Genomic DNA, 52,500 nt, shown 5'->3' on the forward strand with positions numbered 1-52,500 from the left:
TCATCAACTCCTGTCCTCTTACTAACTGTCTTCAGCCTCTCTCTCATCGTAGCAATGTTGTATCTCTAGCTGTCTTCTACCGCTATTTTCTTGCTAACTGCTCTTCTGATCTTGCTGACTGCATGCCTCCCCTCCTCCCGCGGCTTCGCTTCACAAGACTTTCTTCTTTCTCTCACCCTTATTCTGTCCACCTCTCTAATGCAAGAGTTAACCAGTATTCTCAGTCATTCATCCCTTTCTCTGGTAAACTCTGAACTCCCTGCCTGCTTTTGTATTTCCACCTTCCTATGACTTGAATTCCTTCAAGACAGAGGTTTCAAGACACTTATCCTTCAATTTTTTACTACTGCTTTGGACCCTTTTATGGGACTGGCATTTCAGTGGGCTTTTTTTTTTATTGGATCTTTGTTGCCTTGGCTAGTGTCCCTCCTACATAAAAAAAAAGTACTAACAGTAACAGTAGTAATAGTAGTAGTAGTAGTAGTAGTAGTAACGTTACACAAACCTAGCTAGACACCAAAATCTACAAGAAAGTTTCTTTTTCTTCCGTATCTCCGTTTGTGTTTTACATCCGTGTTTGCTATTGGGTGTGTAGGTGCATCTATGTTTTTTTTTTTTTTTTATCTTTTCTCCGTGTTTGCCTCCGTGTTTAGATAGTTAAAATAGTAGTTTTGTAAGATTGCCTCACTTGACATGCACCGAGCACTAAAGGTTGGGTCCACGTGCAGACAAGATCTCACTAGACACGAGCCAGTGGCTCATTACATCTCGGTACACTTTTCTTTGTTGGCATTTGGACCACTATGTGAATTGTTTGCATACATACACACACACACACACACACACACACACAGGGAGCTGGCAGCAAACCAGTCCCCGAGTAATGAGTGAAGTCAGGTGTGTGATCAAACCTGAAGGAAATACAAAGAAGAGGTTGCTTTAGACGTACAGCTTTTAATGAGGAAAACAGCCATGTGTGGTACAGAGAATACAGTGCTTATGCTGAAGTTCTTCGCCACAGTTGCACGTGGCGTTCCCCTTCCCTCGGGAATCCACAGCTCTCAGTCAGCGGGCAGTTTTTAGCTGCGGCCATAAGACTGTCCGTTGCTTTACTCTCAAGCCAGAAAACCCAGTGACGCCCACGTTCGGCGCTCTCACTCGGCACATTTCAGGCCACCCGCCACCTGCTGCACAACTTGAACACTCTGCAACTCCACCAAACCACCACACAGACGTGCATCACTTACGAGAACGTACAATAACAGCCACCACTTACTTGTAAACTTGAAACTAAAGATAAAAATGAACACAATATCAATCTTATCAACTTGAGCTGAAGAGTGCAGCCTTGCCCCTCAGCTTGTGCTGACTCAACTCTGTCCTGAACCTTTGCATGGGACAAACAACAGGATCATTATGAGCTTAAGAGTGCAGCCTTGACCCTCAGCTTGTGCTGACTCAGCTCTGTCCTGAACCATTGCATGGAACAAACAGAATCATCATGAGCTGAAGAGTGCAGCCTTGACCATCAGCTTGTGCTGACTCATCTCTGTCATAAACCTTTGCATGGGACAGACAGCAGAAGAGAGCAGCCTTGACCCTCAGTTTGTGCTGACTCAACTTAGTTCTGATTTAACTTAGCCTAAAGACAACCAGCAGGTGCAACATTAAGAATCACCGTAAGCTGAAGAAAATAACTTGAACCCTACGCTTTCTTTCTCATCGCTGCAATGTTGTATCTCTTGCTATCTTTTACCACTATTTTCATGCGAACTACTCTTCTGATTTTGCTAACTGCATGCCTCTACTCCTCCAGCTGCTTCGCTGCAAAAGACTTTCTTCTTTGTCTCATTCCTATTCTGTTCACTTCTCTAATGCGAGAGTTGACCAATATTATCAATCATTCATAACTTTGGTAAACTCTGGAACTCCCTGCCTGCTTTTGTATTTCCACCTTCCTGTGACTTGAATTCCTTCAAAAGGGAGGTTTCAAGACACTTATCCTTCAAATTTTGACAACCGGTTTGGACCCTATTCGGGGACCGGCATCCTAGTGAGCTCCCCCACCTTTTTTTTTTTTTTTTGTATTTTGATGTTCTTGGCAGGTGTCCCTCCTACATAAAAAAAAATAAATAAATAAAATAAATAAATAAATAAAATAACTTGAATCAGTTCTGCCGTGAACTTTGCCAAGAGGAAAACTACAGGTGTACCACCAACCTTAATTACAAACTGCAGTATAACTTTCTTCCCCACCTTGTACTAACTGCACTCACACAAACTTCACATCAAGACTTAAGAATCATCACCAACTTAAGAATATAACGTGAACCATCAGGGAGAGAGAGAGAGAGAGAGAGAGAGAGAGAGAGAGAGAGAGAGAGAGAGAGAGAGAGAGAGAGAGAGAGAGAGAGAGAGAGAGAGAGAGAGAGAGAGAGAAGGAGGGAGGGAGGGAGGGAGGGAGGGAGGGAGGGAGGGAGGAAGGGAGGGAGAGAGAATCCTAAGAAATTGAAGAATATAATTGTTTTTTGTTTTGCTTTCTTATGTGTGTTTGTGTATGTGTGTGTGTGTGTGTGTGTGTGTGTGTGTGTGTGTGTGTGTGTGTGTGTGTGTGTAGAGAGAGAGAGAGAGAGAGAGAGAGAGAGAGAGAGAGAGAGAGAGAGAGAGAGAGAGAGAGAGAGAGAGAGAGAGAGAGAGAGAGAGAGAATGGTAGACTGGTAGAGTCACACTGTAGAGTTATACACAAACAATGCAGCAAGATAAGTGTAGTCCATTTGTTTGCCTCATAAGTGGATCCACTTCCTGCACAGATGAGTCTGGCCGTTACGGAGATTACAGTAACCACCACAGGCGCTCTTCAGGCCCTCTGTGTGAGAGAACCAGAGGGTGATGAGTGGGGCAGGAATGCTATGGCGACACACACACACACACACTCTCTCTCTCTCTCTCTCTCTCTCTCTCTCTCTCTCTCTCTCTCTCTCTCTCTCTCTCTCACACACACACACACACACACACGATAAAATGAAAACAAAAAACTCTCTCTCTCTCTCTCTCTCTCTCTCTCTCTCTCTCTCTCTCTCTCTCTCTCTCTCTCTCTCTCTCTCTCTCTCTCTCTCTCTCTCTCTCTCTCTCTCTCTCTCTCTCTCTCTCTCTCTCTCTCTCTCTCTCTCTCTCTCACACACACACACACACACACACACACACACCTTCCGAAGCTACCCAACATCTTAGTCTGGGCAAGGACAGACAGCTCTCTCTGCTCCTCCTCCGTGATGGGGCTGGTTTGGGGTGCTACAATACCATAAAAACCACCTTCCCCCATCCTGACACCGGCATTGGCCAGCATGTGAAGGCAGCGCCGCCACATATCCGCCTTCATGCTGCTACCGGGGAACGTGATGCTCCAGTATCTGTCAAACAGCGGCAGACAGTAAGATGGGTAGAAAGAGATTGACAGATAGAGAGATACAATGAGAGCTAGGCATATACATTCATACATACAAACATACATACATACATACATACATGTATTCATGCACGCCTACGCACACTTAATTGAAAAAAAAAATCTATATAGATGGTGAATATATATATATATATATATATATATATATATATATATATATATATATATATATATATATATATATATATATATATATATATATATATATATATATATATATATATATATATATATATATATATATATATATATTCCTCTAGGAGGACGCAGTAGACACCTGCCGAAACGATAATTACTCCCAGTGAGGTCTAAAGCACAGTTCAGGGGGAGCTGTGAATTTATCATTAAACCCAGCTGTGACCTCACTGAACGTTTCCCTTTGTGTCTCACAGCACAAGGGGGCAGTCACAGCCTGCCCTCTAAAGACAACTCTCTTCCTCCACACAAAACTACAAGCACCTAATAACACACACACCCTTAACTTAAAAATTTTAAAATCATCATGGCGACTCATACACCAGCCTCGGAGTCCCCATCTGGGGAGGGGACCATAAATGTCCCCAGGTCGGACTGCCTTTCTGTCGACGACCGTAAGTGTCTTGACACCCCCCCTCAACTTTTTTTCATTAACTTCTGCAACATTCACGGTCTAAGATCTAATTTTTAATCTGTAGAACACCACCTCTCCTCTTCTAAACCTCATCCTCTTTTCCTCACTGAAATTCAGGTGTCTGACGCAACTGACAGTAGCCTTTCTTTCTACTTTCTCTATTCTCATTCTCGATCCAAAGCTGGATGCTGCGTTTATGTGCACAATGACTTAACCTGCTCTCGTGCCCACGCTCTTGAATCTTCCGAGTTTTCCACCATTTGGCTATGACTACAATCACTCTCATACTAAATTTATCTGTGCTGTATACCTCTCACCTAACTCCTCTGACTATAAGAAATTCTTTGACTACTTAACTTCCAAAGTGGAGCACATTCTGACCCTCTTCCCTTTTGCAGAGATCTCCATTCTTAGAGACTTCAATGTTCACCACCAGCTTTGGCTTTCCTCTCCCTTCACTGACCATCCTGGTGAACTAGCCTACAACTTTGCTATCCTCCATGACCTAGAGCAATTGGTGCAACAACCTACTCGTATTCCTGACCGTCTTGGAGATACGCCCAACATTCTTGACCTTTTCCTGACCTCTAATCCTTCTGCTTATGCTGTCACTCTTTCTTCTCCGTTGGGCTCCTCCGATCACAATCTCATATCTTTATCTTGTCCTATCGCTCCAATCCCTCCTCAGGATCCCCATAAGCGAAGATGCCTCTGGCGTTTTGCCTCTGCTAGTTGGGGGGACCTGAGGAGGTATTTTGCTGATTTTCCTTGGAATGACTACTGCTTCCGTGTCAGAGACCCGTCTTTGTGTGCTGAGCGCATAACAGAGGTGATAGTGTCTGGCATGGAGGCGTACATTCCTCACTCTTTTTCTCGACCTAAACCTTCTAAACCTTGGTTTAACGCAGTTTGTTCTCGTGCTATACATGATAGAGAGTTGGCCCACAAAAGGTACTTAAGCCTTCCATCACCAGAATCTCATGCACTTTATATTTCTGCCAGGAACCGTGCCAAATCTGTTCTCCAACTAGCCAAAAACTCCTTCATTAACAGAAAATGTCAAAACCTTTCAAGATTTAACTCCCCTCGTGATTTCTGGCATCTAGCCAAAAATATCTCCAGTAACTTTGCTTCTTCTTCTTTCCCTCCTCTATTTCAACCAGATGGCTCCACTGCTATCACATCTATTTCTAAAGTTGAACTCTTCGCTCATTTAGACAAACATAATTTGATAAATCAGTTACAGGATGGCTTCACGAAGGGGAAGTCTTGCCTGACAAATTTGTTAAGTTTTTACAGTAAGTTCTTGGCCAGTGTCCTTCCTACATAAAAAAAAAAAAAAAGGTGTACGAGGCAGTAGATAATGGTGATAGTTATGATATCTTATATCTGGACTTTAGTAAAGTATTTGACAAGGTACCCCATGAAAGGCTCCTGAGAAAGGTTAGGGCACACGGGATAGATGGGAAGGTGTTAGGTTGGATAGGGTCATGGCTTGGTAACAGGCGACAGAGAGTGGTAATAAATGGCTCGAAATCCGAGTGGGGTCATGTCATTAGTGGGGTGCCACAGGGATCAGTATCAGGGCCATTATTATTTCTAATATATATCAATGACTTGGATAGTGGAATTAGTAGTGATGTTAGTAAATTTGCGGATGACACAAAGATAGGTAGATTAATTAGGTCAGAATCGGATGCCATCGCCTTGCAGGCAGACTTTGATAGAATGAATGAATGGACGGATAGATGGCAAATGCAATTTAATATCAATAAATACAAAGTGCTTAGCGTAGGTAGAGGAAACCCACACAATAGGTACACATTAAACAACCAAACTCTGGTAGGTACAAGGTATGAGAAAAATTTAGGAGTTATAGTTAGCTCTGAACTCCGTCTAGGGAAACAATGCATAGAAGCCAGAAACAAGGCAAATAGGGTACTAGGATTCATTTTTAGGAGTGATAAAAGTAGAAGGCCGGAAGTAATATTAAAGTTACACTTGGCGCTGGTCAGACCTCATCTAGACTACGCTGTGCAGTTCTGGTTCCCACATTACAGGAAAGATATAGGTCTATTAGAATCAGTACAGAGGAGAATGACTAAAAGGATACAGGGGATGAGGAGTATTCCTTATAGGGCGAGGGTGAAGCTGTTAAATTTACATTCTCTAGAGAGACGTAGGTTAAGAGGGGACCTGATAGAAGTCTTTAAGTGATATAAGGGTTATAACAAGGGAGATGTAAGCAAAATTCTTAGAATCAGCAACCAGGGTAGAACAAGAAATAACGGGTTCAAGCTTGAAAAATTTAGGTTTAGGAAGGAGATAGAAAAAAATTGGTTCTCAAATAGAGTGGTAGATGAGTGGAACGAACTCAGTAATTATGTAGTTAGTGCTAGGACACTAGAGAGCTTTAAGAGAAGATTAGACAAGTTTATGGATGGGGATAACAGATGGAAATAGGTGGGTGTGTTTCATACAGGGACTACAACGTGTAAGCCTGGTCACTTCTGGCAGCTTCCCTTATTTCTTATGTTCTTATGTTCTTATGCTCAAACATTTGCTAAAAGCTCTACCTTGGACGATTCTGGGCTTGTTCCTCCCTCTCCTCCACCCTCTGACTACTTCATGCCACCTATTAAGATTCTTCGCAATGATGTCTTCCATGCCCTCGCTGGCCTTTTTTTTTTTTTATGTAGGAAGGGCACTGGCCAAGGGCAACAAAAATCCAATAAAAAAATGCCCACTGAAATGCCAGTCCCATAAAAGGGTCAAAGCAGTGGACAAAAATTGATGGATAAGTGTCTTGAAACCTTCCTCTTGAAGGAATTCAAGTCATAGGAAGGTGGAAATACAGAAGCAGGCAGGGAGTTCCAGAGTTTACCAGAGAAAGGGATGAATGATTGAGAGTACTGGTTAACTCTTGCGTTAGAGAGGTGGACAGAATAGGGGTGAGAGAAACCTTGCCTAGTCAAACTCTTTCAGCTCTGTCTGTCAACATCTACCTTTCCTTCTTGCTGGAAGTTTTCCTACATTCAACCTGTTCCTAAAAAGGGTGACCGTTCTAATCCCTCAAACTATTGCTTTAATTTCCTGCCTATCTAAAGTTTTTGAATCTATCCTCAACAGGAAGATTCTTAAACATCTATCACTTTACAACCTTCTATCTGATCGCCAGTATGGGTTCCGTCAAGGCCGCTCTACTGGTGATCTTCTGGTTTTCCTTACTGAGTCTTGGTCATCCTCTTTTAGAGATTTTGGTGAAACTTTTGCTGTTGCCTTGGACATATCAAAAGCTTTTGATAGAGTCTGGCACAAAGCTTTGATTTCCAAACTACCCTCCTACGGTTTCTATCCTTCTCTCTGTAACTTCATCTCAAGTTTCCTTTCTGACCGTTCTATTGCTGCTGTGGTAGACGGTCACTGTTCTTCTCCTAAATCTATTAACAGTGGTGTTCCTCAGGGTTCTGTCCTGTCACCCACTCTCTTCTTATTATTCATTAATGATCTTCTAAACCAAACTTCTTGTCATATCCACTCCTACGCTGATGATACCTCCCTGCAGTTTTCCGTGTCTTTTCATAGACGTCTAACCCTTCAGGAGGTAAACATATCACGTAGGGAAGCCACAGAACGCTTGACTTCTGATCTTTCTAAAATTTTTGATTGGGGCAGAGCAAAGTTGGTATTGACACTCAACTGTCCCCCTCTCCTACACTGAATATCCTCGGTCTGTCCTTTACTTCTTTATTTATAATCTGAACTAGAAACTTCACATTTCATATCTAGCTAAAACAGTTTCTATGAAGTTAGGTTTTCTGAGACGTCTCCGCCAGTTTTTCTCATCCCCCTCCCCTCAGGTGCTAACTCTGTATAAGGGCCTTATCCTTCCATGTATGGAGTATGCTTCACTTGTCTTGGGGGGTTTCCACTCATACCGCTCTTCTAGACAGGGTGGAATCAAAAGCTTTCCGTCTCATCAACTCCTCTTCTTTAACTGACAGTCTTCAGCCTCTCTCTCATCGCTGAAATATCACATCTCTAGCTGTCTTCTACTGTTATTTTCATGCTAACTACCCTTTTGATCTTGCTAACTGCATGCCTTCCCTCCTCCTGCGGCCTCGCTGTACAAGACTCATCTTTCTCTCACCCATATTCTGTCCACCTCTCTAATGAAGAGTTAACCAGTATTCTCAATCATTCATTCCTTTCTTTGGTAAACTCTGGAACTCCCTGCCTGCTTCTGTACCGAGAACAGACCGAGGATGTTTAGTGTAGAAGAGGGGGACAGTTGAGTGTCTTTGAAGAAGAGGGGATAGTTGTCTGGAAGGTCGTGTCGAGTTGATAATTGGAGGAATTGAGTTTTTGAGGCACTGAAAAATACCAAGTTTGCTCTGCCCCAATCAGAAATTTTAGAAAGATCAAAAGTCAGGCGTTCTGTGGCTTCCCAGCGTGATATGTTTACTTCCTGAAGGGCTAGACGTCTATGAAAAGACGTGGAAAACTGCAGGGTGGTATCATCAGGGGAGGACTTTATAGGACAAAAAGTTTGGTTTAGAAGGTCATTATTGAATAATAAGAAGAGAGTGGGCGACAGGACAGAACCCTGAGGAACACCACTGTTAATAGATTTAGGAGAAGAATAATGACCGTCTACCACAGTAGCAATAGAACAGCCAGAAAGGAAACTTGAGATGAAGGATAGAAGCCGTAGGATGATAGTTTGGAAATCAAAGCTTTGTGCCAGACTCTATCAAAGCTTTTGATATGTTCAAGGCAACAGCAAAAGTTTCACCAAAATCTCTAAAAGAGGATTACCAAGACTCAGTAAGGAAGGCCAGAAGATCACCAGTAGAGCGGCGTTGACGGAACTAATACTAGCGAGCAGATAGAAAGTTGTGAAGTGATAGATGTTTAAGAATCTTCATGTTGAGGATATATTAAAAACTTTACATAGGGAGGATAATTAAAGCAATTGAACGGTAGTTTGAGGCTGAATGTAGGCAAACTTCCAGCGAGAAGGAAAGGTAGATGTTGACAGACAGAGCTGAAAGAGTTTGACTAGGCAAGGTGCAAGCACGAAGGCACAGTTTCGGAGAACAATAGGAGGGACCCCATCAGGTCCATAAGCCTTCCGAGGGTTTCGGCCAGCGAGGGCATGAAAAACATCATTGCGAAGAATTTTAATAGGTGGCATGAAGTAGTCAGAGGGTGGAGGAGAGGGAGGAACAAGCCCAGAATCGTCCAAAGTAGCGTTTTTAGCAAAGGTTTGAGCGAAGAGTTCAGCTTTAAAAATAGATGTGATAGCAGTGGAGCCATCTGGTTGAAATAGAGGAGGGAAAGAAGAAGAAGCAAAGTTATCAGAGATATTTTTGGCTAGATGCCAGAAATCACGAGGGATGTTAGATCTTGAAAGGTTTTGACATTTTCTGTTAATGAAGGAGTTTTTGGCTAGTTGGAGGACAGACTTGGCACGGTTCCGGGCAGAAATATAAAGTGCATGAGATTCTGGTGATGGAAGGCTCAAGTACCTTTTGTGGGCCAACTCTCTATCATGTATAGCACGAGAACAAGCTGTGTTAAACCAAGGTTTAGAAGGTTTAGGACGAGAAAAAGAGTGAGGAATGTACGCCTCCATGCCAGACACTATCACCTCTGTTATGCACTCAGCACACAAAGACGGGTCTCTGACACGGAAACAGTAGTCATTCCAAGGAAAATCAGCAAAATACCTCCTCAGGTCCCCCCAACTAGCAGAGGCAAAACGCCAGAGGCACCTTCGCTTATGGGGATCCTGAGGAGGGATTGGAGAGATAGGACAAGATACAGATATGAGATTGTGATCGGAGGAGCCCAATGGAGAAGAAAGAGTGACAGCATAAGCAGAAGGATTAGAGGTCAGGAAAAGGTCAAGAATGTTGGGCGTATCTCCAAGACAGTCAGGAGTACTCGTACGAGTAGGTTGTTGCACCAATTGCTCTAGGTCATGGAGGATAGCAAAGTTGTAGGCTAGTTCACCAGGATGGTCAGTGAAGAGAGAGGAAAGCCAAAGCTGGTGGTGAACATTGAAGTCTCTAAGAATGGAGATCTCTGCAAAAGGGAAGAAGGTCAAAATGTCCTCCACTTTGGAAGTTAAGTAGTCAAAGAATTTCTTATAGTCAGAGGAGTTAGGTGAGAGGTATATAGCACAGACAAATTTAGTATGAGAGTGACTCTGTAGTCGTAGCCAGATGGTGGAAAAATCTGAAGATTCAAGAGCGTGGGCACGAGAGCAGGTTAAGTCATTGCGCGCATAAACGCAGCATCCAGCTTTGGATCGAAAATGAGGATAGAAAAAGTAGGAGGGAACAGAAAAGGGGCTACTGTCAGTTGCCTCAGGCACCTGAGTTTCAGTGAGGAAAAGAAGATGGGGTTTAGAAGAGGAGAGGTGGTGTTCTACAGATTGAAAATTAGATCTTAGACCGCGAATGTTGCAGAAGTTAATGAAGAAAAAGTTGAAGTGGGTGTCAAGACACTTACGGTCCTCGACAGAAAAGCAGTCCGGCCTGGGGACATTTATGGTCCCCTCCCCAGATGGAGACTCCGAGGCTGGTGTATGAGTCGCCATGATGATTTTAAAATTTTTGAGTGAAGGGTGTGTGTGTTATTAGGTGCTTGTAATTTTGTGTGGAGGAAGAGAGTTGTCTTTAGAGGGCAGGCTGAGACTGCCCCTTTTGTTGTGAGACACAAAGGGAAACGTTCAGTGAGGTCACAGCTGGGTTTAATGATAAGTTCACAGCACCCCCTGAACAGTGTTTTAGACCTCACTGGGAGTAATTATCGTTTCGGTAGGTGTCTACTGCCTCCTCCTCCTAGGAATATTCTGCTTCTAGTACTTCTGTGTAGATATGGTGGCCAAAGAAAATAAGGTGGTAATACTGCAGCTTTATATTAATAAAATAATACTGTACAAAATGACATACAGAAATCCCAACAGCCGCATGTCCGACCCTGAGGCCAGGAGGACATGGACTGGTATGTCCGCCAGCAAGGCTGGGCGGACACTGACTGCGGTGGTTGCTGGCCAGGTCAGGTCACGGCCAGAGTTGGCGTCTGGAGACAAAAGATGTGAGGCTTACCCTCACACCACGTGGTTGACCGAGGCTGGCGTCAGGTCCCAGGGGACCGGAGAATGGAATGCAGGCGGCGGGCGAAGCGTCTTGCCACAATTGGTATAACTGATATGATTGATACACTCTTTTATTTCCTTTTCTTACTTCCACTCACGCATTCACTGACAGAGAGAGAGGGGGGAAAGGAGACGAGGCGCGATAAGGGGAGGGGAGAGGAGGGGAGGTGAAGAAAGGGGGGGAAAAGGGGAGGGTAGGAAAGAGGAGAAGAGGGATGGGGAGAGAAGAGGGGAAGTGAGAGGAGAGAGAGAGAACAGTGTTGGCATACACTCACGGGTGCTGTGTGGGCTGCAGGAGCTGAGCTATCTGAGCCGCCTTCTCCAGCAGCGTCTCGTCCACGCCAGACAACACGAGGAACACCCATGGGCAGTCAGGCAGCCGTGTGGTGCACGCCTGTGCCCTCACGGTACGCACGGGGACATGTAAAACTGCAATGATGTACCATTCTTCTTAGAGCGTATTGCAAGGACTGTGTGCACGCTGTACACCTGCCGTGCACACACACACATACACACGCACACATACGTATATGTATCTATCCATATATCTATGTATCTGTCGATCTATATGTCCATCCATCCATCTCTCTCTCTCTCTCTCTCTCTCTCTCTCTCTCTCTCTCTCTCTCTCTCTCTCTCTCTCTCTCTCTCTCTCTCTCTCTCTCTCTCTCTCTCTCTCTCTCTCTCTCTCTCTCTCTCTCTCTCTCTCTCTCTCTCTCTCTCTCTCATTACCACCATCACACCATAATAATAAAAACTAATAAAAATAGTAATGATAATAATAACAATGATAATAATAATAATAATAATAATAATAATAATAATAATAATAATAATAACAATAATGAAAATAATAACACACACATAGGTGGTGCATCACAGCGTCATAGACTCACAGAGGTAGCGTAACCGAGGCAGTGACGGGTGGACGGCCTTGATGGCGGTCAGAACCTCTTGGGCGTCTTGATCACACACGGCCAGGCTGAGGTACCAAAGACCCTGGCATTCCTGCAGCAGCTGTATACCGCCAGCACTTAGGTGACCCATGAACCTCTCAAGGTTACTCCTGTAAGGGACAAATGTTGTGCACTTGTACGCCGCCTGGACACACACACACTCACACTCTATTAATCTATTTGTTATTTTTTTCATTCCTCCTCCTCCTCCTTCTCCTCCTTCTCCTCCTCCTCCACCTCCTCCTTCTCCTCCTCCTCCTCCTCCTCCTCCTCCTGCTCTTCTACCTCCTTCTCTTCTTCCTCCTTCTCTTCCTCATCCTTTTCTTCCTCCTGCTTTTTCTCGTCTTCCGTCTAGTCCTCTTTCTCCTTCTTGCTCTCTTCTTCCTCTTTCTCCTCTTCTTCATCATCCTCCTCTTCCTCCTCTTCTCCCTCCTCCTCCTCCTCCTCCTCCTCTTTCTCCTCCTCCTCCTCTTCTTCTTTCTCTTCCTCCTCATCTTTTTCTTTCCTCCAGCCTCTAATTCTTAGAATCTGTAGTAGTAGTTGTAGAAAAGGCACACAGACAGCATCGTTAGGCCCAGTAGGGCTGTTGCTTTCTGTTCTCTCCTTTGTATTGTATTCCTTTGTTTTGTATTCCTTCTCCTCCTCCTCCTATTTAGTTTAACAAAGCGCAAGATAAAAGGGGACCAAATTGAAGTGTTCAAAAATTTCAAAGGATACAGTAACATTGATGCACATAAATATTTTACCATTGATCATTCTAACCTAACAAGAAATAATGTATTCAAGATTATACCCAAACGTTTTAAATCCCACGAGGCCAAACATTTTTTCTTTAATCGTATAGTAAATATATGGAGTAAACTTCCTGCAGAAATTGTGAACAGCAATACTATTGACTCATTCAAAAATAAAATAGACAAATATTTAAAAGCAAATCCCCAACAAGCTCTCTTCTTGTCCGAATAATTACTAAATTCACTAATAAACTCTTATTTTACAGACACCCGTTTTATTATAAATTGCATTAATTTTCAGATAGGCATATAGAGTTCACCGTAGGGTGAACTCTATATTTCATCCTTTCCTATGAAAATTCCATGTCAGTTTTTCCATACTGCACGGTACTTTTCCCAACTATATCCATGCCAGGGCAAGCCTGAGGGAGTGGTGGCTGGGGAGGAGCCTTCTGCTGTGCTGTCCTGTCTCTCTTCCCTGTAGCTAGTTAGAAGTAGTTACCAAACAGCCTTGCAAGAATCAAAAGGTCTGTTGCTGTTTTGCTTTCCTTTGTATTCCTCCTCCTCCTCCTCCTCCTTCCGCCTGTGTGGAGCAGACGTGTTGTGACATGCAGGAGATTTGATTGTCCGAGGACAGCTGGTGGAATTTTGTGGACTAGTTCCGTCTCGCAGGAGAAGGTATTGTCTCCTTGGAACCTCCCTAGGGAATATCACTGCTGCCTTCGAGGACACGACCAAGGACATCTCTATTAACACAATTTATGTCATCCACGCAGGCACAAATGACGTCCAGCTGACCCGATCAGAAGAACTGATGGCGAAATATAAGGAAAGGATTCCCAAGTATAAGACTAAATCAAGTAAGATTATGATTTCAGGCATTTTCCCGAGGATCAACGCGAACGCATGGTTCTACAACATTGCTTTCAGTACAAATAACAGATTAAAGACTCTCTGCCAACGGCATCAGTCGTGTTGCGGCAGCAACACGACCAACGTCGTGAACAATAACGCAATGAGTTCATCCACAAGTTCAGACAAGATCAGAGCTTGTTACTTCAGTGCCCGTATTTTACGAAATAAATTTAATGAGCTGCAAGCTCTTACTTATCTTGAAAACTACGACATCATAGACGTCACGGAAACGTGGATAAATTCATCAAGCAGAGATAACGTGGCCGAGTACTCATTCCCTGGCTACACCATTTTTAGCTGCGAGAGAACTCACTGTACAGGAGACGGTGTTATGTTTTACGTAAAAAGTAATATTCACTCTTGTTTACCGCCAACCTTAACCGTTGCTAATATAGACGTCACTTTCATCCAGATATAAAATAAATCTCATAAAATAACATTAGATCTCGTTATCGTCCTCCAAACCACTCACCCACTACAGACGAAAAACTTTATGATCTTATCGCAGACATTTGCTGCGTTAACAATTGCATAATCAAGGGGGACTTTAATCTTCCAGTCAAAAGGTGGGGTAAACCACTCACGGCTCACGCCGGCCAGCATCTCTATGCGTGTATACTTGAAAGCTCCCTCCAGCAGCACATTATGCATCCGACAAGAGGTAACAATATCCTAGATGTTTTAACAGCTGATGAAGAGTCAATAAAAAAAAGTAAAAATTTGACCAGAACTTAGTTCCAGCGATCATCGTAGCTTACTTTTCACCATAAATTTTGACAAAGCTAAAGTAAGCGAAAGTAAAGGAAAAGTGCCAGACTATCAGCGTGCAAACTTTAAGAGAATTTGCATGCAGCTTGCATCCATAGACTGGAATGAACTGCTGGGAACACCAGACATTAACAAAGCATGGGAAGCATTCGCTAAAAAGTTAAATGAAACCGCGAATTTGTGTGTATCGCTACGAAACAGACGGAAGATAGATAACACCAAACCGAAATAGTGGAATAATGAAATCAGACACTGTCTTCTAAGAAAAAAGCGTACCACAAATACAAATTAACACAGACTAATAATGATAAACTAGAGCACGAGAGATTGCGCAGAAAAACTAAAAAGCTAATCAAATGCGGCAAAAAATCTGTTGAAGCTCAGATCGCGAACTCATGTAAAACGAACCCAAAAGATTTTTACAGCTATGTAAAAACTAAAAAGGTTTTAACATCAACGATTGGTCCACGTAAACAAAACACCCGGACCAAACAAGATATCACCAAGGCTTCGTAAAGAAGCAAGAAATGAGCTCGTGAAACCGCTTACGATTTTATTCAATAAAACTTTACTAGCGGGTAAAGTCCTCCACGAGTGAAAATAAGCAAATATCACGCCAATCTTTAAAGAAGGAAACAAATTTCTCCCAGCCAATTACAGACCGATCAGTCTCACTTCAGTAGTGTGCAAGCTGATGGAAACAATAATCAGAGATAAAATTGTTAAATATTTAGAAGAAAATAAAATCATAAAAGATTCACAACACGGTTTCAGAACCAAGCGTTCCTGCTTAACAAACTTACTAGACTTCTTTTATGAAGTATTTAACGCGTATGACGAGACAAAAGCAGTTGATATTATCTACCTTGATTTCCAGAAAGCTTCTGACATTGTTCCCCTTAAGAGACTCATCAGTAAAGTAAAAGCTCACGGCAATGCCGGAAACACCCTGAAATGACTGAGAGACTGGCTCTCTGACAGAAAACAACGTGTTGTGATTAATGGAAAACAATCAGATTGGTATAAATTAACTAGCGGCGTTCCTCAAGGCTCTGTATTTAGGACCAATACTTTTATAATATACATTAATGATATTGAAGAAGAGATCAATTGCAAAATAAGTAAATTTGCAGACGACACCAAGATAACAAGTAAAGTAACGTCAGTGTCACAATGGCAGAAACTACAGTGTGACCGCAATAAACTAACAAGCTAGGAAGAAATGTTTTTAAATGGCAGATGAGATTCAATATAAAAATGTGTAGTAAAGTTCCACATATCGGAAGCAATAATGTTCAATCGAGATATGTAATGAATAACATGCCACTGTCAAGCGCTGAAAAAGAAAAAGATCTTGGTGTCGTTGTGTCAAAAGACCTAAAGCACAGTCAACACTGCACAGAAATAGTAAAAACGACAAATAAATTAGTAGGGTTCATTGGAAGAACCTTTGAAATTAAATAACTTGCCTTATGTAACTCCCTAGTGCGCCCTCATCTAGAATACTGTGTACAGTTCTGGTCACCATATTACAAAAAAAAAAAAAAAACACTGAAAAACTAGAAAAGATACAACGTAGAGTCTCTGAGATGATTCCAAGATTGCGTAATAAGCCATAAGAGGAACGACTGGAAGAACTAAACCTATTTAGTTTAACAAAGCGCAGGATAAGACGAGACCTAAATGAAGTGTACAATTTTTTTTAAAGAATACAGTAACCTTGATGCAAATAAATAGCTTACCATTGATCATTCTAACCTGACAAGAAATAATGGATTCAAGATTATATCCAAACGTTTTAAATTCCTCGAGCCCAAACATTTTTTTCTTTAATCATACAGTAAATATATGGAATAACCTTCCTGCAAACATCGTGAACAGCAATCCTACTGAATCATTCAAAAAATACAATAGACAAATATTTAAAAGCAAGTCATCAACAAGTTCTCTTCTTTTCCGAATAATTACTAAATTCACACTTAAACTCTTTTAAAGACACCAGTTTTACTATAAATTGTGTTAATTTTCAGATAGGCGTATAAAGTTCACGGTAGGGTGAATAGTACAACTTCCTTTCATCCTTTCCTGTGAAAATTCCAAATCAGTGTTTTCCATACTGCGTAGTACTTTTTACAAACTATTTTCATACCAGCGCAAGCTGGAGGGAGTGGTGGGTAGGGAGGAGCCTTCTGTTATGCTGTCCTGTCTTTCTTCCCTGTAGCTAGTTAGAAGTAGTTACCAAACAGCCTTGCAAGGACCAATAGGTTTGTTGCTGTTTGGCTTTCCTTTGGATTCCTTTGTATTCCTCCTCCTCCTCTTCCTCCTCCTCCTTCTCCTCCTCCTCCTCCTCCTTCTTTCTCCTTCTCCTCCTTCTCCTATTACTCCTTCTCCTCCTCTTCCTCCTCCTCATCCTCCTCCTTCTCCTCCTCCTCCTCCCCTTTCTCCTTTTCATCAATAAACAGCCTAATAAGGACCTCAGGATCTGTTGTTGTTTGTCTTCCTTTGTATTCCTCCTTCTCCTCCTCCTCTTCCTCCTTCTCATCCTCCTCCTACTCCTTCTTCTCCTCCTCCTTCTCATCATCAACATCCTCTTTCTCCTCCTGTTTCATCTTACTCTTTGTTTTTTTTTTTCATCGTCTCCATCACCACCTTTATCATCACCTTCACCACCACCATCACCACTATCATCCTCACCATCACCACCACCATTACCCTCACCATCACCATCATTAACATATTCACCATCACCATCAGGCTTAGTATAGTTATACACTTGTATATGTGTATATGCAAATGCATGGTTTGACTATATTTAGATATAAGTACATATTTGTAACATTTTTCTTTAATGCAGCATTTTTTTTTTTTTGAGTTCTTAGGTGTCTGTGATAAGTATTCTATATGTATTAGTATTTTTAATTATAATTTCTTGTAAGTCTCATAATGAGTAATTAAAAAAACAAATTTTGAACAGGATTAGGGTACACTCTTCATAAGTGGTAGTCCAACATTCAGTTAATACGGTGTAAGGAGGTGTACTGGTACTTTATACACCAAAAACTTATCTACCTGTTCTCTTTTCATATCAGTCACAACTTACACATATATATATATATATATATATATATATATATATATATATATATATATATATATATATATATATATATATATATATATATATATATATATATATATATAATTGTTTGTGGTAAATCACTGCAGAAAACTCATATTATCAATTCCAATATGATGAAAGTATTAAACTATTATCATTAATTTTGTTAGAAAATTAGTGCATATTTCAGTGCATATTTTACCATATTCTAGTGCATATTTGAATGCATATTTAGTTCATCTTAAGTGCACAATTATCCTAAGACTAATCATCACCACCATCGTCATCATCCCCAGCATCACCATTATATTCATTATCATCATCATCACCACCACCATATTCACCGCTACTCCCACAACCACCATCATCATTATCAGTCATCACCATCATCTTTACCATCCTCACAATTACGGACACAATTATGTTCTATAATCAAAGTTAACAAACATTCCACTACAACAACTACAACACTGTTGTATCTGTTAATGAATGGTTAGGCTTTAGTTCAGTTTTGTTGATGGTGACAATAACAATGCATTGATGATTGTTGTGATGGCGGCAGTGATGGTTAATTGTAATAACTGTGATAACAGTTATGAAAAGAATGACAGTAGCAATGATAATGGTATGTGTGTGTGTGTGTGTGTGTGTGTGTGTGCAGGTACTAACTCAACAAGCAAACACACACACACACACACACACACACACACACACACACACACACACACACAGAGAGAGAGACCCACCTGGGCGTGGTACGCAGCAGGAAGTCATGGAGAATGGCTTGGTCCGGATGCATGTATTGGTGGCGCAAGGACAGCTCAGTGTACTTGTGGTGTTCAAAGATGAGCCCCTGTACGTCTGATTCCTTCCTACTTAGTTGTATCATTACCCTCTTGGAGGGGATGAGGGGAAGGAGGGCCCTAGCACTGGTGATGGTGCTGTCTGTTATTGTTACCAGTTCCCTCTCATCACTTATAATGTGTCTGACAACACAATCCAAGGCAATGCTGTTTGCTTCAGTGTCCTCCAGCATGGACAGCCAATCATTACAACGCCCAATCCCACTCTCTGCCAACAGGTCCACCACCTCCTGTGTGTGTAGAGTTACTATGATTAGCACAGCCACCACCACCACCACCACCATCACCCGTGTGTGTGTAGAGTTACTATGATTAGTGCATCCACCATCACCACCACCACCACCACCACCAGCGCCTCCTGTGTGTATAGAGTTACTATGATTAGTACACCCACCACCACCACCACCACCACCACCCCTTCCTGTGTGTGCAGAGTTACTATGATTAGTGCATCCAACACCACTACCACCACCACTACCACCACCACCACCACCATCACCACCACCTTCACGACCACCACCACCACCTCCTCCTGTGTGTGTAGAGTTATTATGATTAGTACAGACACCACCATCACCACGACCACCACCACCACCACGACCACCACCACCACCACTACCATCACCACCAACTTCACCACCACCACCTCCACCTCCTGTGTGTGTGTGTGTGTGTGTGTGTGTAGAGTCACTACAATAATTTCTTGTACTATTTTTGCTAATGACTAGTAAGGATGAAAATTGAGCTTGACAGTGGTGGAGGTTCCCCTGAGACAGCTGGAAGGATACAATATGAGGAAAAGAAAATGAATGGTCAACTTACTTGTATGGCTGGACCACAAAGTGGTGTTTGTGGGAGGCAGAGGAGGCCTGCCACGTGCAGGAGCAGGCTCCTCAAGTTCAGGAGCTGTTGTGGCAGCGGGAAGTGAAGCATGCGTCGTATGTCTGAAGCATGAAGTGGTGTTTTTCGGTGACAGAAAAAACATAACACGTTCCGGAGCAGGTTCTTTGAGTTCCGGAACTGTTGGCGCGACGAATCGTAAAGCATGCGTCGTATGTCTCTTGAGTGTGAGCTCTTCAGCAGCTTCTGGACGATTCCTGATGCACCGTAGAATTCTTGCAGGCTTTTGTGTGGGGCTGCGTACTTCTGATGATGCCCCTGCCTGTCATTGATATCTTCAAGATTGAAGAATGATGGTATCACTTCTTGGCTGGGCAGTCCTTTCCGGCGACAAGATATCCTCAGACTCCGCGCTTCCTCTTCCGACAGAGTGACTCGGTCTTGCAGGAGAGCTTGTAGAGCCACGTCGTACATGTCCTCCAGCACCTTGTAGATGTGATCTTCGAGGGTCTGTATGTCTTGTGGATGATCTGTGAGTCTGGCCTGCAGTTTTTGTATGCACCAGTCTCGTAGGGTGACGTACATACTGGTCTGAGTGGTGGTGATCTTGATGTTGTTGGGATCCATATAAAACAGCGTTGCTACAAAATTGAGGTTCAAGGGGAGGCCGAGGTAATCCCTCCATCCTAGATGACTCATGAGGTACTGAAGCTTCCCAGGGTCCTTCTTTCCATTGTCTGGAAAGCTGTCGTAATGCTTCATAACGAAAAGAGTTCTTTGTTCTTGGCTGACGCTTTTCATCTCCATGTTCCACACCTCATAGCCAGCAGGTACTTTGTTCAGGAAGTGTTGCACTGTTTCTGGTCGCGATGTGCAGACGAGTGTGAAGTCTGGCGAGTATTTCGAGATGTTAAGGATGTCTGTCACAAGGCTTTCTGATCGACTGCCAGGCGACAATTCGTCCAGGCCGTCAATCAGAAAGAGAACCTTACATTGCTGTAAGCGGGTGATGAGGTCTTCCTCCATCACAGTAAAATGGTTCGGGAGGATCTGTTTGAGGAAGTCCTGGAGGGACGGGCCGTCCTTCTCGCGGCACAGGACACGCAGCACGATGTCATATTCATGCAGGTGTCTGATATTACAGGCATCGGGGTCCTGAAGCCACTCTGAGAGAAGGAAGGTGAGCAGGGTCGTTTTGCCGCTTCCTGCCACGCCCCTGATCAGGATAAGCTGTGGCTTGGCGCCGTGCGTAGGCGGTGCGGCCGATGAGGATGTGGACGGCTGTGGATTCTGTCGTTCACGGCGCGTCACCGTCAGCATGTCGTAAGTGTCGATGTCTCGTCTCTGTTGGACATGTCCTCTTTCTTCCATGAGAGACATCCCGCAGAAGATGTCCCTTATGTGATGGTGGTATTTTGGAGAGCTGGTAAGGAAGGACAGAGGATCAAAGGTTTGCAGTTTATCATAAAATGTTTTGAGGTGGGCCTGACTTTCCCTCATGAATTCTTGGCGCATGGCACTTGAATAATATATTAAAATCTCTTTCTCCAGTCCCGATTTTCTCAATTTATCAATGATCTGCCGGGTGTTGTCTTGCATGGATGTCAGTTCTGCGTCAGGAATACAGTATCTGGTCTTGGCTGCGACGAGGACTCTGATAAAGAGGTTTTCCAGCTCATTGACTTTGTCCTGGTACTCTGCCTCGCTGAAATCTCTCACTTCATGAAAGAGTTTATTCCGCTCATTCTTGATTTTTGTTAGCATACCCTCCAGTGTCTTCGAGTCATGCCATTTGGGATCTTTACTTTCGGCCACATCTTCGCATGTCAGCTTTATTACTTTGTACAGTAAAGTCACATCGAAGTTGTCCCATAAAGGGAACTCCTGTATTTGGCAGTGGTCGGTGTGGTTTAGTGCTCCTTTCTTTTCCTTTTTATTCATTTTGCCATAGTTGGCTGATGATTCTTGAGGGAGGTTGCTGAGGTAGTCAATGAGCGACACGCCCGGTAGCGTGGTGGGGGCGTTCAGAGCGCCACGCTTCAACACGAAGGTCAATACGTCCTTGCCTGCGTTTTCCATGAGGCAGACGAGCTTAATGCGATGGACGTGAACTGTCGGAGCGGCAGCCATGATGGAGGGTTTGGGACGACAATTCCTCTCGCCAGCAACCTGCAAAAAGATTTCCCGAGTGAGGAGCAAGGCAGGAGAGACGTGGCATACAAGGCTCAGTGTGGGAAGAAGGGAGTTGAGCCTTGAAGTGGCCGGCCGGAGCACCGGGATGTGGGGACGAGACAAAGAGGTAGATGGGAGTAAGAGACACTGACACACAGCATGGCACGTGTGTTATGAGCGAAGCATTTAACAAGACAACAGGAGGCAAGACTGCGCGCGCGTGTGTGTGTGTGTGTGTGTGTGTGTGTGTGTGTGTGTGTGTGTGTGTGTGTGTGTGTCTTCGTGCGTGCGTGTGTGTGTGTGTGTGTGTGTGTGTGTGTGTGTGTGTGTGTGTGTGTGTGTGTGTGTGTGTGTGTGTGTGTGTGTGTGTGTGTGTGTGTGTGTGTGTGTGTGTGTGTGTGTGTGTGTGTGTGTGTGTGTGTGTGTGTGTGTGTGTGTGTGTGTGTGTGTGTGTGTGTGTGTGTGTGTGTGTGTGTGTGTGCAAGAAAGTAATTAAGTAAGCAAGTAAAGTAAACATCTATTGCTCACCACAATACAAAGTATTTCAAGGTGCACATGCAAGACACACACACATGCCAGCCACGGTGCGTCGAGCCGACATTCTCTGACAGTTTGTTGTTCTGTATATCAGAGGGTGTGAGTGGAAGCAAATTAAACTGTATAACAAGGTAATAACAGGTGCGGAAGCTTGGTGAAGGGGCTGGGATTTTTGGTCATAACAATACAGAGAGAGAGAGAGAGAGAGAAGGGATCCCCCAAAAAATGTACTCACCGTTTGACTCGCTATAACTCACTGGTTGTTTTCTTTTTTTTTTTTTTTTCAGAATCATTTGGCCAAAAATAATAATAGCAGAAGTACGACTAAGCTTTTAAGATAGGAAATTTGTCATAATGTGTTATTGGAAGCACGAAAATGTCAGAGAAGACAATTCAGAAGACAGTTTGACAGAGATCCACCAATGTGACGCGCCATTGCTCGCATCAGAGATAACTTTGTAGCAGATAGAACTGTTCACGACATTCATAAGCATGTGTGTGTAATAGAAATAGTAGTAGTAGTAGTACTAGTAGTAGTAGTAGTAGTAGTAGTAGTACTAGTAGTAATAGTAGTTGTTGTAGTGGTAGTAATAGTAGTAGTAACAGTAGTAGTAGTAGCAGTAGTAGTAGTAGTAGTAGTTGTAGGAGTAGTAGTAGTAGTAGTAATAGTGGCAGTAGTGGTAGTAGTGTATCAGTCTTAACAATTATTACTATTATTTATATGTACATTCATCATTGATATATCCATCCCACATGCGATGTGTTCGTATATTCATCCCACATGTGCCATGGCCAGCCAGGTTAGGTGATCTTGTTCACTCTCTCGGTGATTCATATGAGGTATTTTTCACCTTAGGTGGGAAGTTCAAAGCCATATACTGCTTTCAATAGCTCCTCTGACCAATTAATTCTTCAAACGCATGGCTCAAGGTCCATGTAACTCGCCGTTAACGTTTCAGAGATTGATGAATTCTGTACTCTCAGGCCTTATCAGTAAAAGTGTATTCTGCTTCTTTCATGACGTTATCATTGCATCTAAGTCTCTACAGAATCATTTTCACACACTGTCTCGTTCTGTCACGCTTTCAAGTTGCTGGCTTAAAGATCAAACTCAGTAAATGCTTGTTTCTGCAACAGGAAGTCAAATTTCTTGGTCACAAAGTCAACAGAGATGGTATTCACATTTTAAATGATCAGATAAATTCTGTTAAAAATTTCCCTATTCATACTAATATCGATCAGATCACGCAATTCATCGGTCTTGCTGGATTTTATTATCAGTTCATCAAAAATTTCAGCCTTATCGCTCAACCTCTCACTCATTTGTTCAAGAAAAAATGTTGCATTCATCTGGTCTGAAAAGGAACAATATGCCTTTGATCTTCTCAAAACTGCCTTGCGTCAAGCACCAGTCCTTGCTTTTCCAAATTTCGAGAAAGATTTCATCTTATACGCTGACGCTTCTGTCTTTCGAATTGGTGCTGTTCTTATGCAGAAAGATTCATTTGGTAAACATCGTGTATTAGCGTACGCTATCAGACTTTTCAACAAGTCAGAGCAAAATTATGACGTCACAAAGCGTGAAAGCCTCGCCGTGATCTGGGCGCTACCTCATTTCCATGAACTCATCTTAGGCTATAGAATTCATGTCCACACTGATCATTATGCTGTCACAGAGACCTTCAATGGCAACAACTTCACAGGTCAGTTTGAGCGCTGGCATCTCACGATTCAAGAATTTAATCCTACATTTTCATATAATCCTGGTAAGGCAAACTCGGTGGCAGACGCACTATCACGCAGTGTTGCTGCTATCTCCGCCATGAGAGAGAATCCCGCCATGCAAGCCATCTATGAAATAAAGAAACATCAACATTCAGACGCCTTCTGTTCTAGTGTTGCTTATTACCTCGAATCTGGTGATAAGACAAATCTCCCTAAGCTGCAAGTGAGTGATGATACGTTTTTCATGTAAGACGGTCTCTTGTATAAGTCGAGTGATGTCTCTACTGGCGATTCCAGTGAGTGTTTATCTTAGATCGTGATAACTCAGTCGTTAGTGAGTGCTATACTTCACCAAGTTCACGACTCACCCCACGCAGGACATCTAGGTCGGGACAGATGCCCTGCACAAGCAAAACGCTAACATTTCAGATCGACTATTAGAAAGGATATCTCCGTCTACTTCACACCGTCCATCACTCGCTCACTACGCTTATTAGATCCATCGTTCTTTGGGCCATACCATGCAATCGAATCTCTCCATGGCCACAAGGTAAAAATTCTAGATCTCAAAACCTTAGTAGAACAGATCGTCCATGTCGATCATTTGAAGCGTGTGAACAGGGGATTTGATGATGAGTGTGCACATCAGATATCATTAAGTTCCGTTTTTACAGATCCCACGAGCAACTCAAGCTTAATTACACACAAACATTCTTCTTACAGACTGAAACTTCATTCCCATTCCAAGGTTTAATCATGCAGTTTCAGTATCCTGTATATATGTGTATATTTATCTTACTGCTATGTATTGTTTATGTATTATATTATCTTATCATTATTAAGGTCATCGTTCCATACTCTCTTTCTCTCTCTGATGTCATGTATTATCTGTTAATTGCACAGATCTTACTGCTCTCTTTATTGTTATGGCCAAATGCGAGAACGCATTTTTCGTGGGGGAAGCCAACAGTATCAGTCTTAACAATTATTACTATTATTTTGGGTACATTCATCATTCATATATTTATCCCACAAGCTATGTGTTCATATATTCATCCCACGTGTGCCATAGCCAGCTAGTCTATGCTATTTTTCCTCCTTTACTTCTCAAGGGAATTTCATACCCATTTCTAGTCATTAGGGAAAACACTTGCGCTCGCTTCTGAGTCTTCCCTTCCTGGTCATTGGCTAAAACAACGAGCTATCCCATTGGCTCCTCCACCTTATTTCCTGGCATTTAATTGGTTATTTTTTTTCATCCGAAAACCTAAAACGTGATCCACTTAGCTCAGATAAATATAGCCCGCATGGCAGTCTCACTCTGAGTCCAGTCAGCCCCTGTCCGAGAGTCAGTTACGAGGGTATCAGTTCCGCACCGCACCAACATTCACCTTCTTGTCCAACAACGTGTTTCTTAAGTTCAACCAGCATGGCCGAGTCAGGTGTTTGTTTTGGTTAGAGATACAGCATTACTATCGCCAGGACACTCGATTTGCCAATTTTTTTTATTAAAATTGCCGTTTCCATAAACTAGGAAGGAGATCTATATAATTTGGACTTTTGACTGTCACAGACATGTTGCCTTTATGTTTACTGTCGTCTACATTAAGACGTTTCCAATCAAGAGTGTATTCATTTGGAAATCTTAAGATGACCAAATAAATCTAAATGCCGATTCACTAGAAAATCAACTTATATACATTTCTTCATGAAAAGAGTTTGATTTTATTTGTATTACTACTTAGAAGGAATTACGTAGAAAAATATACTATATAAGCCCATTGCATCTTCATGTAAATAGAATAACACTGTAGGTATATCTGATATTGCTTATATGTGAAAGAAGAGTTTGTGTCTGTGCTGCCACCTGGTGACAACCACTACTTCTGAAAACTCCCAATTGGTGCAACACCCTACTTATATTCCTGACCATCTTTGAGATACTTCCAACATTCTTAACCTTTTCATAACCTCTAATCTTTCTCCATATGCTGTTATCCTCTCTTCTCTGTTGGGCTCCTCCGATCACAATCTAATATCTGTGTCTTGTCTTATTGCTCCAATCCCACCTGAGGATCCCCCTAAACAGAGGTACCTCTGGCGTTTGGTCTCTGTTAGTTGAGAGGACTTGAGGAGGTATTTTGCTGATTTTCCCTGGAATGACTGCTGCTTTCATGACAGAAACCCGTCTGGCATGGAGACATACATTCCTCACTCTTTTTCTAGACCTTCTAAACCTTGGTATGACACAGCCTGTTCTCGTGCTATACATGATAGAGAGGTAGCCCAGAATAGGTACTTGAGCATTCCATCACCAGAATCTCATGCACTTTATATTTCTGCTCGGAACCATGCCAAGTCCGTTCTCCAACTAGCCAAAAACTCCTTCATTAATAATAAGTGTCAAAATCTTTCAAGACCTAACTACCCTCGTGATTTCTGGCATCTAGCCAAAAACATCTCCAATAATTTTGTTTCTTCTTGTTTCCTTCCTTTATGTCAACCACATGGCACCACTGCTATCACATCTATCTCTAAAGCTAAACTCTTTGCTCAAACCGTTGCAAAAAACTCTACCTTAAATGAATCAGGCCTCATTTCTCCCTCTCCTCCACCCTCGGACTACTTCATGCTACCTATTAAAATTCTTTGCAGTGATGTTTTGCATGCCCTCGCAGGCCTAAACCCTCGGAAGACTTATGTATGGACCTGATGGGGTCCCTCCTATTGTTCTCCGAAACTGCGCCTCCGTGCTTGCACCTTGCCTAGTCAAACTCTTTCAACTCTGTCTGTTAACATCTACCTTTCCTTCTTGATAGAAGTTTGCCTACATTCAGCCTGTTCCTTAAAAGGGTGATCGTTCTAATCCTTCAAATTACCGTCCTAATGCTTTAATTTCCTGCCTATCTAAAGTTTTTAAATGTATCCTCAACAGGAAAATTCTTATACATCATTCACTTCACAACGTTCTATCTGATCGCCAGTATGGGTTCCGTCAAGGCGGTCTACTGATGATCTTTTGGCTTTCCTTAATGAGTCTTGGTTATCCTCTTTTAGAGATTTTGGTGAAACTTTTCCTGTTGCCTTCGAGAAATCAAAAGCATTTGATAAAGTCTGGCACAAAGCTTTGATTTCCAAACTACCCTCTTATGGCTTCTATCCTTTTCTCTGTAACTTCATCTCAAGTTTCCTTTCTGAACGTTCTATTGGTGCTGTAGTAGACGGTCACTGGTCTTCTCCTAAATCTATTAACAGCGGTATTCCTTGGGATTCTGTCCTGTCACCAACTCTCTCCTGTTATTCATCAATGATCTTCCATACCAAAGTTTTTCTTGTATCCACTCGTACGCTGATAGATAGATGGGATAGATGGGAAGGTATTAGGCTGGATAGGGTCATGGCTTAGTGACAGGCGACAGAGAGTGGTAATAAACGGCTCGAAATCCGAGTGGGGTCATGTAATTAGTGGGTTGCCACAGGGATCAGTATTAGGGCCATTATTATTTCTAATGTATATCAATGACTTGGATAGTGGAATTAGTAGTGGTGTTAGTAAATTTGCGGATGACACAAAGATAGGTAGATTAATTAGGTCAGAATCGGATGCCATCGCCTTGCAGGCAGACTTAGATAGAATGAATGAATGGACGGATAGATGGCAAATGCAATTTAATATCAATAAATGCAAAGTGCTTAGCGTAGGTAGAGGAAACCCACACAATAGGTACACATTAGACAATCAAACTCTGGTAGGTACAGGGTACCAGAAAGATTTAGGAGTTATAGTTAGCTCTGAACTCCGTCTAGGGAAACAATGCATAGAAGCCAGAAACAAGGCAAATAGGGTACTAGGATTCATTTTTAAGAGTGTTAAAAGTAGAAGGCCGGAAGTAATATTAAAGTTATACTTGGCGCTGGTCAGACCTCATCTAGACTACGCGGTGCAGTTCTGGTCCCCACATTACAGGAAAGATATAGGTCTATTAGAATCAGTACAGAGGAGAATGACTAAAAGGATACAGGGGATGAGGAGTATCCCTTACGAGGCGAGGTTGATGCTGTTAAATTTACATTCTTTAGAGAGACGTAGGTTAAGAGGGGACCTGATAGAAGTCCTTAAGTGGTATAAGGGTTATAACAAGGGAGATGTAAGCAAAATTCTTAGGATCAGCAACCAGGGTAGAACAAGAAATAACGAGTTCAAGCTTGAAAAATTTAGGTTTAGGAAGGAGATAGGAAAAAATTGGTTCTTAAATAGAGTGGTAGATGAGTGGAACGGACTCAGTAATCATGTAGTTAGTGCTAGGACACTAGATAGCTTTAAGAGAAGATTAGACAAGTTTATGGATGGGGATAGTAGATGGAAATAGGTAGGTGTGTTTCATACAGGGACTGCCACGTGTAAGCCTGGTCGCTTCTTGCAGCTTCCCTTATTTCTTATGCTGATGATACCACCCTGCACTTTTCCACGTCTTTTCAAAGACGTCCAACCCTTCAGGAAGTAAACAACTCACGCAGGGAAGCCGCAAAACTCCTGACTTCTGATCTCTCTAAAATTTCTGATTGGGACAGAGCAAACTTGGTATTGTTCAGTGCCTCAAAAAAATCAATTCGTCCATCTATCAACTCGACACGACTTTCCAGACAATTATCCCCTCTTCTTCAGTGACCCTCAACTGTCCCCCTCTTCTACACTGAACATCCTCGGTCTGTCCTTTTCTTATAATCTAAACTGGACACCTTACATCTCATCTCTAGCTAAAACAGCTTCTCTGAAGTCATTAGTCCTCAGACGTCTCCACCAGTTTTCCTTACCCCTCCAGCTGCTAACTCTGTACATGGGCCTTATCCGTCCATGTATAGAACATGCTTCACATGTCTGGTGGGTTTCATTCATACCGATCTTTTAGACAGGGTGGGATCAAAAGCTTTTCGTCTCATCAACTACTCTCCTCTAATTGACTGTCTTCAGTATCTTTCTCATCGCCGCAATGTTGCATCTCTAGCTATCTTCTACCGCTATTTTCATGCTAACTGCTCTTCTGATCTTGCTAAAAACATGCCTCCCTTCCTCCCGTGGCGTCACTGTACAAGACATTCTTTTTTTTCTCTCATCCCTTTTCTTTCCACCTCTCTAATGCAAGAGTTAACCAGTATTCCCAGTCATTCATCCCTTTCTCTGGTAAACTCTGGAACTCACTACCTGCTTCTGTATTTCCACCTTCCTATGACTTGAATTCCTTCAAGAGGGAGGTTTTAAGACACTTATTCTTCAATTTTTGACTACCGCTTTGGACCCTATTGAGGGACCGGCATCTCAGTAAGATTTTTATTTTTTTTTTAGATTTTGTACCCCTTGGCCGGTGTCCCTCTTATGATATATATATATATATATACGAGTATATATATATATATATATATATATATATATATATATATATATATATATATATATATATATATATATATATATATATATATATATATATATATATATATATATATATATATATATATATATATATATATATATATATATATATATATATATATATATATATATATATATATATATATATATATATATATATATATATATATATATATATATATATATATATATATATATATATATATATATATATATATATATATATATATATATATATATATATATATATATATATATATATATATATATATATATATATATATATATATATATATATATATATATATATATATATATATATATATATATATATATATATATATATATATATATATATATATATATATATATATATATATATATATATATATCCAACGTGTGCCCATGGCCAGCCAGTATATTCTATTTTTAACCTTTCCCCTCCTTTTCTACCTCTCAAGGGAACTCACACCTTCCTTCAAGTCCTAAGGGAAAACACGTGCAGCCTTCCTTGTCTTCCTCCTTGGTCATTGGCTTAAATAACGACCTCTAACATTGATTCCTTCACCCTATTTCCTTGCATCTCATTGGTCATTCTTCATCCCTGAATTTGTAATCGTGATCCACTTAGCTCACATAAATATATAAATATAGTCCACATGCATAGCTAGAGTCATTCCCCGTCCAAGAGTCCAGTCACAGAGTCACAGTCAGTCAGTCCTTCGAGAGAGTTCACATCAGTCTGCTCAGTAATCATCAGTTTACGAGCAACAGTTCATATCACTTTTAGAGAGAGAACGATCATTCGTCACGTCTGTAATCATCTGTGTCTCATCTCGTTTCAAGTGTGTACATTCTCTACATTATTAAATCAAGTAGAACTCTCATCATTTATGTTTTTTTACTCGCACACATCTACAATATCAACTTATTACCCACGACCTCCACGCTACCAACAATACTAAGCTCACTACCCGGTCCTCAACACTACCAACACACCAAACTCCTCATCGGATCCAGCAGTGGCAAACTGCTGGGACAAGTATCTCATCTAAAATAAACAGTGGCGGCAATGGGTGGCCAAGACACTCTTCACTTTTCATTCTATCAGAACAAGCCTTAGCAGAAAAACTTTTCGATACAAGTGGTAATCGCACAATCTTAGAACACTACTACCACTATTACTACTAGTAGTATTGCTACTACTGCTACTACTGTTAATATCACTGCGACTACTGCGAGTACTACTACTACTACTACTACTACTACTACTACTACTACTACTACTACTACTACTACTACTACTGCTACTACTACTACTACTACCAGTCTACTACTAGTCGCCAGTTTTCATGCTTTCATGTTGTAATTAGAGAAAACCTTAGAAAGGAAAAAACATTTGCCTGTGTGGCAGTTTCGGCCTGACACACTGAGGCAGAGACAGATATGTACACAGCGTGAATACAGTGTGTGTAATACAATGCCAATAAACACTTGCTTACCTCCTTGCTGACACACACACACACACACACACACACACACACACACACACACACACACACACACACACACACACATACTGATGCTCACACACACACACACACACACACACACACACACACACACACATAGAACATAAGAACATAAGAAATAAGGGAAGCTGCAAGAAGCGACCAGGCTTACACGTGGCAGTCCCTGTATGAAACACTCCTACCTATTTCCATCTGTTATCCCCATCCATAAACTTGTCTAATCTTCTCTTAAAGCTCTCTAGTGTCCTAGCACTAACTACATGATTACTGAGTCCGTTCCACTCATCTACCACTCTATTCGAGAACCAATTTTTTCCTATCTCCTTCCTAAACCTAAATTTTTCAAGCTTGAACCCGTTATTTCTTGTTCTACCCTGGTTGCTGATCCTAAGAATTTTGCTTACATCTCCCTTGTTATAACCCTTATACCACTTAAAGACTTCTATCAGGTCCCCTCTTAACCTACGTCTCTCTAGAGAATGTAAATTTAACCGCTTCAACCTCGCTTCGTAAGGAATACTCCTCATCCCCTGTATCCTTTTAGTCATTCTCCTCTGTACTGATTCTAATAGACCTATATCTTTCCTGTAATGTGGGGACCAGAACTGCACAGCGTAGTCTAGATGAGGTCTGACCAGCGCCAAGTATAACTTTAATATCACTTCCGGCCTTCTACTTTTAACACTCCTAAAAATGAATCCTAGTACACTATTTGCCTTGTTTCTGGCTTCTATGCATTGTTTCCCTAGACGGAGTTCAGAGCTAACTATAACTCCTAAATCTTTCTCGTACCCTGTACCTACCAGAGTTTGGGTGTTTAATGTGTACCTATTGTGTGGGTTTCCTCTACCTACGCTAAGCACTTTGCATTTATTGATATTAAATTGCATTTGCCATCTATCCGTCCATTCATTCATTCTATCTAAGTCTGTCTGCAAGGCGATGGCATCCGCTTCTGACCTAATTAATCTACCTATCTTTGTGTCATCCGCAAATTTACTAACATCGCTACTAATTCCACTATCCAAGTCATTGATATATATTAGAAATAATAATGGCCCTAATACTGATCCCTGTGGCACCCCACTAATGACATGACCCCACTCGGATTTCGAGCCGTTTATTAGCACTCTCTGTCGCCTGTTACCAAGCCATGACCCTATCCAACCTAACACCTTCCCATCTATCCCGTGCGCCCTAACCTTTCTCAGGAGCCTTTGATGGGGCACCTTGTCGAATGCTTTACTAAAGTCCAGATATAAGATATCATAACTATCACCATTATCTACTGCCTCGTACACCTTACTGTAAAAACTTAACAAGTTTGTCAGGCAAGACTTCCCCTTCGTGAAGCCATGCTGTGACTGATTTATCAAGTTATGTTTGTCTAAATGTTCCCTAATGTTCCTGGCTATTATTGATTCTAACATTTTACCTACAACTGAAGTTAAGCTGACAGGTCTATAATTAGACGCTAAAGTTTTATCCCCTTTCTTAAAGATGGGTACTACATTAGCCTGCCTCCACATTTCTGGTACCTCACCCGACTCCAGTGATTTCCTAAAGACAGAAACTAACGGCTCACTAATAATCTTTTTACATTCCTTCAGTACTCTGGGATATATTTCATCAGGTCCTGGTGACTTGAACTTTTTTAGCCTATCTATCTCCTGCTCCACTATCTCCCTAGTTATGGAAATATCCGTCAGCTTCTCATACTCATCTGCTCTAAACACCTGTTCACTATCTGGCATATCCTGCATGTTTTCCTGAGTGAAGACAGTTAAAAAATAATCATTCAGAAGTTTACTAATCTTCTCCCCAGAACTAACCAGCTCCCCATCTGCTGCCTTTAATGGACCTACAGTATCCTTATTTTTCGTCCTGTATACCTGATAAAATCCCTTGGGGTCCGTCTTCGCCTGGCTGGCTACCTTTAATTCATAATTGTCCTTAGCTTTCCTCGTTAACTTCCTGACTGTTCTAACTAATTCATTATACTGTGTCCTTAAAACTTCCTCACCTGCCCTTAATCTTTTACTTCTCTTACGCCCTATATAATGCTTTAACCTAGCAGTCATCCATTTAGGGTCATTTTTTTGTGATCTTATTGTTTTATACGGGATATTTGCTAATTGACCTGTATGAACTTTATCTGCGAAATATTTATACAATTCATCTACATTTACTTCACCTAAACCCCTCATCTCGTTCCCTACCATCCTCTCCCCTCCCTCATCAACTCGCCTCGACCTTACCTCTCTCATTTCAGCATGACCTGACATTCCAACATACTCACGCCTATCTCCCCCCTTCCTCTTTCCTCCTCCCTTCTGGAGCCTCACCTCACCTCCCTCATCCTGCCTTATCTCTCTGAACTCCGTCCCTGACCTGACCTCACCCTGCATCCCTTGCCAGTCCACTCCTTGGAGGTACCTTTTTAATTCTTCAAAATCTGCTCTCCTAAAGTCAGGTATTTTACTAGTGTTTTTATTTCTAACAGTTTCTTCCCATTCTAGATTGTACCTAATTTCCCTATGGTCACTGTTACCTAGCTGTCCTCCAACCTCTACCTGCGTGACTGCTTCCTCCCTGTTAGTAAGAATTAAATCTAGAATATTATTCTCCCTTGTGGGTTCTACGACTACCTGTTTTAAAAAATTATCCTGAATTACCTTAAGGAATTCCTCTGCTTCCTTGTTACCCACAATCAGACTCCAGTCGATATTCCTAAAATTAAAATCTCCTACCACACATACCTGACTGTACCTGCCTGCTCTATTTAATTCCTGCCACAGTGAGGTGTTAATTTCCTCTGTACTGGTCGGTGGTCTGTAAACTACCCCTAGTACTACTGACTGCGATCCTTCCTTAATATCTACCCATATCGACTCTGCTTTGTTATCTGTTTTAATTCTATTGTTCATACAGCACTGTAATGTGTCCCTAACGTATAACGCGACACCTCCTCCTCTCCTGTTTTCTCTATCTTTATAGAACATTGTATACCCATCTATCTTAACCTCTGGATTAAATACTTTTCCTGACATATCTAACCAAGTTTCAGTTAAAGCAATGATATCAAATTTCTCTACACTCGCTATTCCTCTAAGCAAGTCTATTTTATTCAGAATACTTCTACAATTTGTGTAGTAAACACTTAAGCTATTTCTCACCATCCCTAAGCTAGCTTCCTTTCTAGATTTAACTAATTTGCCCCTTGCCTTCTCCTCACTACCCCTTCTTCCCTCCCGACTAACGAAAAAAGTGCTGGAGTGCAGTTACCTCCCGCTCGAGTGTTTCGGCCAAAACACACACACACACACACACACACACACACACACACACACACACACACACACACACACACACACACACACTTATGGGGTACTTCAATCGCAAGAGAGGTATCGTTGAAAAAATTTGTCAACCGAAGGGAGTGAATTATCATGGGGAAATAAATTACTACAATTGGTTAAGGGGAACTTTCTTACGCAGTGGGCGTATGACTCTACAAGTCTTCAGGAGAATGAAGAGCCCACAAGACTGGATCTGGCATTTATCAAGGAGTCTGAAATTGTGGAGGATATGAAATACCAATGCCCATTAGGAAAAAGTTATCATATGTTAACTGAGTTCAAGCTGGAGGTAGAAGGCATAGAGGAAGTAGAAGACCATAAATAATGGCTACTAAACGTTGGTAAAGCAAACTTTGTAGAGCTAAGAAAATATTTTGAAAGAGCTGCTTGGACAGATTTCAGCAATACCAGAGAGACAGAAGATAAATGGAGGTTGCTATTAGGGATATACGAGGAGGGTATAAGAAAATATGTGCCAATAAAACGGGCAAGAAAACAGGCGAGACAAGTGTGGTTCAACAGAAGAAGTGGACTAGCAAAAGCTGAAAGAGGTAAGGCATGAAATAGATGGCGAGAAAGTAGGAGACACAACCAATGGATAATTTATAAAGATAAAAGGAATGCATATGACGACATTTGTATAAAAGAAAGAATGAATTACGAGAAAGATATTGTTGAAAAATGTAAGGACCAACCCAAATTGTTATACGAGTATGGATCTGTAAACGGCAAAACTGGAAAAAAAAAATGAATAAGTAAATTGAAGAGAGATGGTGTGATTTATGAAGATGCGCAACAAATTGCTGAAATAATGAACAACTGTTTCCAGTCATTCCTCACGAGCGAAAGTGAATTTGTGAAGCAAAGGACAGACACAGACGGAGTCCGGATGCACAGTATGGAAGTGTCTGTGGAAGAGGTAAAAAAAAAAATAATGGAAAAACTGGACAAAAGAAAAGCTATGGGGCCAGATGGAGTGTCATACTGGACACTAAAAGAATGCAGTGATCATTTAGCTGACGAGATCCATGTTGTTCTTATGAGCTCCTTTGAAGAGGGTGTAGTTTCCACATACTGTAAATAAGAGCATTGTGCCAATATTTAAGGGTGGAAATGATGAAGATCCATTAAATTACAGACCAGTGTCCCTAGCCAGTGTAGTTGCTAAGACAGATGAAAAGATTATGAAAAAAAGGTGGATGAAGTATCAAGCTGATAACAACATACTGACAAGAAAACAATTTGGTTTTAGAGAGGGAAGATCCAGTACTACAAACCTTATAAGTTTCTACTCAAGAGTAATAGACACTGTACAAGAAAGAGATGGATGGGTAGACTGCATTTATTTAGACCTAAAAAAAAAAGGCATTCGACAAAATGCCACATAAAATATTAATGTGGAAACTAGAAGAAATAGGTGGGCCGAAAAGCGGCATGCTGAGATTGTTCAAAGATTTTTTTAAATAATAGGCAAATGAGGACTTCAGTAAAAAGAAAAATCCTCTAGGAAACGAGTTACTAGCGGTGTGCCACGGGGATCTGTGTTAGCTCCAATCATGTTTGCAATATATATGTATATATATATATATATATATATATATATATATATATATATATATATATATATATATATATATATATATATATATATATATATATATATATATATATATATATATATATATATATATATATATATATATATATATATATATATATATATATATATATATATATATATATATATATATATATATATATATATATATATATATATATATATATATATATATATATATATATATATATATATATATATATATATATATATATGTATATATATATATATATATATATATATATATATATATATATATATATATATATATATATATATATATATATATATATATATATATATATATATATATATATATATATATATATATATATATATATACAGTATATATATATATTTTTTTTTTTTTTTTTTTTTTATGTAGGAAGGACACTGGCCAAGGGAAACAAAAATCCAATAAAAAATATGCCCACTGAAATGCCAGTCCCATAAAAGGGTCAAAGCAGTGGTCAAAAATTGATGAATAAGTGTCTTGAAACCTCCCTCTTGAAGGAATTCAACTCATAGGAAGGTGGAAATACAGAAGCAGACAGGGAGTTCCAGAGTTTACCAGAGAAAGGGATGAATGATTGAGAATACTGGTTAACTCTTGCGTGAGAGAGGTGGACAGAATAGGTGTGAGAGAAAGAAGAAAGTCTTGTGGAACGAGGCCGAGGGAGGAGGGGAGGCATGCAGTTAGCAAGATCAGAAGAGCAGTAAGCATGAAAATAGCGTTAGAAGACAGCTAGATATGCAACATTGCGGCGGTGAGAGAGAGGCTGAAGACAGTCAGTTAGAGGAGAGGAGTTGATGAGACGAAAAGCTTTTGATTCCACTCTGTCTAGAAGAGCAGTATAAGTGGAACTCATACTATATATATATATATATATATATATATATATATATATATATATATATATATATATATATATATATATATATATATATATATATATATATATATATATATATATATATATATATATATATATGATATGGTGGAAGGAAAAGAAAGCTATATGAGTTTGTTTGCTGATGTTGCAAAACTGTTAAAACAGAAAAAAGATGACTGCATGACCCTACAACAATATCTGGAAAGGATACGGGATTAGTCTCGTAAATGGGAAATGGAATTTAACATAAAGAAATGCAGTGTCGTAGAATTTAGGAAGACCAAGAGGCATATACACAATGGGAAATGAATGTATCAAAAAGGAAACAAAAGAAAAAGATCTCAGGGGAATCACAGTGGATAGCCTGTCACCTGAAAAGCACATAAATAAAATCATAGCCAAAACTTATAACCTGTTAAGAAACATCAAGGCAGCTTTCAATTATATAGATGGAAAAATGACTAAGAAACTGATTACAACCCTAATAAGGCCAAAATTGGAGTATGCAGCCCTGGTATGGTCTCTATACTTGAGTGTAAAAAAAACACAAAAGAAAGTTAGAAAGAATTCAAAGAGCAACCTCAAAACTTCCTTCCAATTTAAGGGACCTGCCATATGAAGAGAGACTGAAGGCATTAAAATTGACAACTTTGGAACAGAGGCGGGAAAGCGGAGATTTAACAGTGCTACAAAAGGATTAGAAAAAAAATTAACAATGAAGACTTGATGATTTGGGACACCAGGGTCACTAGAGGACATGGGAAGAAACTAAGAAAAGAGCTACAGCAGGAGGGATGTAAAGAAGTTCAGATTCCCGCAACGGTGTGTTGATGTGTGGAATGCATCAGATGCAAAAGTCGTCAACGCTAAACCCTGCATAAATTTAAGGAAGGACTAGACATTTGTAGATATGGAGACAGTACAACAAGAGCATAGCTCTCTTCCTTTATGTTACAACTAGGTAAATACACTGATGCACACACACACACACACACACACACACACACACACACACACACACACACACACACACACATACATTGTTATAAAATAATTTTTGTTCATGGATTTACAAAAAAGAGAAATGCGATGAGAACAAGGAGGAGAGTCGCATGTCCAGATAGATAAGGAGAGAGAGAGAGAGAGAGAGAGAGAGAGAGAGAGAGAGAGAGAGAGAGAGAGAGAGAGAGAGAGAGAGAGAGAGAGAGAGAGAGAGAGAGAGTAATTATGCAAACCAGCATTAATACAGTAGTTAGGTTGATTCAATATTTCTTTAGTTGACGTTAAAATACCACATTTTCTGCATTGCTTTGATTTTTTAGATGGCCGTCACTCACTCCTTATCAAGTACCAATATTGTGAGGGGAGGGCCTGCACGCAGGAAAGTCGCCGCACTCTGCGGAAGTGGGAGCAGTCTCGGTATGTGATTGGCCGCCATCTCATCAACTAACCTAACCCTAACGTAACTAATCTAACCTAACCTAACCTTAACATTAACCTAACTACCCTGTAACCTAACTACCTTGTACCAAATTACTGGATATGGTCTCTTATACAAATTAAAATGGGAAGAAACTTTTAGAAGCATAAAACACTAGTAAAATGCCTGACTTTAGGAGTGCAGATTTTGAGGATTTAAAAAGTTATCTCCAAGGAGTTGACTGGCAACGGATGCAGGGTGAGGTCAGGTCCGAGACGGAGTTGAAAGAGATAAGGCAGGATGAGAGGTGTGAGGTGAGGTGTGAGGGTGTAGGACAAGAGGAGGGAAGATGTGACCGGAAGGTGTAAGCATGTTGGAGGGTCAGGTCATGCTGAAATGGGAGAGGTGAGTGTAAGCGCCGTACGACGCTTATTAATGTATTGTACTGAAGGTGACTGAAACGAGCCGTGTAGTACTCGCTCTTTGTATTCAGAAGCGGTCAAACCTGTGAATTAACATAGTATCACTAATACTGAGAATAACACAAAAGAGTATATCAGTAAATAGAACAGGTATTGCAGTACATCAATGTCGTGACACTTCACGTCGTCAATTCCGTAACATATATGAGTCAATACAGAGTTACCTACACTTTAGCGAGTTCAGTCGGTTCTACAGATAAACACCACCAGCACAAACACAGCAAGTCGCCCTCTCGTCAGTGTGATTTGATGTACGTCATTATGATACGTTAGGTGCACTTATATTAACACATCACTAAATCCTCACAATTACGTAAGTATCTAATTACTATAAGTAGTTACATTAATTATGTTAACACACATTAAATCCTCATGGTTACATAAGTATCTTTTATCTAATGCTATGATGAATTTATACACAGTGCGGGGAACAGGCATCCTCTTGGTTATATGCAAGGGATTACACTTGGGGATTTACCAGGATGAGAACTCGGGGATTTACTGGGATTTACTCTCCGCACCTCCCGAGACACGTCTGACGTGTAAGCGTGACTGTCGTGAAGTGGCTTTGGAGACGCAGCCTATGAAGTTCATTATGCTGTAGGTATGTTATCAACACTCACGTCATAACAACCGACCATTCGGCGAGAGAAGTAGCTGAGAGGGCAAGTTCAACGCGTCCCCTCGGCCCTACATTCCTCTCTCACTCTGTTGTGCTGGCGCGTAGGCGCGCCATACACTGCTCATGTATAGCAACCAGTTGCTACAAATAATATAACGCTAACAAATAAAACATAAAATGTCACATTATAATGTATCTCTAGCCGTCGTGTAAGTTGTACATATACGGCGTCTACAGTGAGGCCGAGGCGAGTAGATGAGGGAGTGGAGAGGATGGAAGGGGCCGAGATGAGGGGATTAGGTGAAGTAAATGTAGATGAGGTGTATAAATATTTCGTAGATAAATTGCATACACGTCAGTTCATAAACATCCCGTATAGAGCAATAAGATCACAGAAAAATTACCCTAAATGGATGACTGCTAGGTTAAAACAGTATATAGGGCGGAAGAGAAATATATATAAGAGATTAAGGGCAGGTGAAGAAGTTTCAAGACCACAATATAATAAATTAGTTAGAACAGTCAGGAAGTTAACGAGGAAATCTAAGGGCAATTATGAATTAAAGGTAGCCAGCCAGGCGAAGGGATTTTATCAGGTATATAGGACGAACAATAAGAAAATAATAGGTCCATTAAAGGCAGCAGATGGGGAGCTGGTTAGTTCTGGGGAGGAGATTAGTAAAACTCTGAATGAGCATTTTTTAACTGTCTTCACCCAGGAAAACATGAAGGATATGCCAAATAGTGAACAGATGTTTAGAGCAGATGAGAATGAGAACCTGACAGATATTTTCATAACTAAGGAGATGGTGGAACAGGAGATAGATAAGCTAAAAAAAAGTTCAAGACACCATGATCAGCTGAAATATATCCCAGAGTACTTAAAGAATATAAAGAGGGTATTAGTGAGCCGTTAGTTTCTGCCTTTAGGAAATCACTTGAGTCAGGTGAGGTACCAGTAATATGGAGGCAGGCTAATGTAGTACCTATCTTTAAGAAAGGAGATAAAACTTCAGCGTCTAATTATAGACCTATCAGCTTAACTTCAGTTGTGGGTAAAATATTGGAGTCAATAATAGCAAGGAACATTAGGGAGTATTTAGACAAACATAACTTGATAAATCAGTTACAGCATGGCTTCACGAAGGGGAAGTCTTGCCTGACGAAGTTGTCAGGGTGGGGGCAAAACTGGCAAATGAGTTTTAATGCAGATAAGAGTAAAGTGCTTCACATAGGGTATCGAAACGAGAAAGCAAAGATTTTATGAATGGTACCCAACTTAAGTGTAGACAGCGAAACTTATTTAGGAGTAACAATATCAAGCAGCCTAAAACCTTACCAACTATGTTCAGAAGTCGAAAAGAATGCAAACAAAAAAAATGGCCAAAGCTGCAGATGTTTTGACTATAAATCTAAGGATATAATTCTCACTCTGTATAACTCTTTAGTCCGTCCCCTTTTGGAATATTGCGTTCAGACATGGTGTCCCTGTTACCGAAGGACATAGATACGTTAAAGCGAGTTAAGCACAGAGTAACAAAAATATTATATCAAGCTTAAGAAACAAATCAAACGAAGGGCATCTTAATGAATCACACACACACACACACACACACACACGATTTCCCCCCATGCTCTCTCTCTCTCTCTCTCTCTCTCTCTCTCTCTCTCTCTCTCTCTCTCTCTCTCTCTATCTATCTATCTATCTATCTATCTATATATATATATATATATATATATATATATATATATATATATATATATATATATATATATATATATATATATATATATATATATATATATATCTACCTGTCATACCATTCCTTTCCTTTTTTTTTAATCTCCGAAATTGTTCATTTCAAATATTTTGGTGCCCTGTATTTTCCTCATTCCCTCGATGCCTCGTTTTTTTTTTTTTTTTTGTTATTTATGTATTTATTTATTTTATTTTTTTTATTAACCCTATTGTCTGTGGCTTTCCTGGATTTTCGTTCTTCCTGACCACGTGGTCGTGTATTTAGTACGAATAAACATCACTGGACGAACAATATGAATATGGATCGCCTCGCAGCAAAAGGTCCTAACATATCGTAGCGCGCCATTCCGTCTGATTACCTATAGCAGTGGTTCCCAAACTATCTTACCTGACGCCCCCTTTTTGCTTCCAGTAGACCCGCACGCCCCCAGTGCCTCTTTTCTTTTTTCATATGAAATGATTCTTACATTTATTTCTTAGCATTGTTCAGGAAAACATATTTGTTTGTATTACATTTTAATAATGAAAGCCACTCAAACAAATAATACTACATTCCAGTAACTAAAAAGGAAACATTTGGTTCAAAGTGAGCGAAAAAAAAAGGTTTGAACATCAGCAAATTGGCAAAATTGAGTTGCAATTTTAAGAAAAAATAATTTGAAAACATGGCATATAATATTTGGAATGACTCATGAGACTAAGTCGAAATTTATGAACTAATTTAGTGAGATGGATGCTGCTGCTTCTTCCTCACAAGATCAGAAATTCTAGGATTGAAGGATGACAGCGCACAACGCAAGTCATTTTCTACATCAAGTCGGTTGCGCTGTTTTGTTTTCAGAACACCAAGAGCTGAAAATCCTGCTTCACAAAGATAAGTAGAAGAAAAGGGAAGAATCACACGAAGTGCTTCTTCACCTACTTTTGGGTACATGGGGAGATATTTCACCCAAAACTCTTCTAACTTCATTGTTTCAAAGTCCCTTTTCGCGCTGGAGTCACATTTCAAATCGATGGCTTCCTCTTGCAGTGATTCCAGTAACAACTCCACATCAGTGTTAAATGGATTCTGCACCAATGTCCAAAGAGAATTCTCCATTGAGACATCTGGAAAATAGTGCATAAATTCCTCAGCAAGGGAATGCAGATGTGATAAAACCTCTTTTGTCACGTCATACTGCTCAATGTTTCTCTTCTCAGATAAGAGCTCATTCAGATGTGAGAACGATGAAAAGTTCCCAACTTGTACTTTTCGTTTCCAAAGATGAATTTTTTCGGTGAAAGCTCTGATCACATCAGAGTGTGCAATGATGTTTGTGTTTCTTCCTTGTAACTTCAAATTGAGGTTGTTGATAGCCTCAAAAAAGTCCACAAGGTATGCTAGTGAGAGCTGAAAGTCTTCCTCTCTGAATGCTTCATACAGTTTGTCTTGTTTCTGCTTCTGCAAGAAAATTTCCACTTCATCTTTGAGCTCGTAAAGACGACTCAGCATGTTTCCCTTGGAAAGCCAGCGGACTTCGGTGTGAAACAGGAGAGTCTTATAATCAGTGCCCAAATCTGAGCAAAGAGCTGCGAAAAGCCTAGAATTCAAAGAGCTATTCTTTACAAAATTCACCACTTTTATTGCCAAATTCAGTGAACTGCGTAGATTACCAGGCAGAGTTTTGCTTGCTAATGATTGTCTGTGGATAACACAGTGAGTCCCAGTTACAGCAGGATTTTTTCTTTCACCAGCTTCACAAATCCAGAGCGAGATCCAATCATTGATGGGGCACCATCAGTACAAACACCGACTAATTTTTCCCATGAAAGACCGTGCTCTTGGAAAAACTCATCAACTTTTGAAAAAAACATCAATGGCCTTTGCTGTTGTCTCCAGTGCTGCTGAGAAAAGAATTTCTTCTTTCACAGTTCCTTCATCCACGAATCGAGAATAAACAAGCAGCTGGCAGAGGTGAGCAACATCAGTACTTTCATCGCACTGTATTGCAAAGAAGCGAGATGCTTTTATTTTGTCCAAAACTTGTTCTTTTATGTCTTCTGAAAGTTCGTCAATGCGACGCTTCACTGTGTTATCTGATAAGGAAATCTTTGATAACTTTCTTTGGCTTTCTTCCCCAAGCACAGTATTTGCAGCACTCAAAAGGCAGGGTTTTACAAGAGTCTCCCCCACAGAGTGAGGCTTCTTTGCTTTTGCAATAAGTAGTGACAGCTCGTAAGATGCTTCCACCAGTTTCCACGTTTCTTGATGAAAAACACTGCTTGAGTCCAGCTTCATACGATTCAGCTCATGCAGTTTGGCTGTGAAGAACTCCTTTGGCTTTTCTTTTAATGCTTTGTGGTTTGTGCTCAAATGTCGCTCCAGACGACCAGGTCTTAAGGCGTCATTGCTGAGGACTGTATGGCATATGACACACTGAGGGAGATGAAATCCATTCCTCTCTATAACAGTGAAGCCATACTTGATATATTCATCTGAATACTTTCTTTTCCTTGCCCCAGACATTTCTGCCAAGTGAAAATAGCAACAAACTTATAAACTGCACCATGGAACTAAGTAGTTATATAACATACCGTATTGGCATGCACCACACCACACATTCATATAACATAGATCACACAACTGGAAATCATAAATCTGTAACATACCACAAATATTCAGCACACAACGTGGCTTATATCTTAACAATAATGACAATGAGAACAACTGCGGAAAATACAACGAGAAGAAGCAAACGGAGTAAAACTACACGCACGAAAATGCTCAGTTATACTGTGATGTAATGTGTTGATTTGACGAGCGATGTTTTGCATACAGTCGACCTTGGCATAGTTGTGCTCATGTACCTTTGTTTGTTGGATCTTATATTAGCGATTTTGGCGATGACTGAATTGTGATATGATGGTACGTTTTTGGTGTGATGTAGAGTAGTGCGCGCACGGTGGTTTAGTTTTGTTTACGTGTCGAGAGTTGAGTTTGTGTTTGCAGTGGTTTAGTCTGTTATCGTGTTTTGTGGCTTTGTTTTATCATTTCCACTTTTTTTTATAATAGATTCGCTTCTTTCTGCTGTCTGAGATTTTTATTAACGTTTTTTTATTAAGTAAATAGATATGGCGATTGAACCATCAACCCAGCAACATATACAGTACACTTAATTTGTCACACACATTTTTCGCCGCCTATACTGGAATCAACGCACACACTTCACCACATACATTCAAACTAGCGTACAAAACTCACCGCGTATTATTCACATTTCACACTTTCGATCACAACGAGTATTTCACACAATCAACAAGACATTCCATTCTGCATCGTTCTACCCTTGCAAATCGTCAAGGTTACAATGTCACTCATACACGTATGTGATCCAGAATTGAAGAGTGAAATAAATCCCTACCGTGGACAAGGGGAATATGTGCTCAGGTTGACGGGATGGAGTATTGGGAGTTTGTGACGAGTCCCTCAGTGGCGTCAGTGTGGTTGGTATCATTGACTTGTCCAAAACGTGTAAAGAGAACTAGCTTAATAGAAAACGGGTTGGAGTGACTGCTATAATTATACTTTGCATGTATGTAATGACAGATATTTGTTCTTTGAATGATTTTATTATTCTAATTAAACAAATAATTTTGAGCAGATGACTTCACGTCCCCCTTGTATCCTCCTCGCGCCCCCCCCCCCCAGGGGGGCGCGCGCCCCCCTAGTTTGGGAACCACTGACCTATAGTGTAGTATACATTATTACATGCAATGTTGGCCATGATTTTTCCTAACACCGTTATTCATAACTGCTTTCCCCACATCACTATAGGCATTTCACACCAAAGGGATATATTCTGCACTTGCACACACGCACGAACATGCACACACACAGTCCAACAACCGCGGCAGCCAGCCTTGAATGATATTATGCAGAGGAAGAGAGAAAGCTGGACATCACATGGTTATATCTAGTTTCATCAAGCTACCAGATGATGATTAGGAAAACTGAACCTAACATCGGGTCAAAAAAAAAAAAAATATTGCTGTATCTCTAGAGTATAAATTGGTTACAGTAGACTATGCGTTAAATATGAAAAATAATAAATAAATAAATAAATAAACAGTAAACATTTTCTTTCCATTTTTTAACACCCTGTTGCTCCTGTAATGTTGCTGGCATTCAATTATCAGTCACTGTCTCAGAATCAGCACATTTCGTTATTTTATGACACGTAACAATACAAAAATATGCAGGTGCTGATGAGTGTCAATAACATAAAGCTTATCTGTGTAACAATGGAGTCCAGGAAGACAAGGAGACCAATTATTTAATTTAAACTAGTAATTCAACCATATTCTTGATGTCTCCTCAACACTACGGTCGGTTTAGTTTTCCTAAATATCCTTATGGAAGCTTGATAATATCTACTGACGGGAGCGGTGGTCTTACCTTTCATCAAGGTGGAAGCTTGGGTTGCACCCTGTATCTTTATAGTATGACACACATACACACACGTTATTACTATTATTGCTGTTGTTGTTGTTGTTATTATTATTATTATTATTATTATTATTATTATTATTATTATTATATTATTATTATTATTATTATTATTATTATTATTATTATTATCATCATTATTATTATTTCAATAATGATGAGAGAGAGAGAGAGAGAGAGAGAGAGAGAGAGAGAGAGAGAGAGAGAGAGAGAGAGAGAGAGAGAGAGAGAGAGAGAGCATTATGAACCTGCAAGTAGGTACATGTTAAGAATACTACTGTGGGTTTGCAATGGATGAACACCTGGTTACTTATGTAAGCGAGTTTTAGCCACACTGAAAGTGTTACCAGGGTCTGGGCCGGGGACCTAACTCACACACACACACACATATATATATATATATATATATATATATATATATATATATATATATATATATATATATATATATATATATATATATACATATATATGCATATATATACATATATATGCATATATAATATATATATATGCATATATATGCATATATATATATATATACATATATATGCATATATATATATATATATATATATATATATATATACATATATATACATATATATATATATATATATATATATATATATATATATATATATATATATATATATATATATATATTGCTTCACCAGAGATCAAAAGAAAAGTATAAAATATCAGTGTCACGTTGTTAGGTAGGCCTTCTAGAACACACCCGCAGGCTCCGTCTCTTGAAGGAAGACACAGATGCCGGGACGGCCCGGCAGTACTTTTTACAGGGGTCCGAGCTGGAACGAGGACTTGACAGGGTATTTCCCTACTGTCTGGCCGTTCACACACTCAGGGAAGGGTGCACATGTACAAGTTCAAGGTCACTGGGGCATGACGGGCACAAGGGAAGGGTGGACGCCACCACTGCAAACAGGTTTATCCTTAAATCACAAGTCATAGGCTACCACCACAATCACTGACGCTTACTACAGTCAGTGTCTCTCAGCACAGGTGGAGACAGGGGTCACATCTGCGGAGATTGGGCACAAAAGTGAAGTAGAATGCGGAATGCCTGAGGAATTTAGATGGTACAGCGTCCAACTGTCTCTACATCAAACACAACTCACTGCTCCCTGGCATGGCCGCCCAGCCCGCTAGGGCACGATGACGCAGTATGTGCGTCATTTCATCTCTTGTAGCACATCCGAGTCACGCGCATATTGCGTCATGGTCATTTGAGCCAGTGTGTTTCATTTCTTCTTGGATATAGTACGAGGTCTTTCAGAATGTTGGTTGAATATGATACGGTGTTTTAAGTTCCTCCCGATACAGTGTTTTACGTTCTTCCCAATATCATTCTAATGTCAGAATATGAGGGAATTTCACGCACTCATAATGGATCTTAGTAGATGGTTTCTACCACTGGTAGTCAAATATCCTTGATTTCTACCGTGAAATAACACAAATAAAGTGAGGGAAAATATGATACTTGTGAGTGTGGAAACCTCTCGTCGATCGAGTTGCCAGTACATACTCGCACCTTTGGTTCTATATCAGTCTTTCCCCCTCCCTTCCCTGATTCTCTCATCTGTTTCTGCTTTTTTTTTTTTTTTTGTATTATTATGTATTTTATAGTAGTAGTAGTAGTAGTAGTAGTAGTAGTAGTAGTAGTAGTAGTAGCGGCAGCTGCAGGAAAGAAATCGGGCCTCCGTGCCTCATCCTGTGTTGGCAGCAGTGAGTGGCTGGGCTGTTGCTCCTCAAGGTTACACCAGTGCATGCGTCTTGATTGCTCCTTACAGTGGCTGGGAGGAATAATACAATCTCTCTCTCTCTCTCTCTCTCTCTCTCTCTCTCTCTCTCTCTCTCTCTCTCTCTCTCTCTCTCTCTCTGTTCTGAATTTTGACACACACACACAGTAGCTCACCTTGGTCTGGGGCGCAACAGGAGGAGTCTGGTAGCCTTCATTCGATCAGTGCAGCAGGGTGTGAGAAGCACACACATATGCTTGTATACAATACACTCGGAGGGAACACAGTCGTGGGTAACGTGTTAACTATGTAATACGCAGTGTTGTATGTAATACGTATGTAATACGTGGTGGCGTAACTTTATTCTGGGACGTTAGTAACACAAGGCTGGAGGGTTGTATACTTGCAGCTACTGATGCTCAGAGGAGCGAGCTGTGTGTCTCACCATTTGTAAGAGTTGCAATGTAACTAATATTGATACCCATCTTGATTAACATGAAAACACATCTGTTGTGGAGGAAACAAAGATACCGGTGATAGACACGATGGAAATATACCAGTCTAAAGCAACATAAAGTGTACATTGGTAGTAAAAATGAGTGTTGCTAACTTTGCCACACCCGCCCACACACAGGATGTGATACATGACGAAAGAGAGAGAGAGAGAGAGAATTGGTGATAATTTAATTATTTGCTGTTCTCCTAAAGAACTACCTGACGAAGAAAGCAAGCGCGGACGCCACTCGAAAGGGGAAGACCCTTCTGGAAAAGACAACTGTTGTCATGGACGCGTGTCCCAAGTGAAGATCCTCCTGATGAAGGCAGCAGTCAGGATCGATGCTCGGAAGGAGGCAACACCCATGCAGGAAATGATCTGGGCAACCCACACACACACACACACACACACACACACACACACACACATTCTCTCTCTCTCTCTCTCTCTCTCTCTCTCTCTCTCTCTCTCTCTCTCTCTCTCTCTCTCTCTCTCTCTCTCTCAAACATTGTCATGGGATGCAATTCTTTTCAATTATTTATTCTTTTGTTCGTGTATTTCCAGAAAGAGTAATACGATGAGAGGTGGGAGGAGAGCTTGGTATGGACACACACACACACACACACACACACACACACACACACACACACATACAAAGAGAGAGAGAGAGAGAGAGATGAGAGAGAGAGAGAGAGAGAGAGAGAGAGATGAGAGAGAGAGAGAGAGAGAATGAATTCTGAGGCAGAATGAAGCACAGTTAGTACGTCTTCCATATGTGTATGTCTTCATCATCATCATTATCTTCATCATCATCATCATCAATCTTTTTCTTCTTCTTTTTCTTCTTCTTAATTTTCACCATCATCATCATCTTCTTCTTTCACATTCACTTCTGCTACAAAAATTATTCCATATTTTAAAGATACCTAAAAAATGTCTGCAGTTTCTTCAAGTCATCCTAATATTTACATTGTGAAGAAAAGTCAACATAATACCTCCAAAATATCTTATAATTTTTGCTCATTTCTAAATGAATATGGGTCACCATACAATTAGAGACGTCGCAGTGAGGCTGGTAGATACCTATCAGCGCCAGCATTTTTAATTGTCTCCGATTTCCTGGGGCAAAGGGGTGACTTAGCTAAATTTGAAATCGATGTGCAGGAAAAGTACATCATGAATTGCTGCACAAGTGTATCTAAAATTAAAAACATAACCCTTAATATTAATATTCATACTTACTGGTGTATGATAAGGCTTTGTTAATTGAATTATAAGATAAAACTAAAAATAGGTAATGAATTTTTTTTTAAGTAAGTATAAACAGTAAAAATAAAAGGATGTTGACTTCGGCTTGTGCATTTTATCTGGGAATGTTGAAAAATATCAGATATCACTGACACGTCCTGTATATGAAAGTAATCAGTGAAATAAAAAAAGAACAGCACCGCTGGCGGACGTACGACGTACTTATCTTGATCATGATTCTTCAGTTAAAGAAAGCGCCGCGCGCCGTTAGGGAGTGTAAAGTGTAAAGAATAGCCCTCTCAGTTCTGCCGATACAAAGGCCTTTACTTTGCTTTACTATATCCAGAATAGGGGTATAGCTCGTTCTTTCAAGAATTTTCTTAATTCCGCTGTAGTCCATGATTGTGGCGGTGATGTATCCATTGTGCAGGGTAGTCGAGTGTCTGTGTTTTGGTTTGCTCGCTGCCCAAGTACCCGAGGATAGTGATCGTACCGCAAAAATAAAGTCTCTGATACAAAATTATATTTTCTTTACATTAAATGGATTTGCCTGTTGTTTAGTACATGAAAATGCAAGTATATATTAGTATACTTCCATTGAGGTCAGTAGAAAATTACAGATTGCCTGCCTTGATACACTTATAGGCTCTTTTAAGAATATTATCTGAAATTATGAATAGAGGCTCAAACAATGTCATGTGCTGTCAGTTATCACGAAATTAATTGACTTAAAATTCAGACGCATTACTGTGCAACGATACACCTTTGTAAGCTTGTAAAACCTTGCCCCAAAAAGTATTTATTTTCTGGCGAGAATTAAAAATTCTGGCGCTATCTGGTATCAAAACGCTCACTGCGACGTCTCTAATTGCAGTAATATACAGTATACTCTGTTCACGATCGCTAGTGGAGCAAGCCCCTCCCTCACAGCGTAACTTGGTGGGCCCTGGATTCTATCCCGATTGGGTAGCAGTGTTCAGAGGTGTGGGGTGGAGGGGTTTGACGTTGTTTTGGTGACTCGATTAACACTGTCTAGACACCTGACTGCCCTAGACAGTGGTCTAACCATCACGTATTACTGCTAATTCCCTCGAGTCCCTCACCCAAGCCGAATCTCTCTCTCTCTCTCTCTCTCTCTCTCTCTCTCTCTCTCTCTCTCTCTCTCTCTCTCTCTCTCTCTCTCATTCGCTCTTTTTATAAATAAATAAATAAATAGGTAGATAAATCATTAAGTAAATTATATATATATATATATATATATATATATATATATATATATATATATATATATATATAATATATATATTTAATATATATAATATATATATATATATATATATACATATATATATATATATATATATATATACTCGTATATATCATATATATATATATATCATATATATATATATATATATATATATATATATATATATATATATATATATATATATATATATATACATATATATATATATATATATATATATATATATATATATAATATATATATATATATATATATATATATATATATATATATATATATATATATATATACATACATATATATATATATATATATATATATATATATATATATATATATATATATTATATATATATATATATATATATATATATATATATATACATACATATATATATGTATTTTTTTTTTTTTTTTGGAGGGACACCGACCAATGGCAAAAAAATATAGAAAAGATAGAAAAGGATAAAAAAAAAAAAAAAGCCCTCCGAGATGCTGGTCCACGAATTGGGTCCTCAGCGGTCAGTAAAAAAAAATGACGGCTAAGTGTCTTGATAGCTCCCTCTTGAAGGAGTTTAATTCATAGGAAGATGGAAGTACAGAAGCAGGCAGTAAGTTCTGGAGTTTACCAAGGAAAACGATGAATGACCGAGAGTACTGGTTAATTTTTCTATTAGAGAGGTGGACTGAATAGGGGAGAAAGAAAAAAGAAAGTCTTGTGCAGCGAGGCCGGGGGAGAAGGCATGAAAATAGCGGTAGAAGATAGCAAGAGGGGGAATTGAGAGTAGCCTCTTTTCTGTTCCCTCCTACTTTCTCTATCCTCATTTTCAATCCAAATCTGGATGTTATATTTATGTGTGCAATGACTTTACCTGCTTTCGTACTCACACTCTTTAGTCTTCCTAATGTTCCACCAGCTGGTTACGACTACAAAGTCATTCTTAAAACTAAATTTATCTGCTCTGTAAGCCTCTCATCTAACTCCTCTCAGTATAAGATTTTTTTTGACTAACTGTAAAATGGAGCACATTCTGACTCTTTTTCCCGTTTTGCCGAGATCTCCAATCTTGGACTTAAATGTTCAAAACCAGCTTTGGCTTTCCTCTCCCTCCATTGACCATCCCGGTGAACTAGCCTTCAAGTTTGCTATCCTCCACGACCTAGAGCAATAAGTGCAACACCCTACTTGTATTCCTAACCGTCTTGGATATACGCTCAACATTCTCCACCTTTTACTAACCTCTTATCATTCTGCTTTTGCTGTTACCCCTCTCTTTTCCGTTGGGCTCCTCCGATCACAATCTCATATCTGTATCTTGTCCCTATCGCTCCAATCCCTCCTCAGGATTCCCCTAAGCGGAGGTACCTCTGGTGTTTTGCCTCGCCTAGTTGGGGGAACCTGAGGAGGTATTTTGTGATTTTCCTTGGAATGACTACTGTTTCCATGTCAAAGACCCGTCTCTGTGTGCCGAACGCATAACAGAGGTGATAGTGTCTGGCATGGATGCGTACATTCCTCATTATTTTTATTCTCGACCTAAACCTTCCAAAACATTTGTTTTAACACATCCTGTTCTCGCGCTATACATGATAGAGAGGTGTCCCACAAAAGATAATTGGACTTTCCATCACCAGAACCTCATTCGCTTTATATTTCTGTCCGGAACCATTTCAAGTCTGTTCTCCAACTAGCCAAAAACTCCTTCATTAATAAGAAGTGTCAAAATCTTTCAAGATCCAACTCCTCTCGTGACTTCTGGCATCTAGACAAAAATACTTCCAATAACTTTGCTTCTTCTTCGTTCCCTCCTTTATTTCAACCAGATAGCATAACTGTTATCACATCTATTTCTAAAGCTAAACTCTTCGCTCAGACCCTTTGCTAAAAGCTCTACCTTGGACGATTCAGGGTTTGTTCCTCTCCCTCCTCCACCTCTGACTACTTCATGCTACCTATTAAAATTCTTCGCCATGATGTTTTCCATGCCCTCGCTGGCCTAAACCCTCAGAAGGCTTATGGACCTGATGGGGTCCCCACTTACAGTTCTCCGAAACTGTGCCTCCGTGCTTGCACCTTGCCTAGTCAAACTCTTTCAAACTCTGTCTGTCAATATCTACCTTTCCTTCATCCTGGAAGTTTCCCTACATTCAGCCCTGTTCCTAAAAAGAGTGACCGTTTTAATCCCCCAAACTACTGTCATGTTGCTTTAATTTCCTGCCCATATAAAGTTTTTGAATCTATCCTCAAC

General features: G+C 40.3%; 1 protein-coding gene across 6 annotated transcripts; it reads right to left on the reverse strand.

Moving 5' to 3' along the window:
* Nucleotides 1–2,618: 2,618 nt before the first annotated feature.
* Nucleotides 2,619–47,681, reverse strand: LOC135089523 (uncharacterized). 6 transcript variants are annotated; one of them, XM_063985157.1, is made up of 8 exons: nucleotides 46,617–46,803; nucleotides 46,214–46,519; nucleotides 19,421–21,607; nucleotides 18,482–18,828; nucleotides 12,141–12,310; nucleotides 11,520–11,673; nucleotides 3,207–3,410; nucleotides 2,619–2,866 (listed from the first exon to the last, which is right to left on the reverse strand). In XM_063985157.1, the coding sequence occupies exons 3-8, from the start codon at nucleotides 21,566–21,568 to the stop codon at nucleotides 2,833–2,835; spliced, it is 3,057 nt and encodes a 1,018-aa protein (XP_063841227.1). In that variant the 5' UTR covers nucleotides 21,569–21,607; nucleotides 46,214–46,519; nucleotides 46,617–46,803; the 3' UTR covers nucleotides 2,619–2,832. The 6 variants fall into 6 exon arrangements, with proteins under 6 accessions (XP_063841227.1, XP_063841228.1, XP_063841226.1 ...); XM_063985158.1 differs by lacking the exons at nucleotides 46,214–46,519; nucleotides 46,617–46,803 and adding an exon at nucleotides 47,414–47,681; XM_063985156.1 differs by lacking the exon at nucleotides 46,617–46,803 and having other exon boundaries at nucleotides 46,214–46,610.
* Between the last annotated feature and the right edge of the window lie 4,819 nt (nucleotides 47,682–52,500).

Source organism: Scylla paramamosain, chromosome 33, assembly GCF_035594125.1.
Source record: "Scylla paramamosain isolate STU-SP2022 chromosome 33, ASM3559412v1, whole genome shotgun sequence".
Classification (NCBI taxonomy): domain Eukaryota; kingdom Metazoa; phylum Arthropoda; class Malacostraca; order Decapoda; family Portunidae; genus Scylla; species Scylla paramamosain.

Excerpts from the sequence above, each read along its gene's own strand:
- LOC135089523 (XM_063985155.1), bottom strand. The coding sequence starts at position 44,482 with ATGATACCAACCACACTGACGCCACTGAGGGACTCGTCACAAACTCCC. Across the intron at positions 21,608-44,389 it reads ACATATTCCCCTTGTCCACG|GTTGCTGGCGAGAGGAATTG; the intron begins GTAGGGATTTAT and ends ATCTTTTTGCAG. Across the intron at positions 12,311-18,481 it reads CTGCTGCGTACCACGCCCAG|GAGTAACCTTGAGAGGTTCA; the intron begins GTGGGTCTCTCT and ends TGTCCCTTACAG.